The sequence below is a fragment of the Glossina fuscipes genome, unplaced genomic scaffold (genome assembly GCF_014805625.2).
Source record: "Glossina fuscipes isolate IAEA_lab_2018 unplaced genomic scaffold, Yale_Gfus_2 61, whole genome shotgun sequence".
In the NCBI taxonomy this organism is placed as follows: Eukaryota; Metazoa; Arthropoda; class Insecta; order Diptera; family Glossinidae; genus Glossina; species Glossina fuscipes.
This window is the reverse complement of record NW_023998433.1, coordinates 4321593-4393681: the sequence shown is the minus strand read 5'-3', so window position 1 is coordinate 4393681 and position 72089 is coordinate 4321593. Positions and strand designations below refer to the sequence as shown.

The 72089-nt window shown below is 34.7% G+C and overlaps 4 protein-coding genes across 6 annotated transcripts; 3 read left to right on the top strand and 1 right to left on the bottom strand.

The window, feature by feature from the left end:
* Positions 1 to 3534: 3534 nt before the first annotated feature.
* LOC119637987 (cuticle protein 16.5-like) lies at positions 3535 to 4687 on the bottom strand. The gene is made up of 2 exons (XM_038034485.1): positions 4615 to 4687; positions 3535 to 4546 (listed from the first exon to the last, which is right to left on the bottom strand). The coding sequence occupies exons 1-2, from the start codon at positions 4624 to 4626 to the stop codon at positions 4265 to 4267; spliced, it is 294 nt and encodes a 97-aa protein (XP_037890413.1). The 5' UTR covers positions 4627 to 4687; the 3' UTR covers positions 3535 to 4264.
* Positions 4688 to 15423: 10736 nt separating this feature from the next.
* Positions 15424 to 16115, top strand: LOC119637998 (cuticle protein 38-like). Its single transcript, XM_038034504.1, has 2 exons — positions 15424 to 15676; positions 15783 to 16115. The coding sequence occupies exons 1-2, from the start codon at positions 15665 to 15667 to the stop codon at positions 16095 to 16097; spliced, it is 327 nt and encodes a 108-aa protein (XP_037890432.1). The 5' UTR covers positions 15424 to 15664; the 3' UTR covers positions 16098 to 16115.
* A 29164-nt stretch (positions 16116 to 45279) lies between these two features.
* Positions 45280 to 46020, top strand: LOC119637909 (dead end protein 1). Its single transcript, XM_038034351.1, has 3 exons — positions 45280 to 45438; positions 45495 to 45667; positions 45723 to 46020. Exons 1-3 carry the CDS (start codon positions 45280 to 45282, stop codon positions 46018 to 46020), a joined length of 630 nt encoding a protein of 209 aa, XP_037890279.1.
* A 543-nt stretch (positions 46021 to 46563) lies between these two features.
* Positions 46564 to 70455, top strand: LOC119637775 (serine/threonine-protein kinase Tor). Of its 3 annotated transcripts, XM_038034054.1 has the most exons (6): positions 46564 to 46789; positions 46859 to 47076; positions 47127 to 47729; positions 47780 to 48519; positions 48587 to 54277; positions 70174 to 70455. In XM_038034054.1, coding segments are annotated over exons 1-6 (7479 nt in total). In that variant the 3' UTR covers positions 70175 to 70455. The 3 variants fall into 3 exon arrangements, with proteins under 3 accessions (XP_037889982.1, XP_037889981.1, XP_037889983.1); XM_038034053.1 differs by lacking the exon at positions 70174 to 70455 and having other exon boundaries at positions 48587 to 54524; XM_038034055.1 differs by lacking the exon at positions 70174 to 70455 and having other exon boundaries at positions 46709 to 46800; positions 48587 to 54522.
* The last annotated feature ends 1634 nt before the right edge of the window (positions 70456 to 72089 follow it).

The following is a 72089-nucleotide window of genomic DNA, read 5'->3' as shown; positions in this document are numbered from 1 at the left end:
TAAAGCTTAGGCGGTGGATATCTACTATTTGCCTTAAGGTGTGTTTTTTAATAAATGTATTTTTTCTGACTTGTTTTTGTTTAATTTAAGTCATAATTTTCAGGTTTTCTTATCCATTCGTTCTACCTACGATTATAAAATGCAAGTATGTTAATACTGTTAGATTTCTTGCAACACTTGGAAACATCTCTCTAAACTCTTAAAAAAGCAATCTTACGTGTATATATATATATCTAATAAGGAATATATATACAATATACATATATATGTATATATTCCTTTGTTGGAGCCCATACAAATTACTTTAATTAGGAAAGAAAACTAAACTTTGGTACAAATAATTTTCCCTAACGTGTTTCAATTAATCAATACAAAATTACTTACATGAAGAAGTCTTCCTCCCCAAACTGCAGTTGTGGACAAACTCTCACTATAAAGCACATTCTCTGCGACTGCCTTAACTTTTCCTTGGCTAGAAGTATTGCATTTGGAACGATTAACTCTTTGGACATTCTAAAATCAGCTTCAGAATCGAATATCAATTCTATATATTACTTTATTAATTATTTAAATTAGAGCCGATAGCCTGTGTTGCTAGTGCTCAATGTCTTGTTTTTTTAGTCTAAGAATTTATTTCATTAGCCTAAAATTATAATAATAATAATAATAATACTTACATGAAAATTAAATTTTATTTACTTTGATTTATTTCAAATGTAGAACTGATCATAACCTACATTTTTAATATATTTCGAATGTAAAGAGCTATCAAATATTCGATATAAGCCAAGTATACATTTCTGGCATTTTCTTGTTTACGTTTTATAAGTGAGCGGTTTTTAATTTTTCATTTACTTCCTAGCATTTCTTTGTCATCATTATTGTTAAGATATTAAAAATTAAAAACAAAGAACAACTACAAAATGTTAATGTTATGTATTCTAATATTTTCAAGAATTTCAACAATCTGAACCTCTTTTGTTTTCCCATACAATTATATTCTACTTTAATAATTTGAAGATGGGGATGAATATATAAATAATAAAAACTTTTTTAATAAAGATAAGTAATGGTTCGAGGAGGACATTAAATGCGCAAATGATGCATTACTGGATGTGTAATAACCTTTATGGATTTTAAAAAATCGGTAAGAAAATCTTTTTAAGATGTTGACCGAAGTTTTTCATACTAACCATAAATGTCATAAAAAAATCTTGATTGAGATATGAGGTAAAGAAATTTATTAAAGCCAAATATTTTTGATTAGACAGATATGAATGCGTGAATTATAAATTGAGTCTTTAGCAGACTTCGTGACTTCTACGATACATTTGTTCCTTTGAAACACAGCTTTTGTTCAAAATGTGCTTAATATTGGACATATTCAATATGTGAAAAGCGTGTATTTTATCATCTAATAACTTCACAAACATAAGCTACACGTTCCTCTTCAAATAAAGTGTAACATATATATAACAATGTATAACAATTCAAATATTTCCGTTAGACATGTTTAAAATTGTTCGGTTAAAAGAACCAAGAAGAATCACCTAACTATCAGCCGTAACTAATAATAACAAAAAAAGCAAATTTTAATAAAAGAAAATTGTAACCATTTGGAAGCGTTATTTAAAAGCTTGCTGCTCCATGATTAATGCATCGATTTTAACACGTTGAGGCGTCGGAAGAAAACTAAAACAGTACGCATAAATTTAAAGAAAATGGTGCACCTGTGTGAACATTTTAAACAAGTAAAAGATCCTTATATGCCATCCATTTTACTATTTAATTTTGCCTAGTATGAAGCGACTCTGTTGGCTGATTAGGATTATTTTCTGCATCAGATTTGCAAAAAGATCTTGTCAAGTGTCACAGTTGGAGTGAATTTAAATTGACTTACATATATCGCATAAACGAAATTTAACTTCACATAATTTATAAGAATCTTAACTGAAGTGAAGATAGCCCACCAAGATAACCCACATTTCATGGTTCGTGTCTTCACTAAATATTGTCGTTGCTACGTTGCAATTTATTGCGAAATACACAGCAATAAAGTAAAGTAAGTATTAAAGTTAAATAATCTTAGCCAACGTGCACATATAAAATATGCTAAGCCGCTAACTAGGAGCAGAAAACCAAAAATGCCTAATTATTGCTAGCAAATCTCATGCAAAGTTACGTTACAAATACTGAACGAATGCAATGTTAAAATCGTGTTATAACCATTCTTAGAGACATGACCCGCCTATAGATTTTCGATATGTCGTGAAAAATGCTAAAACCTATCAGAAAAACCTAATTTCATTGCCCTGGTCCTGGTCCATCACCTCGAAATTCGCCAAAAACCGAGCCTCTCCATATACACAAGACCATAAAGGCAAAATGTTACAATAAGGTTGCTAATAAAATATTCGCTCTTATATACATATTGTTTTTGTTTTAGTTGCTAATGAAATGTTCGATTTTATACAGATAATGTTGTTGTCTTTTTTCAGCATGTATACTTAAGATTAGACATTACGGGCTTATGTTTGCAATAGTAGCGCGTTCTTCCATGCATTTGCGAAAGAAGTTGTATGCATATTATTCAGTTGTCGACATTTTTCTAAATATGAATCGCGTACAATTTTTTTCAAAACATTCTATAGGCAAGTAGAATATATGCTACGGCAAAAATGTTCGTGCGCGATTGACTGCCTGCTTTTTCTTTCTCATTATTTATATCGGTAAAAATTCAGACTTTTGGTATGACGGCGTATATTCTAAGATTATGCCCTTAAACTTATTTTATTTAAAGACAATATGGTACCTAAAATAATTGCAATATAATTACAAAGTGAATTTTAAGTATATCGATTTTCTAGTCATCACACATACAATATCCAGAGACTGGGAAAATAGATTAAAACTATGTTAGTAATCAATTTTAGTCCTCTTGAAAGTTAAGTATGTTAACTTTGTACGGATATATGTAACACTCAGAATATATTAACTTTTGTTATGCCGTTTGCTTCAAAATTATTTTTCGAGCCGATTTAAGCCTGCCTGACTGTCTGTCTATCTGCTAATTTGTTCGATGTCTGACCATGTATTTTTTTGTTCAAACTACAGGTGGAGATGTTGTAATGAAATTTCGTGCGTTAACATATTTTGGCCTGGGGACGAATCCTATTGTTAATAAGTTGGATTGAATCATTTTTATGACCACCTTCTATATTTCGCCCGATTCGAATATGGAAAAAAACTGCAATTTTTAATATTTGACACACAAAGTGGTGCGAAAACTTTGGGAAAATAGGGCCATCTTTCGGGTCCTCTCCCCTATAAGCATTCCTATATAATAAGCTTTTAAATATGAACAACGTGGAATTTTGTAATATAAATTTGTCCAAAGTAACGTTTTAGCATACAAATTTGCTGTAGATGTTCGGGTCCTATATGTGTGTCCGGCTTTAAACACTTTTCCCATATAAAAGTCTTTTAAAAAATAAACGCTTTTATGGTAGTAAGACCCATTTTAGATATTTTAAACAAAAATAAACAACCACTGAAAATGATTTCTTAACAAAGAATCACTTTGCCAAATTTGGTCTGCGTCTGTTGATGTTTTGGGGTCCGCCTGTTTCGCACACAAGAGCTTTTCTGAAAAGTGAGCATTTAGATGGCGAAAACGTATGATGTTAGATATATTATGACGAAAGTAAATGAATTGAAGCATTGTGTTAGGCAAAGCAGTGTAGGTTCAACCTAGTCCTACTATAACATTTCTGTTTTTCTCAGTCAGAAAGATAATTACTTTAGGGATTCATCGGTGAGTTCTTTTAAACATCACTTAACAAAAAGAGGTACTTCTATTTGCAATAATTTCTTTTGCAATCAGAGAAAAAGTTCCATGTAAGGCTTAATATCGTGAATCTCAATTCTTATCACCTAACGCATCCGCAAAATAATCATCATCATTTTCCCTGAAGACCTTTAACAATTACTCATATAAGCGCAACAAAAATGTTGATATTTTCCCACTGCTTTTGTTAACGGCAAATGTGAACACAAATATATTATACAGCTGGTAGCTATAGTAGCATTAGATATGAAGATTAGTTTAAAACTTTGGCTCCTAACATTAGCACTTATTCCATTAGCCCGGTCAGGGAACTGATAAGCAACAGACCATTTTCAATAGGAATATTTTATACCTCATTAAGTTTATTTTCAGCATTTCAAAGCATTCAATCGAAACAAAAAGACGCAAAATCACAGTTTACTTGAATAACAAAGGTGCAGCAGCAGCAACATAGTGAGCGGGAGCAGCGGCAATATAAGGAGCGGTAGCAGCGGCAACGAAAGGTGCGGCAACGGAATGGGTAACGGTGTGAGCATTATAGCTTGAGGCGTAAGGCGCAACATAAGCTGCATGACCTGTCACAGCGGCAGCAGCAATAGTAGTATCAACTAAAGGAGCGGCCGCCACAGGAGCTGTATATGTTACCACACCAGGCTTAGCAGTTACGATAGCCATCAAAGTAAAGCAGCAGGCAACAAACTGGCAAAAAAATAAGCGTAGTACGATTATGTATACTTTTTGTATTCTCCGCCGCAACAACAACTTACAATTTTAAACATTTTTTTATTTTGTGTTTTACTGATTCGTAAACGATTAAAGCTAAAAGTTAACTATAATAAATCGAGGAGTAGGTTTGTTTATATACCGACGTATGCATAGATTTGAACCATTGAAGGTAGCTTCTAAAGCAATATTAGCTAACGTGTATGGCCGTCATTTCAAGTAATTGTTATGCAAGTCCGCATACGCACATGCGTGTTAATAGTCTTCTTTTCTCTCTTTTTCAATTGTTATATTTTAGTTATAATTCAATTCAAGCCTCTCATGCAAAACAGCGCATATATAAAATTTTATGTGTACATAATCTATGTCGTTTTAACCTTGACTAATTTCTTGGCATGAATTCACAAAATAAAGTATTTAAACTTTTTCAAAAAATTTACTGTAAAAGATGCAGCACTTTATTTATTTTTTACAAACTGTTGTGTCATTTAGTTGATTCAAAAATGTATTTCGATAGTAACGGTTAATGGTATCATTATCTCTTACTTTTAGTACGCTTACTTTCCGCCATATAGACACCATACCATAGTACGAGTATTATTTACATTGTGACTTATACTGACCATATTTCCAGCATTATTTATTGAAATTAGCCGTTTTAATAACCTCACATCATTTGTATGATTCTATGCTCGTTTTAGAATTACGTTTAACTTCGAATAACTTTAATTTCTGTCATTATTTCGACTATCACATCAAAGAGTACTTCGAACAATTATGGAGAATTATGGAAATTTGACTTCAAATATTGAATTCAGTTAAGAAAACTTTACTTCGCTTATTCAAGGTCGTTATAACCAATTTTTGAATATATGTTAGGCGTTTAAACAACAGATGAAAATCGAATCGATGTAAACATTTTATAATGGTCTAAATTATAAATAGAAAGCAGGAGAATGACATTGATGACGCGACCTCATATACTAAGCGCGATTTTTAAAAATTCACAATCGCAATGGTTCATATAGCCAAAGGAAAATTTGACAAAGAGTTCTTTTAATAAAAATAGAAAACAAATTTATAAAATAAAATGTGCATGACGCGTGTCGCTTTGATTTAATTACTAAATCTATAATTGAAGGTTTGCGCGGTATAACAAAGCTTACAGATAAAATGCTATTTAAAAATGACTGCGTTAATCTTTCAAGGAAATGTCATAGCAGATGTAATTAAAACCAAAATGTCAACTATTTAGTGATGTACCTATTGAGCATTAACTAGAGGTTCAATTTCATATCATAAATATTAAAAAAGTAACAATATTTCCGGCCTTATTGTAAGCAGAGGTTTTCTCATGTATTATTATTATTATTATAATTTTAGACTAATGAAATAAATTCTTAGACTAAAAAAAAGACATTGAGCACTAGCAGCACAGGCTATCGGCTCTAATATGAATAAATGTACATTAGATAATGAGCTTAGTAGTATTAATAAAGTAATATATTGAATTTATATTCGGTTCTGAAGCTGGTTTTAGAATGTCCAAAGAGTTAATCGTTCCAAATGCAATACTTCTAGCCAAGGAAAAGTTAAGGCAGTCGCACAGGATGTGCTTTATAGTGAGAGTTTGTCCACAACTGCAGTTTGGGGAGGAAGACTTCTTCAAGATCCATTGGCGAGTTGCGATAGTATGACCAGGGCTAATTCTCGAAAATGTTTGGATCTTGGGTTTCTCAACGTTTGTTGGATATAAAGATGGAGTTAATTGGGGGTTAACGGAAGAATAGTGTTGATGATGGTATTGTAAATTTCCTTCTGCAATTTTCTCTTTAACTTTTCTTCCAATGTATCTTTGAGGATCCAACTTTTCCATGACATCATCCATAATTAGAGGAGCAGAAGCAGCTCGATCAGCTTGCTCATTTCCCAATAAACGGATGTGACTTGGCACCCATAACATTTTAATTTTTCCGTCGGGTGCTGTAATTATATTCCTTAATTTGTTGATGGTGCTCCATCTCGAAGTCGAAGGGTTCCGAATAGCATATAATACAGGCAAACTGTCGGTAACAATGACGGTTTTGAGTTTGCTTTTGTGGACAAGGTTCGCAGCGTGAAGGATAGCTCTGGCTTCGGTTGTGAACGTTGAAGTACTTTCGTCAAATATGTGATTGAGAAGATTGTAGCATCTACCACGGCACAAACAGCAGGTAGACCAGAAGATTTTGAGTCGTCTGTTTATAAAAGATTTCAACCAGTACTCTCCAATACTTGGGGTTTTTCAGCTATTAGATTCCTGAAGACGTAATTTGGAGTATCTTCTTTTTTGTGCACAGACAGCGAAATGTCAAAAGAACAGTCTTTCAAAATCCATGGAGGTTTAATACCAAAAGAGCGGGAAATTTTTAAGGGAATATTCAATTCCTTTGCGACGTACAAACAATGGTCGGTTGCAGATTGTGACTTTAGAATTTTCTTCGCAATAATAATCTTTCTCACGTCATCACCGAGAATAGATTTGTTTGAATTAAGAAGCTTGGGGACTATTTTAGCTTTTAACTCATAAAGTCTGTTTTCTAAAGTTGGGAGACCAGTTTCAATTATAATATTATTTATGGGCGTCGTCCGAAAAGCATAACAACTTGCTCTGACTGCTTGGTGCTAGACCGGTTTAAGGATGTTGATTTTAGATTTGCAGCTATTGCCATAAATTATCAAAGCATAGTCAATCTTGCTTAACACAAGCATTTTGGTAAGATAAGCAATAGTGTTAATATGCGCATGGCTTCTCTAAGCAACGTACTGTATGAAATTCACCCTTGTTAAAATAGAATTTTTTAACCGACGACAGTGTGCTTTCCAACGACGCTTGTTGGAAAAAGTGAGCCCGAGAATATGCAGCGTCTGCACGTTTAGCACTGGTAAGCCATTAATATGCATCAGTAGATTTCCTGCATCGCACATTTGTTTTCGACACATGTGCATTTTTTTTGATTTTTGTATAGAAATTTTAGCCCCTGAAGAGTTTGCCCATGCGGAGATCTCTCGTCCAATAGATTCGAGGATGTTGATTGGTTTCGTGTTGTCTTTTCCTTTTGTAAAAATGTATACATCGTCCGCGTATTCCACTCGTGTTCCACTCTTGATACACGCCAAAGAATTTTGCTAATTTCGTTGAAGGCGATCTGGAAGAGCATGACAGAGAGAGGAGATCTTTGCGGAATGCCATTCTTTAGCGGAAAGGAATCAGAAAGATGATTGTTGATTCTAACTTTGAACCGCCGATGCGACATGACTGATTTGATTTAGTTGCAGAATTTGGGTCCAACATTCCATGTTTTCAAGGGTCTTAAAATAACATGAAGACCAACTCTCTCAAATGCTTTTTGAGAGAACTGTTACGTGATTTCGTTGTCGGAAATTGCTTTGCTTATGAAATAATCAATATGTAAAAGAGCGTCGATGCACCCTCTACCACGCTTGAAACCAATTTGTTGCTTTGTTATCAGGTCCGTGGAGTCAAGAAACCAAGATAAACTAGATGCCATAATCTTTTCTCATGTAAATCGTTTGACTCGTATGATACTTCATTCTAGATCTAATAACAACCGCTGTTAGATCTTCTTATTTAAAGCATTAAATTCGAAAGAGCTTATGGACCTTGTCTGCAGGACGCGGACATAATGCGGCGTAAAAATTTAACTAAAAACCAAAAAAAAAAAGGAAATTCATAGCATTCTGAAATTGTCTCTAATGAAAGGACTAAAATGTTTACGTTCGCTTCGATATGAATCTTGGACGCCTTTTACTTTAAAAGAAATTGCAAGCTTTTTATAAACGATCCTGAAAGGTATTTTTCCCATTTATAGCTGAACATTATCTGCTTACCCAACTTTCTGATTGTTGAAAGCAATATTTTCAGATTCTTTTTAGCCATATGAGGTTTTGCGTTTTGATTTCTAAACATAAACTAAGTTCAAAATACTCAATACTAGACCGTCTACGTGGGTACTAGACAGACGCGATGAAAGGAGAAGGACAACCGTAAAAACGGAGGCGAAGTCAATTCCGAATCTCCAATTGCAGTGCAATACAGTGTGTATAATATACTAACGGAATAGGATCATATTTATGGTGACTTACCATATACCGTAGCACCGTATTTCGAAAAAATCCTTATAAGACAAAAATCGCTGAGCAATAGTATTTTGGCGAACTTGATGTAAAAACATTTGAATTGGATGGGCCAATTTTTTCTGCCCCCTCCAATTTAGCCATTACTGCGAAAAGTAAGCCTTTGCAAGACAAAGAAATTCCATTGTCAGTAAACATCCGCAGAAATAGTTCCGTTCGGTTTTAGCAGCTCGTAATATACTATACCTGGCTTATCCTACCATAAGCACAGCAAAATTCTCGTGCACTGACCCAGGACCGTTTGCGCTTAGAACTTTCTTAGTAGACACACAATCTCAATATGCCACAAAAGACTCTTTTGTTTTTGCCGGGCAAGCAACGAAACCGCGATGTTGAAGCGGTTCAAAATGGCATTTTCAGTCAATTCATATGACAGTCATTTTCCCTCCTATTGAATCTTTCCCATGGCATTTCTACCATCTATTAAAAATGCATACTCATGATTAACGTAGTCTGTCAGTGCTGACTGTTAAAAATAGTAAAGCCGCCTTTTCCTTTAGGTTTTCAGACGTCCCCCTTGTCGCCATGTTGGACAAGTCGAAGAAGCTGCACTTGCAAGTGTGGTCACCCTCTCCATATTCTCGCCGAGAGATTTCCTAGAGCTATGTCTTCTTTTAGGGTATTAATTCGGACTGAATATATGGAAATTTTGCTAAACAAACCAGTTCGGCCAGTTGAATCTTTAATTAAAGAATTAACCCCTCGGGATGGCTCCTTCATTCTCAAAAAACTAAATGTTCCTTCCCAGTAACTTTCATTTACAAAAATGTTAAGGACTTGACCTCAAAAATCCGCTTTACTTTCCTAAATTTAGTCAGCTCGCAGGTTTCCTTTTTGGTCTTCACTGAAACTTGCTTAAATCATGATTTACATTCGTCAGAACTTTTTCACAATTCTTCCAGATTTTCAGAAAGGATCCATTGGATCGCACTGGTGGTGGTGTTTTAATTGCCATATCTGCTGCAGTCCCGTCCTATTCGATTGAACTTTCTACTCCTCCCGTCGTTGAATTTATTGCCATTAGGGCGAAATTTGCCAATAAACAGTTATATACACACCTATATCCCTCCGAATGCGGATATCTCTATTTTTAAGAGACATGCTGCCCTCATTTGTGACATGGATGAAGAGACTAAATTTACTGTTATAGTCGTAGCGTTAGGAGACTTGAATTTCCCACCAGTTACTTGGTGTTATAATAATAATTCTGGCTATGTGGACGACACTTTACCATCTGATAGAGCTATTGTGTTTTTCAATGAATTATTTGACCGTAATATACTTCAATATAACCGTACTCCGAATGGTAATAGCAGACTCTTAGATCTTCGCTTTGTCAACTTCTCGGAAATAGTTGTAAATAGCTGTTCACCTTTCAGTGTACCTGAGGATCCGTGTCATCCAGCAATTTGTATTTCCTCTATTTGCTCTAACGTGCCAAATCCGACTTTCTCCAACATATATTATGATTTTAAAAAAACTAATGTTTTACTGCTTAAATCTTAAATCTTTCACACATTATGCTTGATTTCTCTGCAGGATATATTGAACCCTTTCTGTCTTCGTTCAGTGATGTATTAAACCTAGCTATGTCTGCATCCGTTTCGATCAAGCAACCTCGCCCTCGAAGCAGATGCCCGCCATCGTTTAACAAGAGTATTAAATGTTCCCAAAATAGGAAAAACAAACTTTTCAAAAAATTTATGAAATTGGTTCTGCTGATGACTATTTCGACGATCGATATAATTCATATCAACCACTAACGGTATTACAAATACCTTGGGCTGATAAAATCCTCACTGCTTGTTAATCATAAATATTTTTATAAGTTTGTCAAGTCAAAGAGAAAAGTCTACATATATCCCCCGCAGATTTCTCTCAGTGGCTCAGAGTCCTGTTGTGATATTGAAATCTCAAATCGCTTTGCTGAATACTTCCGGCGAAATTTGTCAACTGTTCATTCTGATTTAACTGTTAACTATTTGTATCTTAGAACTAACTCGGTTTAGATTCCTCATTTCAGAGAACGACGTTTTACACGTTTGAGATTTATAAAATATTTTTGTGTGCCTGGGCTTGATGACATTCTATCATGCGTACTCAAATCATGCTCTGACGAAGTATATGGTCTTATTTCAAAGATTTTTACTCAGTCCTTGAAATCAAGTGGTTTCCCTTTGCGTTGGAATAGTAGTTTGCTTATTCCGCCTCACAAATGTGGAGACAGGCCTCGTGTTGAGAACTATAGAGACATTGCCAAGTTGAGTGTCTTACATAAGTTATTTGAGAGAACTTTTACCAGGATTTAGCTTTTGCTATCAAATTTTATATTTCTCCATTCCAGCATGGCTTTCTGAAAGGACGATCAATTACTACGGATCTCTTAGAGTTTAATTGCCATGCTTTCAAGACTTTTTCGTCTCTTTTGGCTCTCGCACGGATGTCGCATATACTGATTTTAGCAAAGCGTTTGACTTAATTAACCGTAACCTATTGACCTTCAAACTGCTGTTCTCTGGCTTCCCTTTGTACTTAGTGAAATGGATAATATCGTCTCTGCATAACAGATCATTCAAGATTCTATTTAACTTGATCACTTCAGATGAATTCTCCGTAACGTTTGGCGTCCCTGAAGACAGAAACTTAGAACCCCTTTTATTTAATTTATACATTGATAATCTCTCCTCGGTGACTGAATCCAGCCAGATCTTAATGTACGCTGACGATGTTAAACCATTGTCTTTCTTCACCTAGGAATCGCAATCTTATCAGCTTTGAACGGACTTCAATAATTCAATTATATGCTGCTAGTTAAATTTTATGAAATGAGATCGAAAAAAAATGTAACAAGCGTTCTTTTTTGAGAAGGAAGTCATTCAGTACTGACATTGATTCGTTCATCGATTGAGGGGTTCTATTTAATCAAAGATTATGTTTTAATTTGCACATTGAGCTGATTACCAGGCTTTTGTATGTTTGCAATGGCTTAGGCTTTCACTTGCAACTTCGATCCGTACTAGTTGTGGATATACCTCTGCGCCGGTTGTGTACAAGCTTTTTTTCCTTCTCATTTAGTTCATAAATCATTTTTGTTTCTTTACCTCTCCTTATATAATTTGTATTAGTGTTTAATATTGATTAATATAAGATTTACTTCTAAGAGACAATTGAATTCGGCTGTTAATATATTTTAGCTGAGTTTCCTGTGTAAGTAAATAAATATATGAATAAACACCTTTCATCAAGAGAGAAAAAAACAAAAAAAAATATTAAATTTTGATTCTCTATAATATTTTATAGACTTACCCCATTTTCCGTTTCTTGTCCTGGTATAGTAAAAGCACTTATAGCATAACATCCTCGCATTTGTTTTAGTTTGTAAGCAATAAACAAAATGACCATATTTTGGTCGTGAAAACAGAGTTTAAGTTTATCTTGCACTGTAGACTAAGGTTATCCTTTCACTAATTTGGCTTATTTATAATCTAGGGGCAAGAATTTCCACGGCTTTTTTTCATTTTGAAAGCGCGCGCGTTGCTTTAGTTTTACCATCAATGCGCATTTCACCGTAAACAGCCAAACAAGTGGAAAGAGGGACATACATACTTAGATCAATTCAAAATTTAGAACTGATCAAAAATATATGTACTTAAATTGAAATACATGTTGAAACATTCTTCTTCTATAAAATTAGTTCCTTGCTTGTGAAACAATTAATAAATGTAGTCGATCATATTACATTTTGAAATAGCGAATTAATTTCTTAGCACGAAAATTACTTCTCCACCATTAATGTTGAGGAAAATTCGTTAATGAACATTGTGTTTACCTGATTTACCATGATTTACATAATCATCTAAATCATTTTAAATTATTATTACGATTGAAACAAAGCATATATCCTTAATATATATGTTATAGTATATAGGCATTGACATTAACATCATGCCATTTGTCGAAGCAAAATTATACTAATACGTACTTTTTTATAAAAAATATTTATCGAGACGTGCATACGTTGACCGTAAAAACTGGCCATTCCTGTTAAAAAAAAGAAAATATTTGAGAAAGATAAAAAAGAACGAGAACTTTTATTCGTCTATATTTGCTGATTGAAAATGTATTCAGTATATTCATGTGTGGTAAGCATTTGACAGATTTACTATAACCATTGTAGTGAGCATAGAAAAGAGAGAAGAAATAATTAATATAACGTATTTAGTGTGACACAGTTTTTATACATAAACATACCGTAAAGGGCACTCTTCACTTGCATATGTCTATATTTACATATATTTAATTAATATGATAACAACGACAACGAAGTAACGAAGACGTAAATTAATATTCCAAATGCATGAGAGCAGCCAAAATAGGTAAAATTCATGCATAGACGTCCACCTAAGTAATTAAATTACTTAGTTTGCACTGTGATATAAAGGCTTACATACTTGTACCAGTTCTATGATGGTATTAAATGGCAATACAAGAATTTCTTATTATTTTCACCACAAAATCGAGATCGATTTAAAATTTTTCTATTTATTTACCTGTATGTCTGACTACTAAGGTCACATGAATTTCCACAAACAATTGAAAAATCTATTTCTGTCAATAAATCGGAGTGAGCTTGTGAAAAGATTGGAATCTGTTTTCAAATTTTAATTTATAAAAATCAAGCGAAGATATCCCTACCAAGCTTCACAGCTCTATGTTAGAGTTTGCTAAAGAAAATAGACAGGCACATAAATAAGCATGCCTGTATATACTTGGAATCTTCCAGTCTATATATAAAAATCAAAACTTATACACGTAACGTATCGCCCAATAAGTCTATGGTGTGAGACATATACGGCAACACAGACCTATATGATTTCAACCGTTCAAAGCCAGCGTGTGATGACAATAATCTATCGTTGGTTTGCTTATTTGAAACGAGGTCGTACGAATCTCGATAATAGTGGAAACTATTCTAGAAAACATCAAAAGGTGTACAAAATTATTGGAAGATGGTAAGGTGAAAAGCTGCTTGAGATATCTGACATCTGAAGGATAAAAGAAGGCGATCTGTTTACAATTGTGCAATTTCTGCTCGAAATGGGCCTCGCGATTGCTCACTTTTGATAACAACTTGTTGACGTTTCCCTTTGTTTAGCCGCAATGTACAGAAAATTTTCATGCAATATGTGAATAAGAATGGGAAGTGGATTTATCACTACAATCCACAGTCAAATCGGCAGTTAGCCGAATGGACAGCAGCCGGCGAAAGCAGCATATCTATAAGACTGGAGACTTATTGACGTTGTTAGTAAAGCTTTCTTATTTAAATTGGGTAGCGTTATCTAATCGAGTAGTTTTTTTCTTGTTTTGCAAGGACTCCAATTGTATGAAATTTGTATAGAAATTTCTTGAGTAGTTAATGACAAATTTTAATTCATTGTCATCTAAAAAAAAAAACATTTTTCGATTCGACTTTATCTTTTTAATCGAAAAAAAAAGAGATGCTCTCATCCGTTTCCTAAACTTCGAAAATCACCAGAAATCAGACAAAACTACACCATGTGCATACGCGGATTGAATTGAATCTATGGCAAAAAAGGAATTAAAGTACATAAATTTTCGTTAATAGTTTGGTTCGGCAGAAAGAATTTTACACAACATCAAGCAACAATTAATTTTGCAACACTACGTTTAGTTACATTAGATACTCTAAAAACTAGCAAGTCTTCACGCAAAGTTTTAGTTTAGTAATTAATTTCATCTTCTAGTTATAAAGGAGATTCCCTTCGCAAACTGTTCTTAACACCTTCAAAAATGTTAAATATTAACTTATTAGAATATCTACCAGTACATCCCAAGCATTTTCTGGAATTGGAACTACAATGCTACTAATCGAACCACATCATCACCAGTGCTGCAAGAGTAAAAGTGATGCTTAATATTTCTTCGCGAAACGTTACATAACTACTAAAAAAAAATTCTTGCGATGGAACAAAAACTTTAAAGTTACTTTCGATAGATATTTCTAAACGTAACAAGTAGTTTGATAAAAAATTTGTTTCTTATAAGAATTTAAAAGAAAAAATCGACCCATATATGATATCAAGCAAGTATTGCAAAGCAATAACAACGAAAACAGTGTAAGCCAGTGTGCATTGTAACGGCCAAGAAAATCACGCGAAATGTGACCGGTCAATAAAGTAAAGAAGCAGGGGCTAATTTTAAAGTAAAATATATATCGGAAGGCAACACTTTGCACTTCTAAAAAAAAACACCCACTTATTTTTATTAAATTGATACGAAGTAAAGTGATTAGCATTTGGAAGGCTTTCTATGAATAGCTCAATTGCTTTCGTAGTCTATGCTCTATTATATAAACAAGCGATGCGTAAGAAGATATGTCAACTTCAGCATTGTGGAATGTCTAAGAAATGTTATGCGCTCGATGGTCCAAATAGGTTTTCTACACAAGGACGTTTTAACACCCACCTCAATTTGAATTTCACACATCTTCATAATACGTTATGTAAATGTTTACATTTTTTAGTTATGTTTCAGCTTTAAGACAACAACTGCTGAACAACAGCTGATACTTAGCACAACTTGTTGAAATCCATAGGATCTAAGGAACACTGATCGTATCCAAAAGCCTTCTTACTTTTCAAATGATATACAAATTCGAACGCTTAAATGATTAATAAGCAGAAGGAAGGTCGTGGTTATGGTGATATTAAAAAGGAATTTTTTAAATCAAACCTGAAGAGAATTTATAATTAAGTTTTTCATAGCAGCTAAAACGAGTATATAAACGTTTGCAAATGGAAACGAGTTAACAATAACAATCCATACGTATAGCTAAAACCCCTAGGAAGACATAAAAAAACAATACTACTTAAAATGTGCAAATTGGTAAGTCTCCAAGGAAAGTTGATATAAAAAATGAAAAAATGAAATTGAACAAATTTTTTGTTCTCAAAAAACATTTGAATTAATTAACCATTTTTCAAATATTAAGAATTCCGTCTGTATGCTCGCTGCATTGTCGGTGGTGACTGCAGCGCCGGGCTTAGTAGCGCCTATAGGTTACACCGCTCCTCTGGCTTCTGCTGCTTATACCGCTCCCGTGGCCTATACTACACCTGATGCGGCCGTTGTAGTGGGTCATACTGCTTATGTGGCTCCTTATAGCTCTAGTTATACTGCTCACTCCATTGCCCATGCCGCCGTCTTCTCTGCTCCAGCTGCTTACGTGAGTGCTGCCATACCCCATTTCGATGTTCCTTCTCCTCTTGTTGCTGCTGCTCATACTCCTTTACTGTTAAAGAAATAAAGCAATTGTTTTCTGAAATAAACCTGAAAGTTACTAATAATTTAAAAATGCTGTCCCTTTTAGTGTAACCTAAAACACTCGACCCTTTCATCGTGAATTGATTTAGTAAAGGCCTTTTTGTGTTCTGCACGAAAAATTGAAAACGGAAAAAAACGAAATAAATTAGAAAAGAAAAAACAAAAGAATTTATATATAAGTTAGAGCAAATCTATTGATACCTAACATTTACTTTTCATTAGTGATATTGGTAAATAAAAAAAGTTAAAGTATATATAGCATTAAAGTTATATAATGTGTGGTATACGCGAAGATAACGCGAAACTTTTCTATGGGTTAAACCCCACTACTGCTCACGCACTGGTATAGGGCTACTTCTATATGAGAGTATGAATCCGAAACATATATGTAATAACAAATTGCGATGTTCTTATTCAAAATATTGCTGCTTACGAATTAAACTAAGAACCGGCTTACCTATTTTTTCGAATGTAAGCTGGGGGGAGTAAAAAGCAAAAAAAGGCAATTTTTTTGTGATGCATAGTCTAAAAATCGTAACTATGATGAATTATGTATGTTATCTCGATCAGAAATAATCATATAGTATTTTTCAGTGTTGCGAACTGTTCGATCCGTATTGTAGATAGAAAAATTCACTTAACATTTGTTCCAATTTTCGTCCATAAAAATTTTTAAACAAATTCTTTCGGACAATTTGTGTGACACCAAAAAAAAGCATTTGCCAAAGATAATTGGCATTTACGCTTGTTTACACAGCTGTCGATGTTAGAGAAAAGCAGCAATAACAACAACAAGAATTAACTAAATCTGCATCCAAAAGGGTAATAGAAAATAACAATCGTTGGAGATGGAGGGAGTCGTCGACACTCAGTTTCAATTGCAACCCGTGCACATAGTTGGAGTGTTGCACGCACATTACCATACGGCTAAGGATAACTGCAAAGTGTTCATAAATTTATTGATGCCATTCGCACACCTTGACTACTGTCTAAGTTCAAATAAGTGGCTATTATCGACATTAAACATAAAAGCCTCAAATAAATGGCTAGTATCGACATTATACGTAGAAGGCAAGAGAATAACGATAAAAAAAAACAAATTATCGCACGGCAACTCTACGAAAATATATCAAAACTAAATATATTTTCTATTTAATTGGCGACAACTGGCGACAAGTGTAAGAGCTGAACTCTATGAAATCCAATGTGTACGCGCTTGCTGGTCTTCTTTTTATTTTACTTTTGGGTAAACGAGATCTTCCATGCATACCACTATGCAATTTCGAACAAATCATATGGGGGTATATAAAAGTAAAAAACGATACAGTGGAAGCCCTATAATGATATAAGTGTCTACTCAAGAGTAAAATTTTGATGGGTTGCGGCAATTCCTAAATCAAAACCAAAAAATAAACAAATCAATAACTAAAGCCACTCAGCCAAGCAAGGATTCCCACACGCACATACACAAACTTATCGACTCAATGCACACTCAAAAGTGAGTCATATGCCTGCAACGCAAAAACCAGTCAACCAAGCAGGAATTAATGACTTCACACAGGTGTACAACTCTCTCTACTGTAATAGGATGCATGTAAATGTATGCTAAAATCCATACAGATATTTATGTTTAATTTACACGCAAAAAACCACAGGTTTGATTAATGCTAACATTTATTCCTTATGTGCACGTACATATATATATATATATATATACACATACATATCCCTCAGCATTAAGGTGAGATTTATGTACTTAGATGCGTAAGAGTGTATATACATGCAATTGCATTTAACGCGTGTTAGTTTGCCTTAATATTTACTAAGCGACCTCTGGTTGCTTTTGCTCAAGTGGAATATTTGTCAACGTTGACAAAATTTTCAGTTTGCCATCAGTTCTCTTCATTTAATATCATAGTCACCTAAGTGTTAACTATGTGGAGATATATTCTTTATTATCGCCAGGGAGGAAGCATTGTGTAAATATCGTATCTGAAAATTTGCTGGCTCCTAAAGTTTAGATGCCAGAGTTAATGAATATGAACGAAAATGCACAAATATATATATATATATATATATGTATATATATCTGTATAATATTATATTCAATAATTTCACAAATATGTTTAATTGATTATTATTAAGGGTGCAAGTTATGTGTTTCGATTACGTCTTTACGAAATTAATACCGTCCGTGTCCAATTGCGTAAAGAAGGTTGAACCTAAAATGTGTTATGAGACGTGATTATGTCACTCGGTCCATCAGATCCCATTTCATGATGTTTGTTTGGCTGACTATAAATAACATTTAAGCGGAGGCTTAGATTAATATATTCTATAGGTTGTATGTAACAGTTGTTTCTATATGTAGAGATTCTACGTATATGAATCTAGCGCATTTATATCATGAAGAAGTTAAGTGGACAAATTTCTGCCGTGGTTTGCAAATTATATTTGCCTGCCTATATTGTGAACTAAATTAAGAGCAACTCTCGATCATATTTAACAATCATTCAAGCATGTTTTTAAAGCCAAAGCGAACGCTACAATAATAAATGGCAGACGGACATGCAGATTGGCTAGCCCAGTCACATAATCAACTATATATATATATATATATATATATATAACTATATATGTATATATATATAGAACTATATAAAACTATGTATAAAAATATATATCAATTATACTTTATTATTTATACATATATATATATATATATATAACATTATGAGAAGTGGAGTAGACGGGAAAACAAATTTAATATCTTCATCTTACGGTGATAAGTACAACAAGCAAAATATCAGAATTGATTCTCGACGTATGTACTACGGACTAAGTAGATAGCTGAATCGGGTAGAATAAGTATCTACAATCATTCGCTTCCAATATCCACCATTCCATTGCACTTAGGGCGTTCAAGCCCTCGTTAGAGGTATCCTATCGTCGCTACCGCAGCCTTCAATGTTCCACACTATTTGTCACATTAAATGTTCTAAGAAGTCTACGCGCCAAGCATATCCATAACTTAATTGTCGCGAAATGAAAGGTTTTTCCAATATTTCATTTTATAAGTGGGTAATCTAAGCAAAAGTGAAACTCCTGTCATGACTTCTCTTTAAGTATCGAATGTCTATCCTAAACTATTCACATTTTCTGTTTTTTAAACTTAAATTTATAGAATTATAGCTTGAAAAATCTTCGAACGATTACATCACCATTGCTTTCGTATATAATTTCATAGCAGCTATCAAGGCGCAAATATAATTAATAAGAGAATTTTACTTTACTAAACATTCGCATTACAAATTTTTACTATTTTTATTAAATTCCAACTCAAATGAGAAAAAATGCTCGAAGAACTCTTTTTTTATCATAAACAATAATTAATTTTCCTTTATTGTTGTTTGTTTCTTCCGTCTTTTCTCATAAAGTAAAAAGATCCCTTTTGTGCTGATAATTTTAGAATTCATTTGTTTTCCTCCTTTTTTTAACAACGTAAATCAACCAACTAAACAGGACACATGAAGTATCTTTGGCCGAAATCTAAGCCCTCAACATCCATCAAAATTCGTAAAACTTACAAAGTATTCATGTTTTCAGTTTACTTAGCATAATTTTATGGGAATACATTTTAAATAGTTTTAGCCCTTTTTCAATCCTAATCTGGATAAATTAACTGAACTTACTAATTTAAAATTTACAGTTCTATTGCGAAGTTTACGATCTTAAGAATTCCAAAAATAGAAAGCCAACAAGCCTGTCAAGCCTGTAATTTCTTCCTTAACGCGAGCGGTAGAATGACGTTCTATTACTAAAAATTTCTATCCAATTTTTTCTACTGCTTTACAAAAGCTCTACAAGACATTGATTGTATTCTGTAAAAATGAAAGAACAAATATATGTTCATCTGACCAGCACAGAAGATACACACGTTGAGTGCAGGATGTCCGATGAGGCATTTAATGCTTTTCTTTACATTAAAAACAACCTACGTTTATATATGTACACATAATATATAGAAGATCACAATTGCGTTAATTGCGTAAATTCAAATTAACTGAAAACAAATTTTCGTACTGTAATAATTGAAAATCAAAAAAAAATTGTTTTAATTGTCAATAACGAACAACAGGAGCCTTTTATCAGACGTAATTGCAAATCTCCCCTTAGGCAGAGCGTATACACGCGAACGCATATGTTGCTTGCATAAATAAATAATACATGTTTCTACATAAACGAGCCTTTATGGATGCACTTAATAACTTAAAGTTTGCTAGAAATGGTAGCGAAGAGTTCACACCCGCAAATAAACAAGCATAATTTCTTATGTTTTTATTGACAAATCCAGCGCTCTTTGTTTAGAGATGCATTGCATTTCAATTGTGCTCATTATGCATTGCATTCGCTTAGGCGTATTAATTGGATTGTAATGGCGTTCGCATTACGAGATGTTATGGAAGAGCGCACGTCATCCTCACTTTTGTATTCAAGATTGAAAGTGTTTTTTGTACTAACCGTACAGCTTTAAAAACTGCGCATATATATACTTAACATATTAAATAAATACATGCATATATATACATACATATATATATTAGTTTGGGGAAAAAGAAATCCATTATTTTTTTCGGTAGATGGCTGCACTGATAGATTTCTCGTAAAGTATCGATCAAACAATTTCCGATACTGTACATTTACATACTGTACATTTCGCAGTAAAAAAAATTCTTTTGCTGTTTTTTGTTTGGTGCATTCAGTTGTGAGTTACAGCGTGTTAAAAATGGAAGTGAACAAAGAGAAAATTCGGTACATTTTACAGTTTTTCTTTGACAAAGGCGAAAATGCAAGCCAGGCGGCTAAAATTGTGAATGGTGTTTATGGTTCCGATACTGTAACAGCCAATTATGTGCAATTTTGGTGTTACAGTGATAATTCTGGCGGTTTGATTCCTACCTTAACATCTAATAAAGCTATTATGTTCTTTAACGAATTATTTGATCATAATTTATTTCAATACAACCGTACCCCTAATTGTAATGGTAGACTGTTTGACCTTTGCTTTGCCAATTTCCCCAAAATTAGCGTAAATGTCGACCTTTTAGTTCACCTGAGGATCCTTATCATCCAGCAATGTGCATTTCCTTTCATCACATCGTTGAACTACCTTAATGTTCCAAATCCAACTTTTTCAAATATTATTATTATTATTATTATTATTAATTTCGCCAGAGAAATAAATTCTAAGACTAAACTCTTAAAAGCACTAGCATCTAAGGCTTTTATTAAAAAATAAATATTATGATTTCCATAAAATCAATATTTTACTGCTAATATCTCATCTTTCACATATTATGCTTGATTTCTCACCTGTAAGTATTGAAATCTTACTGCCATCGTTCTACAATATATTAAATCTAGCTATTTCTGCATCTGTTTCGATCAAACAGTCCCGAGCTCGAAGCACGTTTTCCCCCGTGGTTTAATAAGACAATTAAATATTACAAGAACAGAAAAAACACGCTGTTCAAAAAATATTCGAAGAGTGGCTGCGTTTTCGACTATTTCGCTTACTTGGCGGCAAGGCATTGATTTAACTGCCTCAACCATCATTATTATTGCAGATGCCTTCAGTTCATTAAATCCTCCCTGTTTGCTAATCCCAAAGACTTTTTTAAATTTCTTAATTCAAAAAGAAAAGTTTCCACACATCCCTTGCATGATTCTTTTAATGGCTCTGATTCCTCGGATGCTTTTGAAATCTCAAATCTTTCTGCTGAATACTTCTGACGAAACTTTTCGACTGCTAATTCCGATTTATCAGCAAACTACCCATATCCTATAACTAACTTGGTTTTAATTCCTAATTTGGTTATTTCTGTGGATGATGTTTTTAAAGGGTTGAGCTCTCTAAAATATACTTGTGCGCCTGGACCCGATGGAATTCCATCCATGTGTACTTAAATCTTGCGCTGTCGAGTTATGTGATGTTATCTCAAAGATTTTTAACCAGTCCTTGAATTTATGTGTTTCCTTTTGTTAAAAGAGTAGTTTCCTTATTCCTATTCACAAAAGTGGAAGTAGACAACTTGTTGAGAACTACAGACGCATAGCCGAGTTGAGTGTCTTGCCTAAGCTGTTCGAGCGAGTTCTGACTCAGCATTTGGCCTTTGCCATTATTTGGTATATTTCTCGACACCAGCATGGCTTTCGGAAAGGAAGATCTACGGTCACCAATTTTTATAGATAAATCTTCTGAAACTAAATCTAAATAAATGAAAGACGCTTTCTTTCTCAAGAAGCAAGTTATTCATTACTCAGTATTTCATCGATTCGCACAAGTTGGAGGACATCGATTCGTTCACAGATTTGGGCGTTCTATTTAGCCATAGGTTACTTTTCCGCTTGCATATTGAGCTCTCGTTAAGCAAAGCTAGGTCCGCGCTTGGTTTTATAAAGGAGTGGTCCAAAGAGCTTGATGATCCTTACATTACGAAAAGACTGTTCAGATGTTTGGTTAGACCTATACTCGAGTATGCCTCTTTTGTGTGGGTGCAATGTAGATTCAATTGAGTCTGTTAGAAGCAATTCTTGCTGTTTGCCCTTAGGAATTTGGGTTGGGATCCGATTGCCTCTCTTCCCCCTATGAAAATAGGTTGCTTCTGTTGTCCTTACCGTCTCTCGAGAACCGTAGATTTGTTCTTGGTGTTTCCTTCGTAATCAAAGTAATAAATGGTACTATTGACTCGCCTGCATTACTTGGTAAAATAAGCTGTCCCTTACCGCTTCTCCAAGCACTTTATCTTGGTTAAGCTTAGTCAATTATGAGCTGTTTAACCCGCTCAGAGTTGTTTGCAGAAACCTAAATGACGTGTATCACCTAGTCTCATTATCGGACTCTTTAAAGTCCATTAAAGCAACATTGCTTAATACGCGTAACTTACCTATGTCGTACTTAAACTAACTCTTAACCTTAAAAAGTCATTATGATTCGAAAATTAGTTGTTGTTTACTGTTATCGGTTGCCAAGCTTTTGCATGTTTGCGATGGCTTACGGGTCCATTTGCAATTTAGTCCTATAATGGTTGTGGGTGTGGCTCTATGCTAGTTGTGTACATGCTTTTTTCTTTTCTTTCTTTCTCATTTGTTTTATTATACTTACAGTAGGTTTTCATATTAATTAATATAAGATTTTTTTTAAGAGTCAATTGAACTCGACTGTCAATTTGTTTTAGTTGAATTTCATGTATAATTAAACAAAGTAAATAAATACATTGACTATCATTTTTTTTTGGCCCGCGGAAATTGTTATTGTCCGCTGACATGTGAAGAGAGAAAAACAGTTAGGTCTTCACTCAAAACTTATGCTTATAAAAAAAAAAATATAGCTATCTATACTTTCAATGCTAGCCAATATTCAAATTCGACGACATTGATGACAGTAAGAACAAAACTCGCTTATTTTTCTTCAATTTCACATATGATATATACAAAAGTAAGTTTTAATAAAAGTTCTAAAAAATCGAACAACAAATTTTTTGTTATCATTACGAATTCACTTTTTTTCGTAGGTGGTTGGTTCCGCGCATTCATTTAAATTGTTTCAAATAAAAAGAAACATCCAGTTCGTTTGAATTGTGAAATGCTCTGCGTTTGATTTTATTTTCACCCCTTTTTTTTTTAAGTACTATACTGCATTTTTGCGAATATATCCTCTTCTTATTTGCAACATAAACTTCCTATGTCGAAAGAACGAGTCACCTTCTGGCACACAAGGGAAATGTTAATCAGCTTAGTTATTCTGAATCTTCTCTTTGTAGCTATCTCATAGATAATAGACCACAAGGTCAATCACTACTCAGGCGCAACAAGATTGTTAAAGTTTTCCAGCAACTGAAAACAATTTTTCAAAATTTTTGTCGGGTGTGTGAATATATTCAATTAAGACTGGGACGATTATTTTTCAGATATTTTATATCACATATAAGCTTAACTTTTGTCGTTCGATTTCATAAACTAAACATCTTACGAGAAAAAGAGAGACTGAAAACGTGTTTTTATCAAAAAAAATATTCACGATCTTAATATGAACGCCATTTATTTGCTTAACATGCAAAGCGATTACAGTTTGTTTATTTGTTTTCTCCTTTTTTTCTCTACTGCTGGAAAGTTCTTATGAACGTACATTTTCTGCAATTAACGAAGCAGTTGAAATTTTTTCTAATCATTTTTTACCTCTAAAATGTCGTAAGAAATATTAAAGAGCATGCCGTGACTATTTAATTTCCAGGAGGAAAACAATACATAGTTTTAATAGCTTATGATAAAATATCAAAGAACATACCATACTTCATGGAATTATGTAATATCCAAAAAAGCAGCACGTAGTTTCAGTGGCTTATCATAAAATTCAAAAATAAATTGTACACAATGCTTTATCGCTGCTTATTAAACTTCATAGAAAACCAACATACACACTATTGCCCGGTCACTTAAAACGCATATCCAAGAATTTCTTTTATATTGTTGCTGCTCTTTGCTATGCAGTAATAAATGTTACTCACATACACAAAAACATTACTTTAGGCAATATTAAAAAATAATATAATAAAAAAGGTATTTTACAAGGCACAGCAAGTTAAAATAAATAAATAAGCGAGCACTTTATAATCGGAAAAGGTCAACCATTCAGTATCTTACAATACATCACCTAATAAAATTCTTGACTAATTTTCCTTATAAAATACTAAAAATAATACCGTATCGCCACTTGAGCGCATAAAAAGGTTTGGCAAAACATGGACGAACATGTTCTAAATTTAGTAAAGTTAATTTTCTTGTCAAAAAATTTCCTACTATTCACTTCTTTTCATCATAAAATAACAATGATTGCAATTCGTCTCTTACTTAGTTTCACTTTTCATCAGAAAACTATTATTAAAATATATGATCCAACGTCAAATTAATATGTAAAATCTCTATTTTTGGGTAACTTTCATCAGCAAGTACTAAAAGGTGGGCCTTCTTGTCAGTGAGACGGAGAAGAGTAAGAAGGATTATTTGGGGAAGGATTTAAGAAATCAATCAATGGCAGCCAAGTATAAGGAAATGTCATTACTCTACGATTTTCGGAACATTAACCGTTTGAGTCCCAGACGGTATTTAAAAAACACTGTCGAAGAATCCCAAACAGCACGATCGCGCATGCTTAATTTTATGTCGAGAAATACCAAGCGGCGCCATAGCGCTTAATTTTATGCCGAGAAATACAAAAATTATAGAAAAAACAACAGCAAAATAAAAATGTTTATTTTGTAATATATTAGTTTGGGGAAAAAGAAATCCATTATTTTTTTCGGTAGATGGCTGCACTGATAGATTTCTCGTAAAGTATCGATCAACCAATTTCCGATACTGTACATTTACATACTGTACATTTCGCAGTAAAAAAAATTCTTTTGCTGTTTTTTGTTTGGTGCGTTCAGTTGTGAGTTACAGCGTGTTAAAAATGGAAGTGAACAAAGAGAAAATTCGGTACATTTTACAGTTTTTCTTTGACAAAGGCGAAAATGCAAGCCAGGCGGCTAAAATTGTGAATGGTGTTTATGGTTCCGATACTGTAACAGCCAATTATGTGCAATTTTGGTTTCGTAGATTCCGTTCAAGAATTTTTGATCTTAAAGATGCATCTCGCACAGGTAGGCCGGTCGTCGAAAATGTCGATAAAATCGGAGAAATGATCGAAGTTGACCGGCATGTTAGCAGTCGTAACATCGCCCAGGAGCTAAAAATCGACCATAAAACAGTTTTAAACCATTTACACAAAGCTGGATTCAAAAAGAAGCTCGATGTTTGGGTGCCACACCAATTAACAGAAAAAACATGATGGATCGAATGTCCATCTGCGAAGCCTTGGCCAAACGGAATGAGATAGACCCATTTCTTAAACGGATGGTGACTGGAGATGAGAAATGGATCACATACGATAACCCTGTGCGAAAACGATCGTGGTCAAAGAGCGGTGAAGCACCTCAAACGGCCAGGAAGGTTTTGCTATGCATTTGGTGGGACTGGAAGGGGATTATTTATTATGAGTTGCTTCCATATGGCCAAACGTTAATTCTGATCTCTACTGTCAACAACTGGACCGTTTGAACATAGCGATTGACCAGAAACGGCCAGAATTGGCCAACAGAAGAGATGTCGTGTTCCACCACGACAACGCTAGGCCACACACATCTACAGTGACTCGCCAAAAACTTCGGGAGCTTGGTTGGGAAGTTTTAATGCATCCGCCATACAGTCCGGACTTGGCACCAAGCGATTATCATCTTTTCCTTGCATTGCAAAATTTCTTTAATGATAAAAAATTGGAATCTAGGGACGATTGTGAAAATCGACTACTAGAGTTTTTTGCAAATAGAGACCAGGACTTCTATGAGAGAGGCATTTTGAAGTTACCTTTAAAATGGCAACAAATCGTACAACAAAACGGTGCATATTCGACCCAAGTCGGACAATCCGAAGCATGTTAAATAAAGTCCTGAAGTTCATATAAAAATAATGGATTTCTTTTTCTCCAAACTAATATAAGTCATTACTAAAGTCCCCCACCACAACTATGTTATTGTGTCTCTGAAAAATATCACCGACCATCGATTCAAAGATGTCAATGTTCGCTCCTGGTAAGTAAACACCACTAGTGCCACCATACCGTTCCTATTCACTTCAATAAAAACAATTTCACATTCTCCAAAATGTGAGCCTATCGAAATAATTGTATGTTGAATGTCGTGTGAAACGTAGATTCCTGCGCGCCCACCACGTCCGCGAGATCATTACGACAGAAGCGATATCTACGGATGTCAACTGCGCCATCTGGTTTTAGCCAAGTCTCAGTTACTGCAATAATATCGAAGGTGGAATTTTTATAAAAATAATGGATTTCTTTTTCCCCAAGCTAATATTATTGCATTATTATAGTACTATTTCACCTATTGCAAAATGTACTATTTACGTTAAAAGGCGCTGTATGATCTACTTGCGTCAGTAAGTCTGAGCACTCGATTTCGACTATACGTAACGCACCGCCAGTTGTCCGCAATGCTCGAAATGTGCTGGATTTTCTCGACATAAAATCTAAACAGCGCGATCGCGCTGCTTGGGAGTCTTCGGCAGTGTTTTTTCAATACCGTCTGGATTTTCTCGACATAAAATCTGAGCAGCGCTATCGCGCAGCTTGGGACTCAAACGGTTAAATACGATAAATTTTTTTTTTCAAGACATAACTTTCTCAAAACGTCTTTATCGAGGAAGTGGTTATAAAAGTGGCCAGATTCAATTGATGAATTTTCAACCACATTCTTACCTAGGCTAAAATAGGTCACTACTTTAAATTGCGTGAAAATATCTGGAAAATTAGGAGCCGTAGATTGAATGCAAAAACGCATGCACAGAGATTACACAGACAGACAGGCAGGCAATCGATAGATTCAATCGATTTAGAAAGTGAGCGTGAATCGTTTGATTTAACAAAAGGTCGATTCATATCAAATTCATTCTGGTTGCTGGATGAATCTGCACAAATTTAGTATACTGTTACCACAAATGGTGTAGGGTACGAAACCATAAAACAGAAATAGGGAAACAGAAAATAAACAACAAAAAGTCTGAGAGAAGAAACAAAAGAAAAACAAAATCCGAAGTAAATGCTGTAAGCAAACAAAAGCAAATTTTTAATTAAGCGCTGTTTCCGATATTCTTCTGAACACACATAAACCAGCCAAGCAAACAGTTGCGTTGCTCTGGTTGGTTGCTCCACCAAAGTCAGCAGCAATGGTTGTAGTAGAGTAGAGAGTTGTGTAGTAATTGTTTGATACCATGTTTTCACAATGGCTGGTAGTTTTCCAGTTTTTTTTCCTTCATTTTTCGTTTTTCTTTGTGCTTTTCTGAAAATTCATTTTAACTAACAAAACGGTGACAAAATTAACAAGATTGTTGGGGGCAACTAACTGAATAGAGAACCTAGAAGAACTCCCTTTTATTTGCAGAAAAAAAAAAACCGTATTCCATATATGTTTACCTCTTAAAAACAACAGAGCGCTTGCATTAAGTAAATCCACGATCCTCAAAAATTATGTTGTAGATAATATTTTCTAATTAAAAAACAATTAAAATTAAAATCGAGAACTCAACTTTAACAAAAAAAAGAGCATTATTTTAGAAAAGGGAGTTCAGTCTTAGTAGTTTATCTTTTAAAAGGTAATTTGTTTGATAGCTTTAAATAGATAGTTTGCAGTAAAAGAACTACAACATTTTCTTTATTTATGAATTAAGATTGTTCACTCAGCCGTACACGACATTAGAGAAAACATACGTCTTACTCTAATGTAGGGTATTTAGCGGCTATTTATTCTTCAACGATTGTTTCATTTTCATTTGTATAGAGAGTTTTTGGAAAAAATAAAAAACAAGGACTAGTACTCGGTGCCTAATGAGCCCATTGTACTGAGTTTTTGTTCTTAAAATAAACCGTTTAAATATTAAAATAAAAATATAACAGCCGTAAAAATTAAAAATACAAAAATACAGTAATAAAGGGATTTTTGTTCATTTAGTAAAGACACGATTGTTTATAGTAAATAATAAATAGCAAATATTTACTTTAATATTTATCAATATGCCGTTTCTTATATATTAAATTAACAAGTAATTTTGACAGCGTCGTAGACTTTCCATTATAAGAACCACAAGAATGAAAATTTCATTCGCTATCGGTTGAGCCGCAAACAATCATCGTCTCAAACAGACTTTTGATAATTGTAAACGCGCAAGCGTTTCAATAAAATTAATTTTCTGTCTGTGAAGCCTGTGCAATAAGCCTAAGAAATTTCATGACAATGTCTCCTGTAGGTAAAATGTATCCAAATTGTCAATTTTTATACCATTCACCACTTTTAGTAAAGTTATATATATTAAGAACAAACACATTAGTGTATCGGACAAATAGCGCAAAAAACGTTTATTGACAATTTTTTTGGAATGAAAAAAAAGTAATATATAATGGATAATATTGAACACAAGTTATTAAGCATATATACGTGTTTGAATTTTTTAAAAATTGTCTTTAAAAAATATTAAAAAAATTACAATACAACGGAAAAATTAGAACAACAAAATTACAATACGAGACATATTTATATTAATTTGTATGCCCTGCAGCCTATAATGTCGGTAGTGCACAGTTGGATTTAAAAAAAAAAAATGTCTTCTGTGAAACATGGCGGATACGTTAAAGGTATTGGTTCTCGAGCTATTGGCGAATATTTTAACGAAAATCTCGAATTTTCATCAATTTTCGGCCAAAAAAAATGCAATGACTTGTTAACAAATACGGTTTAAATTAACTTATCGTAAATCCCTTACGTACTTTTCCTTTAAGAATATTTTAAAAATTGAATCAATGAAATTGAATGAAAAATGAAAATTGTCTCAGCTGCGGACGGTTTCCAAAAATCATATTTCGAGAAAAATGCTATTTAATTTTTAAAATATCTTATATATAGACATGTTTTTTTTTCTTAATTTTCACCATTACCCCGCAGACGCAAGGGATCATAAAACTACCTTAACTTAACTTGCTCTATACTATAGGTAATGTAGAGTATAAAGACTGATTTTTTCAAAAGTCCATTGTAATGTCTCCGATTACTTTTATGCAGATATATGCGAAACTCAGAACGATTTGAGAGAATAATTCACGTTTCGTCTAACCTTTTGTTAACTATCTATGCCAGTTTTTGTTCAATCGACAACGCAAAATTTTCGAAACAGTTTAATTCAACTTTCTACACTGTTGTATTTTAGCTGCTTTTACAAACACTCCCCATATAGAGGCTTATTTTGAAGAAGTAGTAGCTGAGTAGAGAGAGTAAGAATCGCTGTTACCAACTCAGTGTTCGCGATTTCAGATCTCAGTGCGGTAGAGTTTACTTTGGTCGTAGCTGTAGTGAGTACTCAGTTGATGAAGGCATATGCTTATCGATTGAGTACGCATCTACTAAGCTGCGGCCACCACCTCCGAATTTCTTTCTTTCGTTCTCTTTCCTCACTTCTTTTTAGCCGTCATCGGGGTACACGAATAAGAGACGCCTCTTGAGTGACTACTCACATCCAAAAAAGGTATGAAGAAAATTTATCTCTTTTAATATATTTCGACAAAAATCAGTGTAAAACAATAATTTATCGTACATTATCGACCTGTAAAATTTGATGAAATTAAGACCATTTTTGAATTTTCATACATTATAATGGATGGAAACCGCCGTTCTTTTCCATTTTTAGAATAAAATTGACAATTTATATGGTGTATTTGTCATATTTTATGATAGCCTGTGTTGCTAGTGCTCAATGTCTCTTTTTTTAGTCTAAGAATTCAATTCATTAGTCTAAAATTAAAATAATAATAATAATAATAATAATATGAATAACAAACAAAATATATAGAAAACAAAGGCGTTTACTGTTTTTGTTACATAGACGAATGGGCGTTGGAGCCGTGTCATCTAACCACTTTGGATCATCTTTCAAATTTCTTGACCAAGTTTTACAACCTCATCAAAATTGCGTTCAAAATGAGATGTCAAAATTAAATATGTTTAGTGCCTTTTTTTTTGTCAAGCGTTTATTAAACCCATTACCAAAAGATGGAAGGGCATATTCATTTTGTTAAAAAGTGTGCTATGCCCAGAAGGAAGCTTTGGAGACACCACAAAGTGTACTTATTCTTGATCAGCATCAAATTCTAAATCGATTTCCTGTGTCCATAGATTTCGTCGCAAACATTAAGATAGAAAGTTGATGATTTTAAGCGTGGAAAACAGCCATGGTACGTCTGTGAACCTGTCGCTCAAATACTTAAAAATGCAATTACTAGCAATCTATTCCCATTACAAATAGTGATGTAAAGTCTAGTATCAATAACTTAGATCCGTTGACTAGCATAATCATAGTTCACGAGAAGCTTTCCAAACATAAATTTACGGTTGCTGTGCGTGTTGGAATGCATTTGTTTAAAAAAAATTATATATTTGACAATATTTGTTTATTGTTACAGAAGAGCAGATTATAAAAAAATCGTTTCAGCATTAACAAGTTCCCACTCAAATTTAATATTTAGCATTAAAAAGAAACAAGTAAGAAAACTATATTCGGTTGTGACTAAATTTTTTATACCCATTACCTTTACCCTATTTTTATAGAATAATTTTGTAGAAACTTATACCGTGTATCTATTGTAGTTTATGAGCAATGAGCAAGAGAGAAGGAAAGCAAAACTGTTCACTGTATTTGTTATATAAGCGTGTGGGCGTTATAGGCATATCCTTTGAAAAGTTTGAATTATCTTCAAACTCCTGTACAAGTTTGTAGGCGATATCTTCATTTTTGTGAATGAGAGAATGTTTAGTGCAGATACTACACATTTGCATAGACGGACAGAAGAACAGGCGGACATGCTTAGATGCATACAATTTGACGACGGCCAAGAATTAATACAATTCATTGCGTTTTTGAAGCATGCTTCTGCACATTATAAACGTATTAGAAAAAAACTGAAATTATAGAGCACAATAAGATTGGATTAGGCGTTGCAAACGTTTTGACAAAATGAACATAACCCTCATCCTTCGGTAATAGGTATAAAAATGTAAATGAAATTATATTTGAAAAATATACAAGAAATCAGAAATGTATTCACTTTTGTTCTTTTCTCGAACTCAGTTTTTCTTTTCTTCTTTTAAGTATAAAAAAACCTTTACGGAAATATATAATTATGTAAACATTAAATACATAAACGTGTTATTCGCTACGGAAGATCGCAAGAAACAGCAACGAGTTACCTCTTAGTATTTTATCCCGTTGGCTTAAAATTTACAAGGACTTTATGTTAAATACGGGTGAAAGGGAATTAGCCATGCATTAATTTCCATTTACTGCTGTAATTTCTAATTGCAAAAGGAGGTAGATTCTTAAGTATCCGAGTAAACTTTGATTACATTTTCAGGTGCATTTTTATACGCACCACCAAGCCATAGTGGCAAAACAGTTTTATTATTTCGTGTGTCACATCCAGATGTAACAAATTCGGACGACTTTTAGAATACATTCAGATATATGTTCGTAGCTTGTTCAAAATTCAAAACTCTAAACTTTCGTTCGCAGCCGACAGTTGTGAGGAAGTGAAAAGTGGCAAATGGAAGTTTGAAGGAAAGCGACACAAATTAAACAGAAAATGAAAATTTCTCTTTAATATATCCTTGGCTTAGATCCACGAATCAAATATTGGAACTGAGCTTAACACATTACCTACCGTCTACATACAATTCATGCTTTTCGATTAACTTCACGCAATGCCCGCGTGCTGACGTTTTTGTGTCCCGATAACCATTCATTCTCATTTCGTCTCAATTAAAATTGAATATTTTAAATATATTTTCAAATAAAATTTTACAGGATAGCATTTTTCATTTCTTGTTCAGTCACCTCTAGCACATATCTCAACGTTTGCTTTCGAGTAGAAACCGTTAGTATACGTCTTCAGATATTTCCAGCGAATAAGAAGACAAAGCTTCAAAAGGGTCTTCCGATTCTATATATCCCACACCGAGAAAACAAATAGAACAAGTGCCTCTTTCACAAAAATGATGATGAACCAGATAATGGAGAATGCTTCCAAGAGCATCATACAAAAATAAAATACTAAGTAGTATAATTATATTTCTAGAAATAATATTAAATTTTATAATGATAGTAAAAACCTATTTAATTCAAGCGAGACATCCGAATTCGATTGTTTCAAATTTCACCCTATGCGAGAGGAACTTTTCTTGCAAACATTAACGGCAGATAATATATTTATGCGTTCCCAAATATAGCATTAAAAACCCAACGTAAGTCGCATGTTCATAAATAATGAAAACTCACTTTGTTAAACTTTTATATATTTGCTTGAGATGGTGGGCGTTCAACATTCGCTTCAAAACAAATAAAAACTGATTTATTGTTTTACTTTCACCCATTTTCTTTTCTCATTACTTATAATTATAATAATTCTTTCATTTCTGCATTACTTTATTCAGTTGACACTTGAAAGAGGGTTTTAATAAGAGACCATATCAAGCAAGTTGCAGTAAATTTGTGAAAAGTTTTCTGTAAACAATATAGAAAAATATCTAAAATATATTTGTATGCATACAGTATATGACTGAAAAATATGCTATTTGGTTTTTTTATCGCAAATGAAGTACACGATTGATAAGCATTTTCATCTGATTACTCGACCTTGAAATGTTAAAAAGTTCTGTCATTTATTAAAAGGGCTTTAGTTGCTAAATAATATTACGATGGTAAGCACACGTTTACATAAGCAGGTCGAGTTTATAAATTGCTGAAATGAATCTAAAAATCTTAGCGGAACAAGAAAGATCGGTATTTAAATGGAAATCTCGGAAAAGTAAACGAAAAAAGAGTTTTAAATCAAATTAAAAAAAACCAAATATCACTTCTTCCAGATATCTGCATAAGCGTTATAATGGCATAGTTGCAACTCTAACGTTAATCTACGTGACATAAATATTTTTATAACCATCATCTAAGGATTTGGAGTATATTCATTTTGTCAAAAGGTTTACAACGCTCAGAATGAAGCATCAGAGACATCATAAAGTATTGTCAAGTGTCAAGTATACTTGATCAACATCAAATTCTAAATCGATTTAAACATTTCCGTCTGTCCGTCTGTGTAATGTCTGTCGTAAATGTTCTTCTGACCGTAAAAATGAAGCTATCGACTTCAAGTTTAGCAGAAACATTGGAAGTTCCTGCAGGCAGGAACTGCCTGCCCATGTTTCCGTGAATAGTATCTATAGTAAACATTCTTTTGTTAGCGAAAATAAAGCTATCGCCTAGAAATTTTCCAAAAAAATTGGAATTGACCTAAACTTTTCAAAGGACACACCTACAACGCCGACATGCCTTAAACACTTTTATTTTGAAAATATAAGTAATCAACTACGCCCACTCTATATTATAAAGCATGAGAATTTGGTTCTTTTTCTTTTTTTGTTTTTTTTTTTTTCCACCCGAACCGCCCCGGGGGGGCGCGCCCATAAAAGCTGATGGGTACAAAAGATTCGGTCCCGACCAAATTTAATTTTCTTACTTATTCAGAGTAAAACAGACGAATTGATAACTGAAATGAACGAATTAATGGCTATGAAAATAAGAAAGCTACGTCGAATCCAACTAATATTCTTATTAATTTTAACTTCAGATTATCGGTTTTTGGGTGTAAATAGCTTTGTGTCGTTTTTTTCTAAGGTGGCTTTTTATGTATGGAAGGTACATATTTCGGCCTATCATGGCGATTAGCAAATTTGACCTGTGAAAGGAAGTAAAATTTGAACTTTCGCCTCCATTTTCAAGTTTCTCACAACAATAGATGTCTTAAAGAATGAACATGTACTTACCATGCATAATTTTCATGCTCAGCAAGAATGTGTTACATACTTAAGAAAATCACTAGTACATATTTCTTATATGTTAATCTACGAAAGAAAGAGAAAAAAGGGAATGAAAAAGACTCTTATCCTTGCGAAGATGGATGTGCGAAGATACAGAATACAAAATTGAAATTTAACCATATATTTGTCGTTGCAAAAAGCACAATATCAAAATTCTTCTATGTGACACTGCCTGGCAATCGCACGAATGTGACTGATGCAAAAAAGAACTTGTCAAGCATAGAACATGACTGTATGTCAAAGAGTCGTTTTAATGAGCAGCGTTATTTAAATATTTAAAATTTAATACCATCAAAGAGAAAGAAATTTATAACCACCTTATACATACACTTCCACTTATACACAGAAATATAAAGCACTTTAACCCGTATTTAAAGTGGGAGGTTTGAAAACATAAGAAGAGGCTCAAGCATCAAAACAACGCGTCACCATGTAAAGTGTTCAAGTATAAATTTAATAAGCAGCCTAGGGGGCTACATAAATACGCATGGCGCAAGCTCACATCTAAATGCCTAAATATCAGTCACAGATATGTAATTGTGTTGCTGGCTCTATATATTTATATGCAAGTGAGAGCTTATGCGTGTGCCCGTGTGTACATATGTCCGTGTGTACGTGTGTACATACTTTTATACATGCGAACATAGGTAAAATATTCATTTAACAAAAACCAGCTGAGTTCTACCCCTGTATGAATATATTCGTACACCTTAGTAGATGCAATAAACGCAGCATACATTTGCACGTAGTTTATATGTAAATAAATATTTCAATTTTATTATTTACTCTATAGCAAAAATATTCAGAATTTTCATGCTTTGTATGATGTAGTTGTCGTTGTTGTTTTTATTCCATTGAAATGGCAAATGCCATTAAGTAGGCAAGGAACTACGTTTATATTATTGTTCTTAGAATATATATACTAATAATCCCAAGCATTTCTAAAAGGTTAACACGATGAAAAATGGATTAGATTGCACAATTTTTATGGTCACTCCCGTTTTTAAAAAAATCGTCATATAAAAGAAAATATTGCGATTCTTGATATTTCACCATAAAGATCGGTGAAAAATACTGCCGATATAATATAATATTGTTACGTAAATCCCGTATTTTATGATTTAAGTTATTATGAAAACTAGTCGATTTTCCAAGAATCAAAATTTCAAAGAAATGAAGAGCCCAAGACGCAATTATGAGGCTTTACCTGCCTCGTACAGCTGGCGACTCGCGAAAAGATTGACAACAATTAAAAGAAATTTAGCGGAAAAAAGGATTTACACAAAGATGTCACGTTGACTTGCTTGTAAAAGCAAAAAAAAAGAAAAGTGAGCAACATTTTTCCTACAGACAAAATTAATTGAATCAAGAGAGATGGCACGTAATGTCAAAGCGAATTAAAGCGTTGCAAATTTAAATTCCTGAAAATAATTCGCAAATGAATTTCCTTAAAATTGTAAATAAAATCTATTCTATATTAAAAATCACAATTCAGTTGTACGAACATAATTTCAACAGGAGTTGAATAATCAACCTAAAACTCACGAAACGCATTCTACATTACAATACAGTAAATGAATGTGCAAAGATTAGTTGAAATGGGACCATTTATTAAATTCCTTCTTTTGCAAACTCTCTTATAGAAAATTAGCCTCTATTTTGGAACAGATTCTAATTTCTATATATACTTTTTATCTATATATTTTATATAGCTTACATGGCTTGTGATACAAGATTATATTAAGTTGTAGGAACGTATATAACGTCCAGAAGCACTAGAAATCATAACATTGCGTAGCATAAGATTTACTAGTACTGCGTTCATTTACTTTTTAGAAATGTGCGTTTCAGATATTATATTCAAAAACGATTTAAATTACCGTTTCGCAATGGTATCTTGTTAGCTTTTACTTTCTCGAAATAAATTATTATAAGATATACGCGCTTATCACTACACTCTATACCATTTGTAGTGCAGGATATATTAACTTCGTGTTGTCGTATGCAGAAAGGCTTAAGGTGGACCCACTTTTTACTATATCGATCAATTCAGAATCATTAGTTGAATTGATTTAAGTAGGTCTGCCCGCATGATCTTTATCAATGCAAATTTGTGTTCAAGCTACAGGTTCCAATTTTTGAGTTATTTATTTGAAATTTGATACGGTGACGTAAACGAACGCTATTGAGAAGTCATCATATGGAAAAAAGTTGCAATTTTTAAAATTTCCCGGCAAAAGTGGCTAAGTAGTAGTATTTGGGCATTCTAAATTGGTATAGAAATACCTCGTATAACGAAAGCGAAAAGTCGCACCACAAAAAGGTATAATTTTCAATGCTTCATGAAGAAAATTATGTCATAATAGTAATTTAATATAAACAAATTATGTGTACAAAATTTGGGTCTTCTCCACCTATTTTTTGGATCCTACCCTAATAAGAATTTTCACGAAAATTGTCCCTTTGTAGACCAGAAAATTCTAACTTTTCATATGTGTGTATGAAAATTGACCCATAATATCGTAGTATATTCATACAAAAACGAACTCTACAAAATTTGGATCCTCTACGCCCATTCTTGGGTCCTACCCTATGTAAGGATTAAACTTGTGCTACAATAGGGTGCCTTTTTGCTTCCGCTTCCCCATAAATACACACTTAAAAAATTTGCCTTTATATGAAAACAAGATATAATCTTCGTGTTTTAGAATAAATAATATAAGAATTGTGTTAAACAGTGCGGTGTGGGCTATTTAATGGTCAGCCTTGCCCAATTGTAATGCTCTTATTTGTTTTACACGTATTGTTGGTATTAAAAACGTTCGGTTTAATCCAAAGCAAGTTTTCTGTTCTTTGTTTCCATTTGTAACCAGCTTCGTCAATTACATTTCAATTCAGTTTAAATGCTTCTGTATGGATATACCCAGCTAGTAAACTCTTTGCAGTGGAGAGTTTTAAAAAAAAAAAAGAGAACGAAAAACGATATAAAAAGAAAAAGATATGCAGTCGAAGTATTCATTCATATTTCATAGATTTCAATAAATATCCGGTAAAGCTATTTTGAAAAATCTCACGAAGTCTAAGTCAAAGTAAACACTTCTTATTAAGCAAACGCCTGCATGCAGTAATTACATTATCGTTGTGTATAAGCTGCCTGTCCTAGAGCTGGATAAATATTACTTCTAATAAGAGAATCTATTGGCAAAATGACAGTTTAAAAAACATTCGATGAAATTCTGACAGCATATATGCGATAAGAGAAAACTAGACGCATAAAAATAAAGCCAATTAGCACGAAAAGTCGCGATTCAGACAAATGGTCTCTGCTTGCGTAATTATCACAGCGTCTATTTTGGAGACAAAGTGGGACAGAGGCCGCAAACAGCAAAAAAAGAGTATTTGATATAACGTGTGAATTAATAAAGCACTAAACTGCTTATATTGTGTATCATGCGCTCTGCTTTGTTTTATTCGCTATGCGATCTAGAAGTAGAAATCTTTCACGGATACTACTGGCCCGTTCCAGTGGTATGCACGATTCGCCCTCCATGGCGCTTATGTACTCAATCTATCTTCCACACACTCATTATCTCGATCACTCTCCTCCGCGGGACCAACGTTAGCTATTACTTCGCAGGATTTGGTTGTAATTAATGCGCTTTGCATAGTGGGACCTCAGTGGAGTTCATTATTACCTTCCACTTCCTCTACTCTCCACTGTCTTTCTAGGTGCCGTAATTCCTTCCTTAAGAACTCATCTATGATGTTCAGACTTTGTTGCAGTCAATTATCATCTGCAATACCTCACTTGGGGTCTGCCATTCTCTAAGCTTTTACAGTGAAATATAGCGTGCTCTGCACCTTTCTTTTTTCCCTACATTGCGGGCAGTTTGGTGAGCTATCGTGTCTGAACCTGCACGGGTACTTCTAGAAGCAACCATGACCACTCAGGAACTGGGTGAAATAATCATTTACCTCCCCGTGTATCCTTTCGGTCCATCGCGTTATGTTTATGATAAGAACGCACGTCCATATTCCTTTTCCTTCCTTCTCACCGACACTAGCCGCTCGTCTTTTTTTATGGCTATATGGAAGCGGTTCTTTTTGCGACACCGTTCGTAGCTGCGCCTTATTTCATTCGCCAAAATATAGATTGGTACGGCGCCTGCGACTACAAGGGTGGCGTCGTGCAATACTGCTCGTAATCCGCTCATCTGCCTCAGCTCGCTAAAACGGTACACTGCTTTTACGGTAAATGCCCACGTCCAAACTGGGCGCATGCGTCATGACTGAAGCTACATTTTGCTATTGGCACCAAATCTTTCGCGGTGTAATCCACGTGGTGCTTAGAGCTGAGTCGATAGTCCGACATGACTCCGAGGTATTTGAGAACAGGAGACGACTGCGTGATGTCTTGTCCTACTCGTATACCACATTTTTTATACGTTTTTCGCTACTTATTAGCACCTCTGTCTTATGCTCCGCTAACTTCAGCTCCATCTCTTCCAACCACTTTACTTTAGCGACTGTAGGAGAGAAGGGAGGACCAATTCCTGTGGGACGGCGTCTTCTTCCCGTTATCGTTGATGCCAAGTGTATACCTTGGAATCTACATCCTTATGGGAGCCTCACGAATGCTTCTTTAGTCCGCGCAATTAAAGGGGTTTTTTACTTTAGTGTGTACTCTCTCTCTCTCTCTCTCTCTCTCTCTCCTTCCTTCCTTCCTTCCTTCCTTCCTTCCTTCCTTCCTTCCTTCCTTCCTTCCTTCCTTCCCCTTTATTCCTTCTATAAGGTTTAATATCTTCTAATCATCTAAAAACGTCACCATTAAACCCCGAAAATCGTAAAAATATGAATAAAGTATTTCCGCTTAAGATTTCACTTTCGATTGTAAAACTTGATTTAAATTTTACTTTTCTTATACGCTATGTTAATTCAAAGTGCATAAATCGTGATGCACGCCAGGTAAACTCATAATATTGTTTCGATTACATATTACCAAATCAGTCCAAAAAAGGTTAAAAACTATAATATCACTTATCTGCTTATCACTTATTTCAATCGACGATATATATTCTACGTGAAAACCTTTGCTATTCCGTTGCTATGGCGAACCCCAAAACAGTATCCCTTCGTAAACAAATTAAGAGTAAGTATAACAGCGATTACTATTAGACGATACATGCAATTTTACCCAAAAAATGGCCCAAAACTCCTTATCTGTTGCCAGAATCAACAAATTCAGCACAAATTTTTGTTCACTTTGGCCAAAACTCATATGTTTGTTCATAGCGCATCATACAAACATGATGGTACAAACTGATACGGAGTTATAAGCAAGTAAGAAATTAAATTCGGTCGTGACCGAACGTTTTGTACTCATCACCTTTTACCACAAAGACAAACAAAACAAAATTCTCATGCTCTATAATATGGAGTGGGCAATATCTTCATTTTCGTTAATGTGAGAATGTTTACCACGAATACTAAAAAGTTGCACAAAAAGACAGATGGACAGACGAGCAGGTGGACATGTTTAAGTGCACTATGAATTTGAAACTGGTCAAATATCAATACATTTTTCAGGGTTTTTGAAGTTTGTTCTGCGTTTTATAGAGGTTTGGGAAAAATAATATAATTTTAAACACCATAATATTGGGTAGATTTGGTCGATTTCTTTCTTTTCCTTTGAAAAAACGATGTGTTCTCAGCTTACGTGATGCTTTGAGCGCATTCTTCGACCGATATGGCCCATTTTCAATACCAACCTGCGTGCGAGGACTTCCAATGCTTCTGCCAAATTTGAAGTCGAAATTGTCTATAGATAGTTACTGTTCCATTTTGTATTTTGTATGTACGTCATTAGTTATTATTACTTCAATCAACAGAAACCATATTGAGTTCTCTATTTCATTCAAAATATACCATCTATCTCAATGATGATCATATAACTCACTTAACATTGTATTCGGAAACGATCTTCTAATTATATATTTAGTCGTTTCTCTGCTTGTCGCAAAGTACGTCATCATCGCTGTAAAAATTTAAATAAAGAAATAATAACAAACAAAAGTTAGTTATTAAAGCTGAGGCAACTTTACTCACAAATATTAACTATGAAACTACACATACGAGTATTCACTCGTTTTAAAATTTTAAACGATCACTGCAAGGATTGGTTTAGATTAACTTATAATCCTATTTGCCATGTATGGAAACATAACTTTCAGTACTTAATACGACTTACATTGTTTCGGTAGCATTTTCCGTGTAAAATGAATAAAGGAATATAAAAATAAAATTACAAGTAGTAGCAAAATATGCGACTTTCTTTCTTGTTCAAGTTTAAGTAAGAGTATGACAAGATTTTAGAAGACAAAAGCATGCACGTAAATAAATAAAATGGAATAAGATGAACACAAAAGGAAAATTCCATAGCAACATTACCTTACTATGAGAGTCGACAGCCATAACAACCACAACAACAACACGGAAAACAACTAGCCAAGCAACTAAAATAAGGGAATTTAAAGTAAATGACGATGGAGGTCGTGTAACATGCATACTAACATGTGTAAAATCATTAGGGAAACTTAAGTATACCACACAACAACCATAACAATAACCATAGCAACAACAACAATAATAAAAACAAAGTAACGTACAGAAACTTCTATTTCATTTTACCTTATTGTTGTTGCCGTCGTTTGTTTTTCTTCTTCTTTAAACATATACGTGCATGTTTATATGTGCGTTGTTTCGACGTTGTACCAAAATTATAAGTATATACATATGAACACCTTGCATCCATGCAGTAGCATAAAAGCTTTATGCAAAAATGTTGTCACACTTTGAAAAATGTTTTTACAACGAATTGCTATGTTTTACTTTTTCCGACATCTTTTTTTTTGTTAATACCTGACACAGTTGTGTTCACTCCATGCACGTGCAATTATCTGTCTTTCTTGATACATTCACGCAGCCAACGTTTGCTTAAAATAGTTGAAACACGCTTTTCAACGCTGGGTAACCACTGCAATAAGGCTTTAGAAATTGTAAATCCACAACTTATATGTAGAATGTACACATGTATATTTATATATATATTACGTATTACATATATATTACATATATATATATATATATATGTAATATATTATTATTATTATTAGCACAGAATAAATCCTAAGACTGAAGTCTTAAAGCACTAGCATTCAAGGCTATCGGCTTTATTAAAAACTCTGCCGCACTTGAGATTTACACCCATGAACCATTGAGTTGTTAGTCGACACTGTTTGGCTACTCGGCCATTTAGGTGGATATATGTGTGTTTTATTTGTGAGTGAAACTACGCGTTTAGATGTTCACTTTCTTCAAAAGTAACAAATACTTTGTTATCAGCTAAATCGGATTCCAAAACCAATTGATAATTCTAATATTTTAACATGCGCTTGATATTAATACCATAGATTAGTAAGTAAGTTAGTAAGACAATACATACATTGCATATATTGCAAAAAAATAAACCAAACCAAAACAACAACAGAGAAATAAGGGCTTTAACGAAATGCTTCAATACACCTTCAATGTCTGCTTTCAGTAATAACTTGCAGAAAATGCTGTCAAAACATTAAATTTTGAATTACACATAATTTTCATATACCAATGCTTCACTTGCCAATTAAAAATTCATTTTATCCCGAAAGATCCACTCCTTTCGATACACGCCTTATTATTTATCACCTTGAGCAACCCAAGTATGTGTTTATCTGTCTAGGCTTGTTGTTCGGTGGATGCAACGTAAAACAAAACCGAAATTTTTTCTACGGCTCAGTGATTGGAAATGAGAAACTCCTTAACTAAATTGAAATAATTATATTACGTTTGCGGTTAGCTCACATATATATCGTGTACTTGAGCTCAAGGTAAATTATAAATACCTTTGTATAGGATAAAATATGCAAATATGGCAAACTTTGCAATTGTATTTTTATACCATCATTGAAGGACCTGGGGTATATTCATTTTGTAAAAACGTTTGCAGCGCTCAAAAGGAAGCATCAGAAACCTCACAAAATATACATATTATTGAGCAGCACTAAATTCTAAAGCGATTTAAACATGTCCGTCTGTTCATCTGTCCGTCTGTGTAAAGTCTGTTGTAAACATTCTCCTGGACACTATCGACTTCAAATTTGGCAGAAGCATTCGAAGCCCTCGCACGCAGGTTGGTATTGAAAATGGGCCAAATCGGTCGAAGAATGCGCCAACAGCATCACGTAAGCTGGGAACACATTGTTTTTTCAAAGGGAATGAAATATTGATTTTTTGCTCAATATTCGTGAACTATAGCAAATAAGTTTACAAAAATTTAAACCCACATTCTCTGCGTGATGCTGTAGCATTTGTGCACAGAAATGGAAAAAACCGACTACGCCCACCCAATATTATAGTGTATCACTATTTTAATTGTTTTTCCCGATACCTTTATAACACGCAGAAACAAGCTTCAAAACCCCTTAAAATATAGTGAGTTTCGGCCGGTTTCAAATTCGGAATGCACCCAAGCATGTCCACCTGTCCGTCTGTCTACCTGTCTGGTCGGGCAACTTCGTAGTATTTGTGATAAATTTCCCGTTATGAAAATGAAGATATCTCCTATAAATTTGTAAAATAATTCTCGTGACCAACATAAGTAAAGTTAAAAGCTGAAAAAACAAATGTACATACTTAGCAGATTATCGTAAATTTGAAGTTAGATGTGTGAAGCCCACGAGCACGCTAGAGGACATCCAACCAACCTATATATATATATATATAATATAATATAACATAAAATAATCTTTGCTATAAATCTTAAAAAATAGCTTTGTACGAATACATAGACATATATGTGAAAGGCTACTTTAACTCATGGACCACCGATCCGACTGACAATATTATATGTAAGGCTTACAAACACACTCAAGGGAACAAACTATATTAGATTTGCCCTTCGCTTGGAACCAAAATCTCAAGCCTTAATAAATATCGATTGTCTAAACACACAATACAACAATAGTTTCAATCGAGCGCGCCGCACACTAAAATGCTTTAATATTTTTAAATATTAGTTTAAGATAGTAGCTATACAAATTAAACCCAACTTCCCTTATAACTTCCTTACCATTATCCTAAGTATTTTACATTATGAACATCGGATGGAAAAACTTTATGACAGATGAAAAAATTGTTACTATTTTACATAATTATGGTTACAAACGCAATGACAAAATTTCATATACTTTCCTTCAGGGTTTTATTTTAACTTTCAAAGGACTCGAACTTTATTTGAAGAAAATATTTAACGACATCCAAATTTTATAAAATGAAATTAATGTAGCTTTAAGTATTCACAACTTGCAACAGCTTCAATGACAGTTCTTATTAAAATAAATTTTACAATATTTTAGACCAGTCCAAAATGCTTCACATGCTTCTATATATTGTTATAACATCCGTTAATTGACTTTAACAAATCAGTTTTCTTTTTCTTTTATGAAACTTTTCTAAACATAAACTTTCGTATTCCAAACATAAACTTAAGCTAAACCTGAATCTAATGAAAGATCGTAAGACTAAAACGAAATTAAATCTGTTATATCTTTAAAAAAACCTTCTGGAGATTGTGGTATTTAAAAAAGAAAGAAACCCTCCACTTATATTACATTCCCATCTAACACATGTTTTTCGAAAAGTTTTAGCACCGTTAATGAACGTTACGTGGGCTCAAAACCACTGGCAAATATTGTGTAAAATATCTTCATAAACATCTCTTGCAAGGACAGCTGATTTAATAACTTTCTATAATTAAAAATAGGTACAACCGCAGCAACTTGATTGAAAAAGTTCCCTGTTGAGGGACATAGTAAATCAAGTAAACTAAACAGATATAAGAAATAAATGAAAAACATTTTGCTTCTTTTAGTTGAAGATGCACGTATGACAAACATACAAACGTAGGAACTCAATAATAATTTTTTCTGAATATTTCCTAACGCTAAAAGGGAAATTATCTGCAAATAGAAAATAGTTTTCTGAGATGCAAAAGAAAACTTTATTAAAAGATGTCTAACCTTTATATGTTAATTACTATTTTTACAGAAATTCATTTTATTTTCGCATTGAAAAAGTAGTCAACAATTTCAAAATTATTCAATGTTTATCAGTCCAAAAAATTAAAAAAAAAAAGCTCTTATGATTACATACATGCAGCGCCGTTGTTCTTTTCTTTCTAAACAAAGAAACAAAAATTCAAATTTTTTGCGTTATTCTCAGAAAAAATGGCGTAAAGTTCGGCAGCTTTTATCGAAAACTTTTAACCTTTGCAGATTTATATACATTTTACAGACACATACTAAGCACACAGCCATACACAGAATAAAACTGAAGAAGTTTTTGGAAAATTCTATGATTTTCAATTCTCTCCGGAATCACTTAGCATATAACATTTGTAAGAATACAACGATCAAGTTGTTGACAAAGACAATACTTTTTTTTGGAAAAATTGTGCAAGTCTCTATTCAAAAAAAAAAATTTTAAATGATTGCTAATTCTTTTGATTCTTTTGATCGATCAATTTTTGAGTGTCAATTGATAAGTTATACATCGTATCAAAAGAATGGCACCAAATATATAAAGAGCCGTAAAATGTTGGATGATAAATTGCTGCAACAACAATTAAATTCTTGCGCAGGAGAGGTGTAAAACTCAAATTATAATATGTAATTATTTTTTTTATTAATTTTTTACTTTAGATTTTTATTACCGGCATATCTAGAGAAACTAGAGCCGAGCGAATAGCCGAAATTGCTTCCTTATTAGGAGAACTTTATCTATTACGTTTCAAAGTGGATTACTCCGGCAAATCACGTGGTTTTGCCTATTTGCAGTACATTGATCCGAATTTCATGCCTACTGCTTTAATCCAGTAAGAAATTTACTACCTCACATGAAAACGTTTATCTAATTTATACTTACTACAGACTGCCTCTTTTATTTCGCCAATATAAATATACTAAGATACGTGTAAGACAATCGAGCAACAGGTGCAAATTGTTGCTAAAAGGAATATGTTGCATGCCACCCGAAATAGTGTTCGATATGTTGAAACAATCAATTAAGTTCGACAAACTGGTGGGTCGTGAGATATATCCCGGATACTTTGAATATCAAATCTTATTCAGTTGCAATGTAGAGGCCGTGTATGCACGTCGCGATTTATTAAGAAGCATAAGAAAATTTGGACGTAACGCTACTGTTTTGTGGGATAGATATGGTTAAATAGCAGCTACTGTATACATTCATTCCAAATGCATCTTATAATGTCCTCAAAGTCCGCCTGATTATGCATCTTTATTTCATCTTGGTATACAAATATGCTATCCTCTTCCTGCTTTATCATATAACAAAATTGTCACTTCATATTGCAAATATGAGAAAGTATGCATATAATAGTGATATTAGTGTACCAACAAAAATAATAAAAATCTAATAAAATTTCATCATTAAATCTAAGAAGAACAATCTATTAAAAACTTAATTTGTTATATCAGGAAGTAGTACGTACATACGGTAACTATAAAACAAAAACGCAATTAACATATTTTCGTATCCGTGGCAACGCCAAACAAAAGACTCCGTCGAATATAAAAATATATCTCTGGTGAACAGCTGATTATCAGTATAGACAAAATAAATGTGAAAACTTTGTAAAGTGTAAGGGATTTAAATATTATTCCAGAATAGTTAAAACGCATTTTAAGTGTGCGGTGTTAAATTTAAGAAATTTTAACTTCTTTCGAAAGCATTGCTATCGTAAATACCATGTCCACCACTTCAATTGTGCAACAATTTGTGGCTGGGCTAAAATCTCGTAATCACAATGTTCAAAATAAGACAGCCCAGGATTTATTCCTTTATGTTAAAACGGAACTTAGAGAAATGTCGCAGGAAGAGTTAGTACATTTTTTTGATGATTTTAATCATCAAATTTTTAGCATGGTCATGTCGTCGGATATTAATGAAAAAAAGGGCGGTGTGTTAGCTATAAGTAAGCTTATTGTAAGTTCACACGATAGAAAAGACATAAAATACATTTGAATTTTTGTTGTTCCTCTAGAGTGCATGATCAGTGGCGATGTGGTTAACACTATGAAACGCATTACACCATACTATAATCATTTACGGGACTTATTGCCTTGCAATGATGTTTCCGTTATGGAAATTGCTGCCCGCACCCTAGTGAAATTGGCCAATTTGCCCGGTTCAAAAGGTGCTGAATCGTTTGAATTTGATATTAAACGAGCTTTTGAGTGGTTAAGTGGAGACCGTCATGAGGTAAAGAAATTATATACATTTTGCTTAAGTAATGCCAACTTATTTTACAGTACCGTCGGTACGCTGCTGTCTTTATATTACGCGAATTGGCCGTAGCAATGCCTACGTATTTTTACCAGCAAATCTCTACATTTTTTGACCACATATTCAATGCTATTTTTGATCCTAAGCCTGGTATACGTGAGTCTGCTGGAGGTGCCTTGCGTGCAGCCCTAATTGTTACTTCTCAACGTGAAAATACTAAACAATCTAGCGAACCTATATGGTATAAGACATGTTACACTGAGGCTCATAAAAGTTTCTTAGAAGATGCTGTAGCCTTACAGCGCGAAGCAAAAGGGATGACTCGCGAAGATCGAGTGCATGGTAGCTTAATTATTTTTAATGAACTGTTCCGTTGTTCTAATGCTACTTGGGAGCGTCGCTACAACAGTTTAAAAACTTTATTGCCGGAAACTTTGAGTACAAAGTTAGGCGACAGTCTGGCCGTTTCTTATTTGACCGCAGGCAGTTCTGCCGGCGGTAGTTCAGTAGGTAGCCAGTTAACAACTATAGTTCCTCGTTTGAAAGCACCATTTATTAAAAAAATGGGCTCCACACGTTTGGTAGAAATCGCTGAACAACATCAGAATTTATCCTACAAATTAAACACGGTAAACATTACAAAATGGTTTTAATTTCAGTAACAACCTTTATATTTTAGAGTAATGTACTAGAATCATCTTATGCTCGTGAAGTTTTAATGGACCACTATACCACAATATGCGACAATATTTTAGACCAGCGCCTCGCTAAATCACTCTACATACAGCAAACGTTATTGCAAATTTTGCCACGGTTAGCTGCTATTAATCGTGAAATCTTTGTACAGAAATATCTAAAACTATGCGTTCAGCATTTGCTTAACGTCCTGAAAGGAAAAGAAAAAGATCGCAATATTGCCTATATAACCATAGGGTACATAGCTGTGGCAGTAGAACGGGACATCGATAAACATTTACCTACTATAATGACGGCAATTAAGGCTGCTTTGCCACCTAAGGACGTTATCAATAAACGCAAATTTGCAATAGATCCAGCAATATTTGCCTGCATTACTCTGCTTGCTCATGCTGTCAAGTCACATATTACTGATGATGTTCGTGACATATTGGAGCAAATGTTCTCTACGGGGTTATCACCAGCGTTGACAGTATGTTTGCGTGAATTAGCTGAAAATGTGCCTCATCTTAAATCTGCTATTGCGGAAGGGTTAATTGGTGTGCTATCTCAAATTTTAATGAATAAAACATCTGGTGCACTTTATGCAGGAATGTTACCAGTTAATTCCCCTATGGAAAGTTCAATAAATTTGCCGCAAGATGTTCCTACCATAGTGTTGGCTCTGCGAACCTTAGGGACCTTTAATTTTGAAGAACAAAATATGTTGGATTTTATTCAACGGTAAATTGGCATTCCACTGATAGTGGCAACATAATATTTGATACCAGTTTTTCTTCCTCGTTAACAGATCTGCCGATTACTTCATTAATCACGACCAACAAGAGATACGCTTGGAAGCTGTACAAACCTGTACACATTTATTGAAACTGGCAGTACGAACAGCCGATACCATAGAAAATTCGGCTACTTTAATTGAGACTGTATCACACGTCATTGAACGTTTGCTTATCGTCGCCATAACCGACATGGATTGTAATGTAAGGGTTCGCATTCTACGTTCATTAGATGAAACATTTGATGCAGAATTAGCGCAACCCGAATCGTTGAGTGCTTTATTTATTACTCTTAATGATGAAATTTTTGAGATACGAGAATTAGCAATGGTTACCATCGGACGTTTATCGACCATGAATCCTGCTTATGTAATGCCAAAATTGAGAAAAGTTATGGTACAATTGTTAACAGAGTTGGAGCATTCGGGCATGAGCCGAAATAAAGAACAAAGTGCGCGTATGTTGGACCATTTGGTTATAAGTACGCCGCGCTTAATATCGACATACATGAACCCAATTCTGAGTATTTTAGTACCAAAACTTAGAGAACCCGAATCAAACCCTGGTGTGGTACTAAACGTTCTGCGAGCTATCGGTGATTTAGCAGAAGTTAACGGAGGATCAGAAGAAATGGAAATGTGGGCTGACGAGCTGTTAGCTATTCTATTAGAAATGTTAGGAGATGCTGGTTCACCTGATAAACGCGGCGTAGCTTTATGGACGTTAGGTCAATTAATTTCAGCCACCGGTCGCGTAGTTACACCCTATCATAAATATCCCGTTTTGATAGATATTTTGATAAATTTCTTACGTACTGAACAAAGACGATCCATACGTCGAGAAACAATACGCGTTTTAGGTTTATTGGGAGCCATGGATCCTTACAAGCATAAAATGAATAAGGGTCTGATCGATAGTCAAAAAGACAGTGTTTTAATCTCTTTATCTGATTATAAAGTGGATGAAAATCAAGATATATCCACTGCCGAATTACTAGTTAATATGGGAAATATTCTAGATGAATATTACCCGGCTGTGGCAATAGCCGCTCTGATGCGAATTTTGCGCGACCCGACTCTAAGTAGTCGCCACACTAGTGTTGTTCAGGCTGTCACTTATATTTTTCAAAGTTTAGGAATTAAATGTGTTCCATATTTATCACAGGTTCTCCCAAGTCTGTTAGAAAATGTCCGCACAGCGAATAATAATTTAAGAGAGTTTCTATTCCAACAACTGGCGATTTTAGTGGAAATCGTACGCCAACACATAATTACCTATATGAACGACATATTTAAACTTATTAAAGAATTTTGGACCAATAATACTCCCTTGCAATCAACTTTAATAAATTTAATAGAGCAAATTGCTGTTGCGCTGGGTGGAGAATTCCGCAATTATTTGGCTCAATTAATACCACAGATCCTACGTGTTTTGCAGCACGATAGTTCAAAGGATCGAAATGTAACAAAGCGTTTATTGCAGGCTATAGAGAAATTCGGCAATAATTTGGATGATTATTTACATTTAGTAGTACCGCCCATAGTAAGACTATATGATTCTCCTTATGTGCCGCAACAGGTTTCTTTAGTAGCTTTGGAAACTATCGACAGTTTAGCCTGGATTTTGGATTTCACAGATTTTGCTTCACGTATTATTCATCCTTTGGTGAGAGTGTTAGACTCTGAACCTGAACTAAGAGATCAAGCCATGTCTACCTTGTGTTCGTTAGTTATACAATTGGGGAAAAGGTATTTAGTTTTTGCGCCATTGGTTAATCGTACCGTAACTCGGCAGCGTATTGTCGATTCGAAATACGAGAAATTATTGGCTAAACTACAAAGCAATACCACCATGTGTTTGGACGAGGAGTTTTTAATGCGTCAAGCCAAATTTAAGAGCAGCAACATGGTGGCTACTTTAAGTGATGTTAATACTACGATTAAGAAGCTAAACGTGTCCACGAAGCAGCTATGCATGGCGTGGCAAGTGAACAGACGTGTTTCCAAAGACGATTGGGTTGAATGGTTAAAGCGGTTATCAATAGGTTTACTACGAGAATCAAGATCGCATGCTTTACGAGCTTGTCGTGTGTTAGCCGAAGATTACGATAAACTCCTAAGAGATCTTTTCAATGCGGCCTTTATATCCTGTTGGACTGAATTATCGCCAGAACATAAAAATGAATTAACGCAATCATTAATACAGGCATTGCAAGTGACTGATATGCCAGAGATTACGCAAACAATTTTGAATTTGGCCGAATTTATGGAACATTGCGATAAAGATCCAATACTCATAGACCCTAAACTTTTGGGTACACGCGCCATGGCCTGCCGAGCGTATGCCAAAGCGTTGCGTTACAAAGAAGAGGAATTCATGACCCACAAAGATCCTCATGTGTTTGAGTCATTGATTCTGATCAACAATAAGTTGCAGCAAAAAGAAGCTGCGGAGGGTTTACTTACAACTTACAGAAATGCAGTGGGTAGTGAGAACTCGCGTTTTAAAGACGAACTTAAAGTTCAAGGTCGATGGTATGAAAAACTGCACAATTGGGACCAAGCTTTGATATATTATCAACGTAATTTGAGACAGGATTCTACTGATATGGAATCTCACTTAGGTTATTTGCGTTGCCTGGAATCTTTAGGCCAATGGTCGGATCTTAGTAGTGTAGCGAAAGAAGAATGGGATACTTTCTCCCGGGAAACTAAATGCAAAGCAGGTCCGTTGGCAGCTGTTGCAGCCTGGGGTCTACAAGATTGGGAATCAATGCAAGAATATGTTAAGTGCATACCGGAGGATTCGCAAGATGGTAGCTTTTATAGAGCTGTTTTGGCTGTGCATTATGAGGATTTTGAAACAGCTCAACGCTTGATCGATGGAACTCGTGATTTACTTGATACCGAATTGACTTCCATGGCTGGTGAGTCCTATGAAAGGGCTTATGGTGCTATGGTATGCGTGCAGATGCTAGCTGAGCTAGAAGAAGTTATACAATATAAACTGATACCGGATCGTCGGGAACCTTTGAAGAATATGTGGTGGAAACGTTTGCAAGGAGGTCAACGTTTAGTGGAAGATTGGAGACGTATTATTCAAGTTCACTCTCTTGTTGTTAAACCTCATGATGACATTCACACTTGGCTGAAGTATGCTAGCCTCTGTCGTAAATCAGGTTCCTTAATGCAATCGCACAAAACTTTAGTTATGCTTTTGGGTACTGATCCTAGTGTCAATGCTAATGAAAGTTTGCCTTATCACTTACCACAAGTCACTTACGCTTACACAAAACATATGGCAGCCTCGGATAATATGAAAGGTGCTTATGAACAACTAAGCCGCTTCGTAAAAGCCTACAGTTCTCAGTTGAGTTGCATGCCAGACACAATATGCAAACATGAAGATCATCGTTTGTTGGCCCGTTGTTATTTACGGTTGGCAATGTGGCAAAATAAACTTGAAGGCTTGGATCCAGAAGCAGTGCAAGGAGCTTTAAATTGCTTTGAAAAGGCCACTAATTATGATCCCAATTGTTATAAGGCGTGGCATTTATATGCTTACATGAATTTCAAGGTAGTTCAAGCTCAAAAGCAGGCTTTAGAAAGTTACAAAATTCCCATAGAAGTGCACAACCCTGCATTGCTCCTAGAGAAGGAACGCATTATTATTGAACAATACGCAGTGCCAGCAGTACACGGCTTTTTCCGTTCCATAAGCCTTATAAAAGGAAATTCTTTGCAGGACACATTACGTCTATTAACTTTGTGGTTTGATTATGGCCATCATTCCGAAGTTTATGATGCTCTATTGTCGGGAATGAAACTAATTGAAATCAACACTTGGCTTCAAGTTATTCCCCAGCTTATAGCACGCATTGATACACATCGCAACTTAGTCGGGCAATTAATACATCAACTGCTTATCGACATAGGAAAATACCATCCTCAAGCTTTGGTTTATCCTTTGACGGTAGCCTCAAAATCTGCTTCTGTAGCTCGTAAAAATGCAGCTTTCAAAATTTTGGATTCCATGCGTAAACATTCACCAGTCTTAGTGGAGCAGACCATGATGATAAGCGAAGAATTGATTAGAGTAGCTATTCTATGGCATGAGCAGTGGCATGAAGGCCTGGAAGAAGCTTCGCGTCTTTATTTTGGGGACCGCAATATTAAAGGAATGTTTGACATCTTGGAACCCTTGCACGCTATGTTGGAAAGGGGACCTCAAACTCTAAAAGAGACTTCCTTTTCTCAAGCTTATGGCCGTGAACTAACCGAAGCTTATGAATGGACCCAACGTTATAAGTCTTCGAATGCTTTAATGGATTTAGATCATGCTTGGGACATTTATTATCACGTATTTCAAAAAATATCAAGGCAATTGCCACAACTAACCTCACTGGAGTTGCCTTATGTTTCACCGAAATTGTTAGCTTGCAAAGATTTGGAACTAGCTGTGCCAGGATCATATAATCCAGGGCAAGAACTGATTAGAATCAGTTTTATTAAAACGAATTTACAAGTAATAACATCTAAACAAAGACCTCGCAAGCTGTGTATTCGAGGTTCGAACGGCAAGGATTACATGTATTTGCTGAAAGGTCACGAAGACTTGCGTCAAGATGAAAGAGTTATGCAGTTGTTCTCTTTGGTCAACACTTTATTACTAGATGATCCTGACACTTTTAGACGTAATTTAGCCATACAACGCTACGCTGTTATACCTCTTAGCACAAATTCGGGTCTAATTGGATGGGTGCCACACTGCGATACTTTACACACTTTAATACGAGATTACCGCGATAAGAAGAAGGTGCCTTTGAATCAGGAACACCGTACCATGTTAAGTTTTGCCCCTGATTACGATCATTTGACTTTAATGCAAAAAGTAGAAGTTTTCGAATACGCTTTGGCTCAAACTCCAGGCGATGATTTGGCAAAATTGTTATGGCTAAAATCTCCATCCTCTGAAGTGTGGTTTGAAAGACGCACCAATTATACACGTTCCTTAGCAGTTATGTCCATGGTTGGTTATATCTTGGGCTTAGGAGACCGTCATCCCTCAAATCTAATGCTGGATCGGATGAGTGGCAAAATATTACATATAGATTTTGGCGACTGTTTCGAAGTAGCAATGACTCGTGAGAAATTCCCCGAAAAAATACCATTCCGCTTAACACGCATGCTTATTAAAGCCATGGAGGTCACGGGCATAGAGGGTACTTATCGCCGTACATGTGAGAGTGTTATGCTGGTCTTACGACGCAATAAGGACTCTTTGATGGCTGTATTGGAAGCTTTTGTATATGATCCACTGCTTAATTGGCGGTTATTAGATACGGAAGCAAAAAACCATCGTCCTAAAAATCCAAACGATCCCACCAATACCACCAATATGGTGGGAAACAATGGTAATAGCCTAAGTAACTCTGTAGAGGAATCTATGCTCCACAGTAATCATATCGCCAAATCAAAGGCCTACGATAACCAGTTATTTGGCGGCCTTGGTGTTCCGGCAGCCAACGCAGACATTACCAATGGCAAAGCAAGCAAAGTAATCAAACGTGTTAAACGTAAACTAACCGGTACCGATTTCCAAACGCAAACCAGCTACACAGTACAGCAACAGGTGGACTTACTTATACAGCAAGCCACTAACAATGAAAATTTGTGTCAATGTTATATTGGGTGGTGTCCCTTTTGGTAAGCATTAAATTTATAGCAGTAGTAGCGTTAAGGCGCAACAATTTTGAAAAGGATGGAAAGAATTGTACTTTAGCATGTCGTGTAGAGTATAAGATGGGATATTTATGCACATAATGGTAATTTCTGTACGAAACTTAGAGTTTTAAAAGTTTACCTTTCACTTTATGATTTTTTTTAATTTTTTACGACTTTAAATATAATAATTGCCCTTATCAGTATATTTATGCATACATCTATTTTCATCACAAATAATTTTTTAAATAAATTTGATTAAAACTTTACGTTATTTTTTCTAAGAAAGGAACCTCAAGGAAAATTTCTTTTAAACCGCCTTCAAAGAGTATGTACATCTAAGCAGTTTAAGGTTATTTAGCACCGTCCGTCTGTTAAAATTTGAAGCTGCTAAGAAATATCAAATACCAACTTATTTTAATTTTTTAACCCGTAAAAATCTGCTGCTTAGTTACAGAAAAGTATACTACAAGAGTACAGTTAATATGCGAAGTACGCAAACTTTTTCCCCTCTTCACAATTGACGGAAATTTGTGATAATAGCAATCATCTGTAACTGAATCGCCAAACATCTTAGCAAAATATTCTACTCGACGTAAGGACTCGGTAATATTGTCATACTCAAAAGATATAGAAATGCAAAAGGAAAGTTAGACGAACTGAACTATTTCGCAAAGTGGCCCTTTTTTGTACCCCTTCACTGATAATAGAAGAAACAATAACGATAAGAAAGCAAAAAATTCGGGGTAAGATATGAAAGACGAAGAAATTTTAGGAACTTAACTGAGTGAGCAAAGCCAAATAAAAGACACAACGCAGAAACTTAAAGGGACGTATTTGTAGAATTGTGCCATGACTTAACGCATAAATCCGTATGACGTATCTTCTGGCCATCGCCCATAAACCCAATCAAAAAGAAGAACAAATCACTATGAACTGTGTCCGATATTCCCATTAAGTCTGCTATGAAGAAGAAATTCTAACGACTTTATTCCCACAACGGGTATTAAAATTTGTTTTAAAAGGAAAGTCCTTTCCAAATCGATCAAGTTTGTTGACATTATCATCATCAAAACCATGAATCTTAAACCAAGTCTTTCCATAGCATCATGCTAATTTCTAACCAGTGTTTGTGTACATACTTTTTGTGATGAGATTCAGAGATTGTGTGACTTTGTTGATGGTGAACAAAATGTGATTCTAGCTGGAGATGCTAGACATTGCTTGTATGGCAATCAGCTCTCGACCAACAAAGGCGAATTCTTATTAGCACCATCAATGCCAGCAGTTTTATTGTGTTAAATAATGATAATACTACCTTTTATTGCAATCGGAGTGGTCGCACGACGAGCAGTCTCTGGGATCTAACCTTTTCTAGTTCAACTATTCAACACCCTCCCATTTTATTTCACAGTTGCACCAATTTCGTTAAAAAAATAGAAAATTTCATTTCACTTAACCTCCTTATGAACCGTCTGTTTAAAGTCAATCTTCCTTCCGAAGTCTTGAATCGATCTCTACCTCAAAGCAAAATGTCAATCTCTCTTGTATGAAGGTCTTATGTCAAGAAAAGCTTCTTCTTTATTACAACAAAGGCTATGATATATTTGCCAGTGACTGTTTCGTTGAACATAATGTCTAGCTTCTCGGTAGTGAGGCGTCTGTCTAAAATAGCACAAAGGGTCAAAGATGCGGAGGAACTTTCCTTGACTTTGATTGAATTCCTTGCCATTAGACATGCTATTAATAAGGTGGCTATAATTCATGGTATCAAAAAATTTGTTGTTTTTTCTATTATTATTATTATTATTATTATTATTAATTTCGCCAGAGAAATAAATTCTAAGACTAAACTCTTAAAAGCACTAGCATCTAAGGCTATCGGCTTTTTATTAAAAACTCTACCGCACTTGAGATTCGAACCCACGACCATTGACTTGCTAGTCGAGATTCCTCCCCTTCGGCTACTCAGGCGGATGTTGTTTTTTCTAATAGTAAGCCCGCTCTACTTGTAATAAATAAAATAGATGCAGTTAATCAATATGTGTTTGATATACACATCTCAAGTGGATGATTGTGATGCCACTTTGTTTGTATACCTGGTCACTGCGGAATGTTTTTAAATGTAAAAGCTGACTCAAGTTGATGGAACAATTTCGTCCATCAAATACACTCTCAATGAAGCAATAGGAGCAATTCGTAACCACATCTTTCAACAACTAAATGACGAATTTAAAGAGATTGCGCGTGTTAAATCTAATCGGCTTTTCTATAAAATAAATCCCACATTTCACCCTTATAAAATAGTGAATTGAAATTGCACAATTTTCAGACGGTGAAATAAATGGCAAAAAGATTTCTTAATATAAAGTCTTCTAAACACTTCTAAATATAGAGTCTTCTTTTATCACCTGTGATTATTTCTTAGGGTATACCTGAAGCAGGTTAATTGTTATACACATCACCGCAGAACGTTTTCCAATTAGGTCAAACGTCTTTCACTTTTTCTACATTTGTATAGCGTGTAGTATCATCCTTACAACATACAGTGAGATTTTTATTTATTTATTTTTTTTTTTGTTGTAATATATGATGAACACAAAATCTAATTTTTTTACACGCGAAGGATATATCATTCATTTTATCAAATTATCATTTTGCAACGGCCAGAAGGAAACTTCAGAGACCCAAAAAAGTATATATAATCTTGATCAGCATCAAATTCAAAGTCCATGTAAGCATGTCTATCTTTCCACCTGGATAACGTCTGTTGTAAACGTTTTCCTGTCCTGTCTCCTTTTCTTCTCCCTTGGGTGAAGTACACGCCGACAATATTACGTAAAGTGAGAAAACATCTATTTCTCAAAAGGAATAAAAATTGGTTTTTTGATCATTACTCATAAACTGCAGCAGATGCATATACAAAACTTTGAAGGTCTATCTAAGGGATGATGTAGTACCTCTACAAAAATGGAAAAATCAGCTATGTCTGCTTAATTTTGTAGTATATCATAATCCCATTTTTATCAAACCTTTATAACACTCAGAAGCATGCTTCAAAAACCTAATAAAGTGTACAAATTCTTGGATAATTTCAAATTCGGAGTGCACCCAAGCATGTCCGTCCGTCTATTTGCCCAACTGTGTCGTGCCTTATAGAGCATGAAAATTTTATTCTGTTATTTTTTTGTCTGTTTTACGATAACAGTGATGGGTACAAAGGATTCGGTCACAGCCGAATATAATTTTTCTACTTGTTAATAATTGACTGCAGCTTTATTTTAAGCTTACTTCAGGTTTCTCTTTCATATACGTATGTGAGTTTGAACATAAGACTGACGTGTATAAGAAAAGAGTGTTAGAGCAAAGGACAACATGCTCATCTACCATATAATTCGTTATCGCGACAGTTTATCTTTGACGCACACACATGGGCAAACATAAGAGAGTAAAAGGAGGCTTGTATAGGCCTAACACAACGTGGAAAATAGTTACTATGAGTGTCCCACATACTACCACAAATTTAGTATACGCTTATCACAGGTGGTTTGGAGCACAAAAACTTTGGATGGTTTAAGTTCTGAGTCTTAAATAGTTTTGTGAAAGTCGTCTTAGTTTGATTACGTAGAGTTTTTTGTTTGTGTAAACATCATATAACTTGTATTAAATTCGGCAAAGTGCATCTTTTATAATAATATACGATGTGCATTATTCATATTTTTATATCCACTACCCGAATTTTTATGGCACCCAAAATACATCAGCGTCCCACAAATCCTGCGAAGATTTTGGATCAGTTTAACCTTGCTTGCATGCCCATCTTACCTTCTGTAGGCTGAACGCATGCAGTGGTAAAAGTTATGTAACTAGAAAAATCCACATTAAGTTTCAAGTTTAGTGTTGGTCTAAAATTCATTTATTATTATTATTATTATTATAATTTTAGACTAATGAAGTAAATTCTTAGACTAAAAAAAAGACATTGAGCACTAGCAACACAGGCCATCGGCTCTAATATAAATAAATGTACATTAGATAATGTGCTTAGAAGTATTAATAAGGTAATATATAGAATTGATATTCGGTTCTGAAGCTGATTGTAGAAAGTCCAAAGGGTTAATCGTTCCAAATGCAATACTTCTAGCCAAGCAAGTTTTGAGGCAGTCGCAGAGAATGTACTTTATGGTGAGAGTTTGTCTACAACTGCAGATTGGGGAGGAAGACTTCTTCAAGATCCATTGGTGAGTTGCAATTGTATGACCAACGAATTCTCGAAAATGTTTGGATCTTCATTTTCTCAACGTTTCTTGGATATAAAGGTGGAGTTAATTCGGGGTTAATGGAAGAGTAGTGTTGATGATGGTATTGTAAATTTTCTTCTGCAATTTTCTCTTTAACTTTTCTTCTTTGAAGATCCAACTTTTCCATGACATCATCCATAATTAGAGGAGCAAAACCAGCATCCTTTGCCGCTCGATCAGCCTGCTCATTTCCCAATAAACCGATGTGACTTGGTACCCATAACATTTTAATTTTTCCGTCGGATGTTGTAATTATATTCCTTAATTTGTTGATGGTGCTCCATCTCGAAGTCGAAGGATTCCGAATAGCTTGTAATACAGGCAAACTGTCGGTAACAATGACGGTTTTGAGTTTGTTTTTATGGACAAGGTTTGCAGCGTGAAGGATAGCTCTGGGTTTGGTTGTGAAAGTTGCAGTATTTTCGTGAAATATGCGGTTGAGAAGAACTCGTCCTGTAGGATCAACCACGGCACAAACATGAGGCAGACCAGAAGATTTTGAGCCGTCTGTGTATAAAAGATTCCAACCAGTACTTTCTAATATTTGGGTTTTTTCAGCTATTAGATTCCTGAAGACGTAATTTGGTGTATTTTCTTTCTTGTGCACAGACAGCGAAATGTCAAAAGAGCAGTATTTCAAAATCCATGGAGGTTTAACACCAAAAGAGCGGAAAATTTTTAAGGGAATGTTCAATTCCTTTGCGACGTACATACAATAGTCAATTGCAGATGGTGACTTTGGAATTTTCTTCGCAATAATAATCTTTTTCCTGTCATCACCGAGAATAGATTTGTTTGAATTAAGAAGCTTGGGGACTATTTTGGCTTTTAACTCATAAAGTCTATTTTCTAAAATTGGGTGACCAGTTTCGTTACAATATTATTTATGGGCGTCGTCCAAAAAGCATAACAACTTGCTCTGACGGCTTGGTGATAGGCCGGGTTAAAGATGTTGGTATTAGATTTGCAGCTATTGCCATAAATTATCAAAGCATAGTCAATCTTGCTTAACACAAGCATTTTGGTAAGATAAGCAATAGTGCTAATATGCGCATTGCTTCTCCAAGCAACGTACTGTATGAAATTCACACTTGTTAAAATAGAGTTTTTTAACGGCATATAGTGTGCTTTCCAATGTTTGTTGGAAAACGTGAGCCCGAGAATATGCAGTACTGGTAAGCCATTAATATGCATCAGTAGATTTTTTGCATCGCACATTTGTTTTCGACACATGTGCATTTTTTTTGATTTTTGTATAGAAATTTTAGCCCCTGAAGAGTTTGCCCATGCGGAGATCTCTCGTCCAATAGATTCAAGGATGTTGATTGCTTTCGCGTTGTCTTTTTCTTTTGTAAAAATGTATACATCGTCCGCGTAGAGACAATGTTCCACTCTTATTTATATATTTATTTATTTATTTTATTTATTTATTCCACTTAAACTAGAAACTCAACTAAACAAATAACAGTCGAGTTCAATTGGCTCTTAATGCAAAACTTATATTAATTAACAATAAAATTGAGTATAAGCACAATAAAACAAATAAGAAGAAAAAAAAAATAAAAAGAAAAAAGAAAAAAAAACATGTATACTATCAGCATAGGAGCACACTTACAACCGGTACAGGACCAAATTGCAAATGAACCCCGAAGCCATCGCAAACATGCATAAGCCTGGCAACCGATAATAAATTGACAATAATTCACTTTCGAAACGTAACGACTTTTTAAGGATAAAAGCTAGTTTAAATACGACATAGGTAAATCGCGCGTATTAAGCAATGTTGCTTTAATGGACTTTAAAGAGTCCGATAACGAGAATAAGTGGTAGACGTCATTTAGGTTCTTGCAAACGACTCTGAGCGGATTGAACAGCTCATAATTAAATTTACACTGATTAAGCTTAACCAAGATAAAGTGCCTAGAGAAGCGGTTAGGGACATTAAAGTTTATTTCACCAAGTAATGAAGGCGAGTCAATAGCACCATTTATTACTTTAATTAGAAAGGAAACGCCAAGAACAAATCTACGTTTCTCAAGAGACGGTAGGGACAGCAGAAGCAACCTAAGTTCATACGGAGGAAGAGAGGCAATCGGATCCCAACCCAAATTTCTAAGGGCAAACAGCAAGAATTTCTTTTGAACAGATTCAATTGAATCTACGTAGCACCTATATGAAGGAGGCCACACAACTGAGGCATACTCGAGTATGGGTCTAACCAAACACATGTACAGCCTTTTCGTAATGTAGGAATCATCAAGCTCTTTGGACCACCTTTTTATAAAACCAAGCGCGGACCTAGCTTTGCTAATCGAGAGCTCAATATGCAAGTTAAAACGTAATCTATGGTCAAATAGAAAGCCTAAATCTTTAATCGAATCGACGTCCTCCAACTTATGCGAATCTATGAAATACTGAGTAATGAATGACTTTCTCCTTGAGAATGAAAGCTTCTTACATTTACTCAGATTTAGTTTCAGAAGATTCAAAGAGCACCATGCAACAAAATTATCCAAATCACCATGAAGCTGATGTGATTGCGATTCAACAGAGAAGGAAGAAAACAGTTTCACATCATCAGCATACATTAAGATCTGGCTGGAATTAACCACCGATGGGAGATCATTAATGTATAAACTAAATAAAATAGGACCTAAGTGACTTCCTTGAGGTACGCCAGACGTAACGGGGAATTCATCCGAGGTGATGAAGTTAAACAAAACCCTGAAGGATCTATTGTGCAGATAAGAGCTTATCCATTTCACTAAGTAGGGTGGGAAATCAGAGGCTTGGAGTTTAAAGATAAGTAGTCTATGGTTAACCATATCAAATGCTTTGCTTAAATCAGTGTAAATAACATCTGTGCGAGAGCCGCTAGAAAAAGCCTTGAAAACATGACAGGTAAACTCTAACAAGTTGGTGATTGTAAATCGCCCTTTACGAAAGCCGTGCTGGTGCGGAGAAATATACGAATTAATGGCAAAGGCCAAATGCTGAGTCACAATACGCTCGAACAACTTGGGCAAGACACTCAACTTGGCTATGCCTCTGTAGTTCTCAACAAATTGTCTACTTCCACTCTTGTGGATAGGAATAAGGAAACTACTCTTCCAACATGAAGGGAAAACACCTAAATACAAGGACATGTTAAAAATCTTTGAGATCACACCACATAACTCGACAGCGCAAGATTTAAGTACACATGATGGAATTCCATCAGGTCCAGGCGAACAACTGTATTTTAGAGAACTCAACCCTTTAAGAACATCATCTTCCGAAATAATTAAGTTAGGTATTGAAGCCGAGTTAGTTATAGGCTATGGGTAGTTTGCTGATAAATCGAAATTAGCAATCGAAAAGTTTCGTCGGAAATACTCAGCAAATAGATTTGAGATTTCAAAATCATCCGAGGAATCAGAGCCATTAAAAGAAACATAAGAGGTATATGTGGAAATTTTTCTTTTAGAGTTAACAAATTTAAAGAAGAATTTAGGATTAGCAAACAGAGAGGATTTAATGAACTGAAGGTATCTGCAGTAATAATGATGGTTGAGGAAGTTAAATCTATGACTCGCCACCGAGTAAGCGACATAGTCGAGCGCAGAGCCACTTTTCGAATATTTTTTGAATAGCGAGTTTTTTCTATTCTTGTGATATTTAATTGTCTTATTAAACCACGGGGGACATCTGCTTCGAGGTCGACAATGCTTGATCGGAACAGATGCAGCAATAGCTAGATTTAATGTATTGTAGAACGATGGCAATAAGCTTTCAATACTACTGGTTGAGAAATCAAGCGTCAGATGTGAAAGACGATGTTTTAGTAATACAATATTGATTTTATGAAAATCATAATAATTATTTAAAAAAGTTTGATTTGGCACATTAAGTCATTTCAACAAACCAGCATTAATATGATGAAAAGAAGTGCATATTGATGGATGATAAGGATCCTCTGGTAAACTAAAAGGTGGACAACGATTTACGTAAATCTCGGGAAAATTGGCAAAGCAGAGATCAAGCAGTCTACGATTACAATTAGGGGTACGATTATATTGACCCAAATTATGATCAAACAATTCACTAAAGAACACAACAGCCCTATCAGACGTTGAAGTAGGAACCAAACAGCCAGAATTATCAGTGCTACACCAAGTGACTTGAGGCAAATTGAAGTCACCCAATACAACGACCAAATCAGTGGGTCTCGAGCGCTTGGCCACTTTACAAATGAGGGAAGCGTGTTTCCTGTAAATGGAGATATCGGAATTTGGGGGAATATAGGAGCAGGTTATAAATAGATGTTTATCAGGCATATTCGCACGAATAGCGATAAATTCAACGTCAGGAGAAGTGGAAAATTCAATTAAATTGGACGGGACTGACGCAGATATGGCAATTAATACACCACCACCAATGCGATTCACTCGATCATTTCTAAACACTTGGAAAGAATTATGAAAAAGTTCCGACGAATGAAGATCGGGTTTTAGCCAAGTTTCAGTAAAGGCCAAACAGAAAAATTCCGTGCTCACTGAATTTAGAAAAGTGGAACGAATTTTCGAATTTAGGCCCCTAACATATTGATAAATGAGAGATAGTGGGCCTGAAGAAACAATTAGTTTTTTGAAGGCGACAAGACTATTGCCTTGGTATTACGGGGACGATCTCGAGGGATAAATTCCTTAATTAAGGATCCTACTGGCCACAGTGATTTGTTTAACAACATATCAGCCGGAACTAATATTTTAAAAGAGGAGATTGCCCTAACTTGAGAAGGAGCCATTTTGAAGATGCTAACACGCTTTAAGTTGACTGATGGGACTTTCGTCGCCAGATAACCTTTTATGTTATCCACCGATGTTTCAGGTGCCAGTCTTGACACAAATATTGCTTTTCTAGGAGGAACTGCCGTCAAGCAAATGTCATTATTTGGAACAGGAGGGGGGTTCGCAGTAGGAGAGTTTCGAGAAGGGGAAAATATAGATGGGGTTATCGCCCTTGTACCGGCAGCTTGTGAGACTTGCCCAGTCTGGTGACCAGCATTCACACGCGAACAGCGAGGAGGAGAGGATGATTTATTTTTCTCTTCATTACTTTTAGGCGATGGTGCTTGATTAGAGTGATTGGCGACTCTGGGCGGAGATACCCTTGCCACTTCAGCGTAGCTTAACATCGATGGACTTGCCGGTGTTTGTAACTGTTTTGCTACCAACCGACTCAGCAATATCGGAAACATTACGTTTCATTTTAGAGTTAGAGGGAGCGGTAACTTGTACCAACGAATTAGATTTGGAGAAAGCCAGAGGTGACGTTCCACACGCTACACTACGAGTAGAAGATGAGTGTCTCATCAAACCTATACTTAATGAGCTCAAACTTTTCCCACAAGGAGCCGAGATTTCTACTCAATTCCGAGAAACCATAACGGGTCTCCGTGAAAAGTTTATAAAAGTCAATGTCCCACTGCCTACAGTCAGGACATGACCATCTTAAGCCTTTAGACGGATCAGCGACTGCGTCAGCAGCACGGCCGAGAATACCGGCACACTTTGTATGACCAAAGCGCTCGCAGAGCCAAAAAGAAACGAATCTGTCAGAATCCGGGCCTGATTTCGCCCGACAAGGTGTATATAAACACTCCATGTCCTGTCAAAAAGACAGTTGTGGATTATGAAGAACAGACACAAAAATCACTAAAAAAATCCTGAACATAAAAATTTATCAACCAATTTGTGCAAAACTTCTCTGTTAGGTTGACACTGTAACGAGAAATCAATAGCAACACAAACTCCAAACAGCAAAAAAATAACAGAGAAAAAGAGAGAAAACGAAAAAAAAAAGAGAGATTTATATCAGAGCTCAAAATTTTTATTTGCAAAAATCAAATGATTCAAAGCGTAAAGGAAAAATATTTCTTTTACTTTGAATTCACTCACTTCTCAAAGTATATTATAAATTCACACACTATAAGGCAGAATAGCCACGAAATTCAACAAAAAATTAAAATATTAATTGCCGAAACAAAATATATACGACTATACCGCGCGACAGAGTTGCCAGACTGGTACACGACAAAGAATTTTGCTAATTTCGTTGAAGGCGATTTGGAAAAGCGTGACAGAAAGAGGAGATCCTTGCGGAATGCCATTCATTAGCGGAAAGGAATCAGAGACATCATTGTTGATTCTAACTTTGAACCGCCGATGCGACATGAATGATTTGATGTAGTTGAAGAATTTGGGTGCAACATTCCATGATTTCAAGAGTCTTAAGATAACATGAAGACCAACTCTTTCAAATGCTTTTTCGAAATCAATTGAGAGAATTGTTACGTGATTTCGTTCGGAAATTGCTTTGCTTGTGAAATAATCAATATGTAACAGAGCGTCGATGCACCCTCTACCCCGCTTGAAACCAACTTGTTGCTTTGTTATCAGGTTCTTGGATTCAAGAAACCAAGATAATCTAGATGCCATAATCTTCTCTAAAACCTTAGAGAGGCAAGATAAAAGAGAAATTGGGCGATAATCAGATGCGATGGAGACATTTTTTGACTTTGGAATTGGAACAACTGTTGCCAGTTTCCACATGTAGAGTATATGGCCAGTCATAAATGCCGTATTACATAGGTCCAGTAATTTCTTTTTACTAGACTTAGGCATAGCACTGATCATTTGGTATGAGATGCGGTCTAGACCAGGTGTCTTCCCCTTCAAATTGGAGAGACAACTTCCAAGTTCTGAGGTGGATACGCAATTTTCCAGGAACATGGCACATCTGTCGATATTATTTGAAGATATTGGAGTCCTTTTATTTTCAATGAAAGCACTGGAGAAGTTGCTGTCAGAGGAGTATTCGCACCACACTTTTCCAAAGTAATTAGAAATCTCATCTGCGTCAGTTAAAGTTCCATTGGGAGTGCAGATGGCAGAAATTTCGTTCAGGTTTGAAGTCCCATTAAGTCTGTTGATTTTGTTCCAGACAACTTTCATTGATGTATTTCTGTGAATTCGTCCCGAAAAAAGTTCGAAACTAAGTGCTTTTGATTTTCGCAGTTCCTTCCTTAATAGAGCATTGGCCTTTTTGTATAATAACAAGTGATTCTGATCAGGACGTCTCTTAAAGCGGTGCCATAGATCCATTTTATTTTTCCTCAAAAACGAAAGCGTGTTGTTCCACCATGGAACCCTAGCTCGTTTAAAAGAGGTGTTGGATTGAGGAATAGAAAGATGAGCAGCCGTGCGAATCGCTTTAGACATAATAGCAGCATCATGGTTGCAGTTTCCGTTAAATGGCTTTGAGTTCAAAAATGACTCCACCTGCTTGGAGTAATTGATCCAATCCGCTTTATCTAGGAGGAATTTGGCCTGTTTTGCTGGAGTAACAGAGGACGTTGAAAGTTTAAGATCGATTATGATCGAAAAGTGATCACTATTATGTAGATAATCAGAAATAGACCAGGACACCAAAGGAAGAAGTGATGGAGAGCAACATGTTAAATCAATATGTGAAAAAGTATGATGAGTTGAGAAGTGCGTTGGTTTTCCAAAGGTTGCTTTGAAAAAAGGCCTTTTCTAAAACAGTACCGCGACTGTTGTTTACTGTTGAACCCCAAATGGTATTCCTACTATTAAAGTCGCCGCATATTATTAATGGGGGGGAGAATACGACGAATAAATTGCAGAGTTCTTGCTGAGAAAACGATTGCGAAGGTGGGATATAGAGCGAAAGCACTATAAATTTTATGTTTAACATTATTTGTATCGCTACGGCTTGTATATTTGAGCTAAAATTTATGCGTTTGTGAGGTATATTTGATTTTATAAAAACACCAACTCCTTGTTTGGAATATGAATTTTGATCAGCATTCGTGAAGTATCCAGTATATGATTTGGGTGGAATAGGATTAAAAGAGCTTCTACAATGGGTTTCTTGAAGGGATAAAAAGGTTGGATTAAAATCACTTATGAGTGTACGGAGTTCATCAAAATTATTAATAAGTCCCTTAATGTCCCATTGTAGAATTTTAGAAACCTTATTTAATTGTAATGACATGGAAGCAGAGTGGAATTAAGGTCAAGTTGACATGTCAGCGTCCCCGTCGAGAAGGTCGCTATAGGAATTTTTCGTGAATGATTTATTCTTACCAGCTGAATAATCTGTACTTAGGTGGTTTGGTACATTTGAAGCGCAACGAGTGGGCGCACGTGAATAATTTGAAGTTGAAGATTGATTAATGGATGAAAGAATGGATTCATTACCATTTGTAATTTGTTGAGTAAAGGTGATAGCTGGAGATTCTGGAGAATTTAGTATATTAAATTTTAGCATATATGTTGTTGTTTTAATTTTTTCAATATTTGGTGTTGCTTTGGTTTTTTCAATATTATCTTTGGCGGGTGATGTAACTGGTTTCGCAATGTAATTTTTGCTTGATGGTAGAACAGGTCTTTCATTGGAAGGAGTTGGAACTAAAGGCTTATAAGTCTTGATTTGCGAGGTGACAGCAGCGTCGGTATTACTTTTGTCAATTCTTTGGGTTCCAGATGGATTAATATCCCGGTACTTGCGTCGCGCTTCCTCCATGCTAGAATAATTTTCTAATTTGATTTTTAGAATTTCACGCATTTGTATAAAACGTGGGCATTGTTTGTCTAACGCAGAGTGTTGATCGCTGCAATTTAAGCAGAAGCTACGCGTAGTTTTCAGGATGTGGAGGAAGACCACAGTTAGCACAGGATGAAGGACTGGTGCATCTTTTTGCCGTATGGCCCAGGCGTTCGCAGTTTTTACACCTCATGGGATTTGGAATGTAGAGTTCTACTTTACATTTGTACCAAGCTACATCAACTGTTGCCGGTAGCCTATAGCGGTCAAAATTCAAAATAATTCTTCCTGTAGGAGAGCGGGTTTTTTCATCGTCATTTAATTTGGTGAATTTGTAGACTTCAGTCACTCCTTGAATGCCCATTTCACGCACAATTTCATCTTCCGGCACATGCTTTAATCATGGGGCATAAACTACGCCTTTAACCGAGTTCAGTTTGTCATGCAGTTTAGCGGATATAGCGCACAAATTGGCTAATGATTTAGACGTTATGAGCTTTTCGGTTGCGCTCGGTTTCCCAGCCAGGGCAAGTAAATTTCCATCGCGTAAAATCGATGTAGAGTCTATAAGCGTTGTATTGCATTCTAGTGCTTTTTTATAGCGAGAGGGCTAATTTGCGAAATTGTTATGGAGGGATCAGTTGGAGAAATCACAACATATTTTTTGTCGATAGGAACGATGCTGCTGGTTGACAACACCGGAACTTCGGAATTTTTAATTTTTTTTCTTTGAGGGGATACGTCTGCTAATAGATGAAATCTATTTGAGTTTTTATCAGGCGGCCCCGGGGCCATTATGCCTTATGGTTGTCTATTATTTAATTATTTGTGAAATAACCACTCACTTGAAAAGGTTTGGGAAACTACTGAGGATAATGTCAACTGTGTGTTTTCAACTTTTCTTTTTTTTTTTGGATTTAATGGAAACACGTACGGTATCCGCGATGATCACTTTTAGCAATAAACACACAAAAAGTTCAATATATTTTAATAAATTTGAACGCTTTTAAAAATGTATAAAACAGAGAAGAAGAAATTGCAAAATTTTTTTGCACAAAGAGAAAAATATGACCATAGCGCTTGTGGTCTAAAATCTAGAACGTAAGTTTTTTAAGTCGAATGAAATTAGTCAACAACGTATTAGTTTGAGATAGCGAGTATGAGAGACTCCCAAAAAGGCGTAAATTATTTGTATGTTTTAAATTTGAAAAGGCTTTGTCAGACATCCAAAAAAGTTCTTCCTGGGTGTTTATGAGAGCTTCTGCTAATAAAATTTCAACAACATAATTCGACATTTAAAAGATTTTCAATTTTATAATTCAGAACCAGACACGATTGTAACATGAGCAAAAGAGCGTACGCAAAAATGTAGATGTATTGGTCTCTGACACGTATTTAACATTCTTACGAACGGAATAGCAAATCTACCTTATAAAAACATGCTGTAAACAATATTGATGTTTCGTGACCCTTAGTATTAAATATTTTTCTTTTCTTTGCTCTCTTGAGATTTAATTATGTACCGCCCCTTAATCAAGCATTTGAAGTAGGTTATGGTTTGGTATGCTCTTCTATTTAGTGCTAAGATATATATATATATAAGCTAAGGAATTTCTAATTTTCTATCATCATTATATGATGTTAAACTAACATTGTATGAGTGGCTATGTGTGCTTAAATTTTAGCAACGAGTTCCTTGTTAAATGAGAAATTATAAATTCCATACAATTGACTTCTGACAACGCAATTTATTGATTGAAATGCTATCTTACCATTCAATGAATTTCTGACATTCCGAGCGTTCTGTCACTTGCCTTTGCCTTTTCATGTAATTGCATGTGCTGCACGAGGGTTCATTTGCTTAGTGGTCATGTTATTGTTCCTAATGATTTATCTAAAGGCGTACAAACACGTAAACGTGTCAACACTCAAGTGGAACAGTACTAAAACTCGAACTCAATTTCATTAACAGTTAATCCCATAATAAACAGCAAGTTCGCTGAGTTTGTGTATATGTAAACATATATTGCTTCCAAATTGGCACTAAAAGTACATTGATTGTGTTTAATTTGTTGCAAAAAATATTAAAAAAAAAAAAAAATGTATGGCATACACTTTCTTTGGCTACGCTACAATTAACACATAAAAGATGTTGCTTTATTTTTGACAAACTTAGGCGGGAACTTTTCAAGTGAACAACAATTATTTTTATTGGAAAACATACAACAAAACAACGAACTCTTGCACTTGTCTCGAATATATTGCAAGAAACAAATTTCTACGACCAGGGCAGTTGATTAATTTGCCGATACGTTTTCTGTTCAGGGCATGTCAAATGATAATGATGTCTATCTCTACCGTGCTGTTATTATTCTCTCATTAGCGACGAGGCTTTAGCGGCACGCATTGATTAAATTACTAGAGATTACTCTCTGTAGAGCAATCACTTTACTTGCTCTTTTCACTACCAAAACTAGCTATTAGAACCTACACAGAACACTATTACACTTAAACTACGGAGGAAATTAAGACACAAAGTTACTTCTTCCTTTATTCCTGACATAACCGATAATTTTGTCACGCTAGTAAGCTGATCAATTACATAAACACAATGAACCATGTTCTCCTCACGATTTGGTCTGCTACGTCATCTAGTACAAAAAAGACCCTCCAATCGTGCCAATGAAAAAAAAATACTATAATAATACAATAAAATAATACTTCAACTTTCTCATTTCATTTTTACTTTCTGCATTGGGATTTGAAAATCAAAAAAATTTCAGTTAAATTTGGAAGTTCCAGGACTGTAATTCTTCAGTAATTCCACGCGATCGAGGTAACAAAGGTACATTTATGCCTGCTCCGCAGCAAGCCTCTCCTCATGAAAAAGCTATGGAAAATAAAACACATATTTTAATTAATTGTTTAACATTTGCACGAATTAATTGTGGCAACATTTTATTTTTTCAGATGCACTCAGATACAAAAACAAAATATTGATACACTATACTATTGCAAACACGTGGTCAATTTTTGCAGACGTACTACAGCATCGTCTATACAATAATCTGTCAAATTTTTGCCAGTATATCTGCTGTAGTTTGAGTAACGAGGAATGCAATGCAAATGCAATGAGGCTTATAACTGAAATATTAGTACATCTAAAATAGAAACGAAAAATACAAAAAAATAATCTTCACAGTTTATGGAATATCAAAGGTGATAACTAAATATTGTTAAAAGGAACTGAAACGAACAGATGCTAGCCAAAATTTGATACCAAACTTATCCAGCACATTTGGGATATATTATATAAATATAAATCCGCCTGAGTAGCCGAAGGCGAGGAATCTCGACTAGCAAGTCAATGGTCGTGGGTTCGAATCTCAAGTGCGGTAGAGTTTTTAATATAAAAGCCGATAGGCTTTAGATGCTAGTGCTTTTAAAAGTTTAGTCTTAGAATTTATTTCTCTGGCGAAATTAATAATAATATTAATAATAATATATAAATATAGTCTCCCTTCACTATTTTTCACATAAACACCACGCTGGTAACAATTCGACGAAGTTCTCCCAATCTTTAGCAAAAAGAGCGGATTTACCGGTCTTGAAGAGCTTTACCGCTAAGTGAATATATCCGATCAGCTTATTTGTAAATAGAGATAGGTTAAGATGCCAACATTTTACATCAATTATAGCTAAACACAAGATTGTTAAAATGTGAGGATAATTGAGAAAACAAAAATGTAAAACAGATGTTTTATATTTAATTAAAAATCTTTGGGCTATGCGAAATGGGATGCAAAAGAACGACATACCTTTTTTGTTTTATTGAGAAAACAGAATGAAGTTATGAAAAAACAGAAATGATTTTAAAACAAATACAATATTTATATATAGTTACTGAATAAAAAAGCTTTCTCATAAAGAACAGTAGAACGTATACCGACCACATGGCCAGGCGGACACTGTGAATCAATGAAAGCATGAATATAATTTCTTTTCCTAAATATATTAACGGAAAAAATATGCATTTCAATTTTTTATTTTGTTTATTGTTATATTATTGAAAGTTCCACAATTTTATACGAATTTTCCGTAAGGTTTCCATATTTTGAACGTTAAATGAAAAAGTTTTCAAAATTCCGGGCAATTGTTAGGAAAGAAATATGAAAATAGAACTCTGATGGAATAAATTGTTATAGGTGATGATTACTTTAGCTAAACGAGAGTGAGTACTTTTGTGTTTAAATATCATATATTTTTTTAAACAAACTCAAATCGGAAATACTTTTTCCCCTATTTTCGAATATTTTTTATATTAGTGGAGCTTGTTCTTTTATATATTAAAAAGTAATAAAACATTATCAATTTAAAACAGATGTCTGTATAACACCATTGATTAAATAACGAAATTAAGCACATATCATCAATCACTTCATGCAAAAGTGCATTATAAAATTTAAAAAATACAATTTTCATTTGTCGCATATATTAATTGTCAACAAAATTTACATTTTACTAAACGTCAAATGAATAAAATTTACACTTTGATGATCTGTAATACTAAAATTATAATTTTTAGAGGTTTAATGCAACTCTAAATATTCTCAGAAATTTTTGTTATTTATGGATAGCGGCAACTCTGTCAAGCTTTTCGAAAGCTAAAAACAAATTCGTATAAAATTCTATTTCTCATAGCTGTACACTTTGTACATTTTTTATGAAAAGCCCTAAGTGCCTTTTTGCTAAGAGTAAAATTGTATTTCTCTGAGCACAATTTACTTTGCTGCACATTTCTTCTGCAAGCCCAAATTTTATTGAGACGAAAATTTTATTCTGACAGTAAAATTGGCTTATGTAAAAATTGAAAAAAAATTGTGAAT

Bases quoted from the DNA above. Each gene is read 5' to 3' on its own strand.
- LOC119637909 (XM_038034351.1), top strand. From the start codon at position 45,280: ATGATTGCTAATTCTTTTGATTCTTTTGATCGATCAATTTTTGAGTGT. The intron at 45,439-45,494 runs GTGTAAAACTCA...TTTTTACTTTAG, and splicing joins TAAATTCTTGCGCAGGAGAG to ATTTTTATTACCGGCATATC. The intron at 45,668-45,722 runs GTAAGAAATTTA...TACTTACTACAG, and splicing joins ATGCCTACTGCTTTAATCCA to ACTGCCTCTTTTATTTCGCC.
- LOC119637775 (XM_038034053.1), top strand. From the start codon at position 46,564: ATGTCCACCACTTCAATTGTGCAACAATTTGTGGCTGGGCTAAAATCT. The intron at 47,077-47,126 runs GTAAAGAAATTA...CTTATTTTACAG, and splicing joins TAAGTGGAGACCGTCATGAG to TACCGTCGGTACGCTGCTGT. The intron at 47,730-47,779 runs GTAAACATTACA...TTTATATTTTAG, and splicing joins TATCCTACAAATTAAACACG to AGTAATGTACTAGAATCATC.